This window comes from Lissotriton helveticus, chromosome 3_1 (genome assembly GCF_964261635.1).
Source record: "Lissotriton helveticus chromosome 3_1, aLisHel1.1, whole genome shotgun sequence".
NCBI classification, from domain to species: domain Eukaryota; kingdom Metazoa; phylum Chordata; class Amphibia; order Caudata; family Salamandridae; genus Lissotriton; species Lissotriton helveticus.
In genome coordinates, this window is record NC_136061.1 from 238,978,438 (window position 1) to 239,050,526 (window position 72,089).

At 45.0% G+C, this 72,089-nt stretch overlaps 1 protein-coding gene across 3 annotated transcripts; it reads right to left on the reverse strand.

The window, feature by feature from the left end:
* Positions 1-2,471: 2,471 nt before the first annotated feature.
* On the reverse strand, positions 2,472-55,323 carry LOC144822333 (galectin-9-like). Of its 3 annotated transcripts, XM_078679704.1 has the most exons (10): positions 54,863-54,993; positions 30,676-30,856; positions 30,239-30,327; positions 18,687-18,894; positions 14,798-14,917; positions 11,299-11,352; positions 9,303-9,344; positions 6,831-6,919; positions 5,835-5,991; positions 2,472-3,957 (listed from the first exon to the last, which is right to left on the reverse strand). In XM_078679704.1, the coding sequence occupies exons 2-10, from the start codon at positions 30,697-30,699 to the stop codon at positions 3,811-3,813; spliced, it is 930 nt and encodes a 309-aa protein (XP_078535830.1). In that variant the 5' UTR covers positions 30,700-30,856; positions 54,863-54,993; the 3' UTR covers positions 2,472-3,810. The 3 variants fall into 3 exon arrangements, with proteins under 3 accessions (XP_078535830.1, XP_078535829.1, XP_078535831.1); XM_078679703.1 differs by lacking the exon at positions 30,676-30,856 and having other exon boundaries at positions 54,863-55,323; XM_078679705.1 differs by lacking the exons at positions 9,303-9,344; positions 30,676-30,856 and having other exon boundaries at positions 54,863-55,005.
* Between the last annotated feature and the right edge of the window lie 16,766 nt (positions 55,324-72,089).

The window sequence follows — 72,089 nt, forward strand, 5'->3', positions numbered from 1 at the left end:
TAAACCTATCGTAAACAGCAGGTAGGAGCAAAGTTGATCTAAAAATGAGTAAATGTGTAAAGTTAAAGTCAGTTCTCATGAATGTTTCTGTCGTTCACAGGTCAACGTTCTATGTCATTTCTTTGTACACTGATGGATGAGCCATGCATGGCCAATTCTGCTCTGTAAAAGTGTCACATAATAACTGATCAGACCTTTAGCCAATCAAAACTGAGGTTGTTAGATTTTATCTTGATCCCAGATTTATGGCCATTGTTTCTACAGGAGTCTACCAAGGTCCTAATTGTATGTAAAAAAAAATATCCTGCTTGCATTTTCGATTCCAGTTATTATAAGGTCCTCTGGTTTCTGAGGTGTTATATTTGTTTTTTTCATATAAGACTCTGGAACACTTCTTTCTTGAATTTGACTTCAGAAGTCCTGATCTTGTTTTGTGCAACCTTGACCACTTACATTATCTATATCTGTAATTTGTGTTTAGTGCACCTGCAGCCTCAGGACTGCTCCAAAGCACTAGCTAGGGTTTGGTCCTGAGAATAGGGTTAACATAGGTACAACAGGTACTGAGAATGTATCAGTTAAAAATCGGTTAGTCTATAGAAAGTTTTCAAGATATTTGGCATACATTTTAGAGTCCACTTTGTGGTGGAGAATTCATGGGAAGAGACTACCACAAGTATAAGCCTGGCATGTGGCATGATCGCTTATTAAAACATGTCTAACATCAATGTGAAGCGATGACCTGTTCTGGGCCCAGCTGTAGCCTTTATTTAGGCCTACCTGCATCTCCACTGAGGCAGTGCATCTAGAATGCTACAACCCAGCATTTCACTGATACTTAGATCCCTTCTTTGGCTCCTACTGCCATGGATTGCTCATCTGAAGGCGCTATGCATTGTGCACCATACCAATTTTTAGTGTCATTCTCTTTACTCCCCATCTGCATCTTGATCTGTGAATTTATAAATAGATAGAGACATGAGCTCCAATGCTTTAATTTATGTGCTTCAGCAAAATAGGGTGCGGGCAATCTGAAGCCCATATTTAATTAAATAATCGAAGATCATTTTAGATTTTGAAAACAGCTCTTTCCATTTTAAAGCCATGCTGTAATTTACAATTGCTGCTTCCTATTGTTGGTTTCTGACAGACTTCCATGTCAAGATGCTACACTCTTAGCACTTATGCCCTCAATGTTCTAACATTTGAAAACTACCATCCCAATAGCAAACAGTTTGCCGGCCAGTTGCTTGCACAGGCAGGGGCCAGACCTGGGATGGAGGCGACCCCCTCTTTTACCTCTGTTTAAAGACTTCACAAACTATTAATTCACCCCTATTTCGTAGCGTCCTTACCCTTGTCGCGATCCACCTCTTCGAAGCTTTGATGGGGCCGAACTCCAAAACATTTTGCTCTAGAGGAAGAAGGGGGGGCGTTTTATCACAAAGTTTAAAGGCCACTGCCCTAGATAGTTCAAGATGCCCTGGGTGTCTGCACAGTTAGCAGGAAAAAAGTTATTCTGACCAATGGTTTGGACATCCATAAATGTCTGCCAGATGGTCCACCTGACAGGCAGATTTCTTCCTGGGAGAAGAACAATATTTATTTATCAGTCTGCACGTCATCAGTTACTTCCCGCACCAATCTGCCACTACTTGGCAGAAGGAGTTTTGCTATAGAAACATCCCACCACCCTCAATTCAGTGCTTTACCTCCAACAAAGGCTATTTCCTATTTAGAGGTATTGTTTACCATCAGTCAGACTGCATTTAGCCTCTCCCAAGATGCTTCTAGAGATTGCGATTATATGCAAAGCTGTGCAGACCACTGTGGGTCAGTGTCTCTCATCTCCTTGAAGACATCCAACCCCCTATGCTGGGATCTGCAGATCTCCAACCTCAGATCCATCTTGCTAGTGTGAGGGCACCACTGCACTGCACACAGACTCACCCTAAACGAGAGACAACCATGTGGACACAGTGCTCTCTTCAATCAATGCTACATTGTGTGAACGGTTGGGTGAGGGACCCCCACCTCACAGGGCCTGTATCGGAGTTTCCCAGTGAATGAGGTCAAGGAATCACTGGGGTATGGAGTGCTGACTCGGTATGGTACTTCCTCATAATACATGATGCAGTCACACAGTAAAGAACTATTATCTGGTCCTTTCCTGCATGGTTATCTCTGATTCCAGGAACGTTTCTGGTTCCACTTACCACCTTCTCAGAACAGGTGTTAAAGGGCTCCCGGGAGGGGGAGAGGGGCAAAGTGGGTTGCTGTGATGTCATGAGGGTGTCTGGCCAGGGAAGGCTAAGAGACTCGAGGGAAAGGAGCATTCCACTCTTCCTAAATATATCTTTTGAATTATAAACCCCATGTTAGAAGTTCACGTTTGAATTTAAAAAATGGATTAAAAAAAAATAAAAAATAAAACTTAAAAAAAATAAAATTAAGACAGCAGGGATCAGAAATCTTGAAAACTATACTTTATTTTTAACAGCCGGGGTTACAAAACATAAGCAACTTTGTGGTGTATAGATAACTTCAGTGTTCACTAAAAACCTCTTTTAAATATCTATCGAATCAGTTCACGTTGAAATGACATTTGTGCAGTAAGTATGAACCGAACAGTCTTAAAAACGAGGTGGTGTACAAAATGGAAAAAGAACAGTTTTTAAGTTTAAGTACCAATATAATTTTAACTTCAACAATAATAGAATACATGAAAAATAAACTGCACATAAGGTAGGGCATCAAAAATACAGAGCAAATCTTAGGGACGACAGTTCTGGAACATGCATTTGTGTGCAATTCTGGTCATGGAGTCACCGGGTTGTTGGGTGATGATTGCAGGTTTGCTTTGATTTATTATTCAGGCAATAGCTAGAGCCGACGTGACAAATGGTTCACAAAGCTAAAGTTATGCTGGATTTTCAGGATAACCACTGACTATGTAAATGATTTTCATGTATATTCAATGCGTCTTGTTTATGTCATGCAACCAGGGCCAGCTCTACAAGGCGGCACCAGATAACTCCAACAACCAGCAGCAAAAGTCTGCCATATATGATGCCCCATAGGAAGGCATCACCTGAGGCAGCGAGAATGTTTGTCCAAGCCCTGAATTGACCTAACACATATAAACCAAAAGGGTCAGTGTACATACATGGGGTGGCATGTTGGTAAGATTAATTGCACACATTTGTGACTGGGTGAAATGCAGGGAAAGGGTACATGGGGTGAAGGAGTTTAGTATCAAGGCCAGCTATAAAACATATTCATATATTGAATGCCACCGTATAGAAATACTCTAGATAGCACACAATGCCACAGGACCATATTAATGTCAGATGCACACTAAAAACATTCTGATACCTCAACATTTCTTCCTCTGTGCCTAGTCCCTCATAGTCACTAAGAAGTTCCAGGTTTGTGGATGAATTTAAAATAAATTTTCTATTTTCCTTTTCATTTTACCCAATTAGAATCAAAATCAGTTTAGTTCACGGAATGTTAAAAAAGAGAAAATTACAGAGATACACATCCACCCCCTTTTCTAAGCCACATAACTCACTCACACATCACTAATAATAAGGATTTAGAAACAGAGATCATTTGGAATGTTTTACAGACAACAGACCATGATTCAGTTATACCCAAAGTGTTTACATTTTAATATGTTGTTTCTTTATTAATTCAAGCATTCAAACTCCCAGTTCCGGTCCCCTTCAAATATTTATCAACCAATAACTAGCTGTCATGATTGCTGAACCCTTTCCTTATTAACCAGGTACAATAAAGGCACTTCCTTTATGCTTGCACGTATTGCAGTACAACATCGCCGTCCACCTCCAATTGGTCGATCTGCTGGAAATGGGGCACTCGGTGGTTGTAGTTGAAGAGGTGCTGGCCATTGACAGTCACTGAGAAGCAATGGTGTTCACATGAGATTACAATCTGCAACAGAAAGAAAGATCTATGAGGGTTTACTCATAATCAAGACCATTACTCCCTCCTGTTTTAGAATGCCCTAAAGGTAAGAAGAAGAAAGTTATTCAATTGTGACAGTGGAAAACAGACACTGGAGATGGCAGATGTGCACTGTGGCCTATTGGTCACCTTCATCATGTTAAGTCTTACAGACTCCACCTATGTTTGAACAAAAACAAAATTCCACGATATGCGATTTTTAGATGCAACCACTAGTGGTAGACTAATGTACAACAGTAAGTGTACAATAGGTGCAGGCTGCATAATGGAATAGCAGGCTCAATTCCTAGCTTATCTGCTATTAGAACTTTGGAATGTTGAGCTCTCCATTGAAGACAATGAAATGAGCAAGCAGCTTGGGCCTTTAACACTGGAGTGGGTCTTTAATCGCTGGTAGAGCCCGCTATTGCAAGCTCTAAAGCTATATTGTGTAAGTATTCCAACATTTATTTTAGGTATTCTGTATAGAATAAAAGGAAGAAATACATTAAATACAGTAGAAAGAAGTAGAATAAAGCAAACATGGAGCAAGAAAGAGAGCCACGAAGGACACACTAAGTAAAGATGGGAAAGAAGAAGATGTGTTAAGGGGAGAGTAATTAAAGTAAATACAGCGTTGAAAAAAAGTAAACAATGCAGAGCAGGAACAGAGGAGCACATCGAAGCAAAGATAGGCAGAGGGAAGTAGAGATTTAAGAATAGACTGCAAAAGGTGTAGGAAGAGCAAAGGAAAAGGATTTACATCAATGTATGCACTGCTGTGCTTTTAGTTGCCCATGCTACACTGCCGTAAGAAAGTTCTGCAATACTGTTTGATGGTATGCCGGCATGTTTGACCAAAATTCCGGGACTCTTGGGGATGGGGCTATTTTGTAGATTGTGAATATTGTCAAGTTGGTAATGTTTACTGGGCATACGCTACACTGCCCGCAGATAGTTTATTATGAAAATATAAATAAAGATATATAAAAAAGAAGACAAGATGGACATAGTTGAGAGAAAAGCACAGGGAAAGGATTGTGTATTTTAAGGGCTTCATCTTTGAGGTATCACAGAAAGAGGCAAATTAATTTCATTTACCCGGCGCTCACTTGTTCAATTCAGTGGCAAAACGATGCTAGAGGGAGACCCCTGCATAGTTCATGGAGGGGGGCCCCGTAAGGTCTGGACCCAGTCACGAGCTCTTAGGCCCGCTCGTGTAAAGTGCCGAGGGGGCCACTGAGCTCTGGACCCCCTGCACCTCAGGCTATTGGTACACCACTGGCTCAAGTGTTCAAAAATATGCCTTGTAGAAACTAAACTAGTATCGCCAAGCAATGTTTGCAGAGACCCTGCAAACAACAATGAATTGGTAATGATATTAGGTCTCAGTGGTGGGGCTCTTTAGCATTGTGCTCAAATGATTGACCACTCCAGACCCAGCATCAGTTTATCTCATCTCAGAACACACAACTATTTTACTTCCATCTATCTCCCTCAATCACATTACCTATGGTGGAATGGAAGCAAAGATCTGAAGACGGAAAAGTGATAGATGGAAGTAAGGGAGGACGTGTACAGGGGAAGAACCGATGTATAGCTGCTCAACAAAAACCATGAGGGCCTCAAAAGCCAAAGAAATGTGAATTGTATTAGGCTGCCATTAGGGCTAGTGGAGAGTGTGCTGGACAATCCTCTTAAAGCATAGCTACTAGATGGTGTGCTTGGATCCTCCTACCAACATCCTCTATTTTCTTGTCCGTCCACTTCCTCATTTAACCACATTAGTTGTGCTGATTGTTATTTAATACATGTATATTGCCCTGTGACCTTAAGATATTGTTATTCTCCCACATTTATCTCACCATAAAGCCCTGCCCTTTACAAAAGGGCATTGCTCCTCCACGCTCCTCTGATCCCCAGTTGTTGTTCAGGTAACTGTTTCGAACAATCGCGTTCTCATCAAAGCGCGGGTTCAGATGGAAGGCAATGCCGCCATGGAACTTCAGGTTGACAGTAAACCTTCAATACAATCAGACCATTGGTTAAGCATTGTTTTACGGTAGGGAGTGTTCTACTTTGCAGTGAACTAAGACGCTACAATGAGTCCCACTACCCCGGATGCCAAACTTCTCTCGTATCACAGGGCCTTGACTGCAGATAGTTGTGCATAATGAGCATAGTCTACTTGACTGTTCTTTTGAAAGCAAATGTTGCATAACCTTAAGGTGTAAAAACTTAATAAACATTAACCCCCATTAACATGAAATATAAATATTATTCATGCAGTAGAATACATTGCTTGCTTATATAAGAGAACCATTTATGAAATATTCATCTGGTATTGGAGTTGGGCTAACTCTAAAAAAGGAAAATTTCGTAAAAAGCAATTCAGAAAAGCAAAATAGGGAAATTCACTGGAAATATGTCACTCTAAATGCAGTTTTTTTATTAAGACTTTAGCACTACTACTACTACTACTACAAGAAATGCCAAATATGTAGACCATTGCCAACATGATATTGATAGACCGCAATACCAAAAATGCCCTTCTAGTAGCAGCAGCTCGACCTTAGCTCCCCCACCACTAATGCAATGCACTTGGCATCACACATTGACTCACATAAGACATCATTTATGACATCATCGCCGATTGGCTAGCACTGTTTAAAGTGAAGCATCCCAGTAAAGCACATTTACTTCGATATTTTGAAAATCCGTAAATCATATTTCACTGAAACAAAAAGTACATCATTGTTCACAGATATCCAAATAATTCTGGGGCATCTGAAATGTAACAACATGTGTCAAAGTGACAGTGTGCATAGTTTTCGGTGTAAGGATCCTCAGGGCTGGTTTACCTCTTAGCATGGTGCGGAATGGTCCCGGAAATTGTGATTACTTTAGAAGGGTAGCAACCCCCATTGAGGTGTGAGTGGTACGGCACGGGCTACAAAAAAAAGTGGGTAAAAATGAAACAAAGAGAAGACTGATATAATTCATGCAGATCCAGAAGAACTAATAGTTAAACCATGTGAGATGTTCATTTTGCTGGCAAGCAATCAAATATATATTAATCACAAAAATAAGAACAAATATAGCACATATTAATTAATTGTTCAATTTGATTTAATCCGGTTAATGTTATGGCTCTAAAGCTTAGCATGGCTGTCCTACTATTACTTGGTTAGCAACTTATATTATGTATTTTAATAGGAGTACGTCTGTACCAGAAACCTTGCTCCACAGGACAGTAGAAAATGAGTATTTGCCTACACGGTGATGCCTCGCAACCAAGCAATATTTTTTTCTGAAAGGCTATTTTCTGGGAAGGTTATTTTCCTGTTTTAGTAGCTAGAGCAGTGTGTGCACCACTGCATGCCAGTCATCCCTGCCCCTCAGTCTCCTGCAGTTTCCCACCTTTAACTAGTAGTTGTACGCAGAGCCTTGATACCCAAAGGCGAATCAGTGAATCTCTGATCTCATGAGTTGCAACAAATGATGTTATGCACTTGCATCGAGACCTTGAAATTTGGAATGAATGTTTGGAATGAATGATATGGAGTCTGATTCTTTTTAGGCCAAGCAATAATTGATATTGGAACTTCTGCAGTCTCATCATTATTTGTCAAACTCATGCTTTGGGTATTGAATTAGGTACTGTAACAATAACTAAACTTTCACTCTAGATGTACTTGCTCAGCAGGTCTCTTAATAGGAATAGTTAATCTTCTGAACAGCTTGAAGTCAAAGTTGATTATTTCAATTGCATTGTTAATACAGAATTGCAAAATGTAAGCTGCTGACATATATACACGACCGCTGCAGTTAATAAAGTGCGGAGGCAAACTGTTGAAAGGTTAAAGTTATTGTGCTTCACGTGTCATTGTTTTGTTGTCGAGTCTCCCTGTTAAGACTCTCTCATAATTTTTGTCAGTGTTTTAAATGGATACTTAACTATATAAACACAGGCAGAGCAGTTTTTGCAGTTAACAGTTGAAAAAGTGTTAATTGCATACAGACTACTTCAGGTGCTCCTTCCTTGACATCTTGCCTCCTTTCTAGAAGTTCTGTCTTCTAAATGACAGGAGACTGCTCTGTGGTACATTACTGATAGGTCTTAGGTGTGACAGTAAAGTGTCAAACAGACCTATTGCTAACCATATATAGCGAGTGGTCTTTGGGTCCATTGGCTCTGTTGGACCTGCCTCTTTCGGTCACTGGTTTGAGACTTTGTCAATCACAGGATTAGAGTGTTCATCTCTCATCTAATGCTGCTAGCTACTTGGGTGTACCCTTCCAACTCTACTCTAGTGCTTGCATTAAACCTCATGAGCAACTATTTTACAACAATAGCCCTCTCTGTCCCTGCCTGATGGCTCCCTCCCACCAGTGTGCTTGGCTCTAATGTGCTAGCAAAGCATGGGTTAGCACATTAAACCCAGGCATATTGGCATTTCCAATGCTCATTTCATTTTGTTTTCAAGTTCAAGTTAATCCCTGCACCCTGTGGTAGGCACGGGGTGCAGGGATCAACAGGGGGCACCATAGGTGCCCCCTTTGCCTCCAACCAGAGGTCATGCACGCAAGGGGACCCTCCTGGGGGCCCTTAAAGTCAAGTTCCGACAGCCTTTCTGTCTGAAAGGATGACACAGAAAGGCTACTGAAACCCAACATCATAATCTGATGGGCGGAAAGAGCCGCCCTTAGGATTACTGGCCGCATTCCAACAGCGGACGAGCTCTCCGAGCCTGCCGGAAGCCAGCGGTAATAACTGTCCAGATTCCTTTCTGGCCGCCTCCCTTGTAATGAGGCGGCTGGAAAGGAATCTGACCGGCATATTACGATGCATTCGGAAAGGCTCTGACCAACGGTCGGAGCCTTTTCCAACATCATCGTAAATGGCCCCCAAGGTGTTAAGTTTTTAGATCAAATGTTTCACTTGACTGTCGCTTGGATGTGGACAACTACTTTAAGGATGACCTTGTGTTTGGGAGCAGTTTTGTTACTAAGGACATAGCAAACCTGAAATCTCATAAAAATATATGGACCAGTGCAATTTGTATTTTTGCAATGGACCACTTCTGGTAACAATGAGGAGGTCACATTTTGACATTACGTTTTTGTCACATCTGTGTTTTTGGTTATTATATACAAACACCAAACACTGACAAGCTTCAAATAAGCTTGATGAAAATTAGAAAAATAATTATTGTCATGACTAGAATGGTAATGTGAAGTCTGATCTCTTCTCAAAAGATAGAAACAAAAACATGGTGGCTAGCCCACATGAAAAGAGGCAATGACCTTTCAAATTAATTAAAGGTTCTTACACATTGTTGGCAATGCGGTGGAAATTGCGGAGTTGGATATGGCTATAAGAGGTGAAAAATAAAAGAAACAAATGTTAGTTTTAATGTATGACAGAGTACTGCATCAAGGTTACTGTATGAAATCAACATACACTTTTCGAAATCAGAATGTTTTGGCTGGAATGCACTATGTTACAGCGACAATAAGCATTCACTTATATACTGGAAAAAATACACCAGAGCTATTTACAACTTGCTGACACTCCGTCTCCCACATGTAAGCAATCATTAGAGTGTGTGCAAATTTTTATACTTTGTTGTTCCACAAATATGCAAAGAACTTGATGAACTTTACAGCCAGGTTAGGCATGTGATGTAAATGTGAGAGCCTTTGTTTTAATGGTGGTACGAATAACTCATAATCAAAAGACTAAAGTGGATAACAGCCTAATGGGGATTCATAGAGAAAATGAATCCTGCACGATTCTACCGACAACCTCCCTGCTCTTACCAACTTTTCTATAAATGTTTTCTTCCACCAACCTTAACACATCTATGTATAACTATTGAGTCCCCCTTACGCCCCGCCCAGACCTTTTTTACTTTCCAAGCTTACTTACAAGCACAACATTCCTCCTAATCATATACCACATTTTTGTGATTAAAGTAGGATACTTTTAAATCTGGTTTGAAGATGCTTTGTAGCGTAAGGGCTACAAATTCATCTCAGCGCTGAACACTATTCCCACAAAAAGAAGACCATGCTTTAGCCATGATATTACCTAATGACTCTAAATTATTTGTATAGAATTTCTAACTGGTTTTCCTTTACAGAATGTAGAACAGAATAAAAAAAATAAAGTAAAAGAACAGAGATTTGTTAACTTTCTTTCGCCAGGAAGGCATCATGAGCCACATGTACGAAGCATTTCTGCGGTCGGAAACGGACGATCAGGCCTTTACCGACCACGAAAATGCTTTTACGTGGCTTTTCATAGCCTTATACATATGTGCCCCTTTCACGCAGAAAACTATGTGAAAGGGGTGGTCCATGGTATTGCTGGGGGCTTTAGCAGCAACATCCATGGCTTTTTGCCACTGCCCCAGATTTACAAGAAATTGTAAGTCTGAGGCAGCGCCAAAAACGTACGCCTGCCAATGAGAGGCGTAATGGAGGCACAGCGATGAGAAATATCTTTATTTCTCCTTGTTTTTTTTCCTCTTTCTATGTGTGCTTCATTCTGCAGCACACTTAGTGTGTGTTTTTGTGCACGAAAGTTTCCCTTCCTGCACAAAAATAATCATCCCGCAACACAGGCACCCTTGGACCATGGGGCAAAGTTGACTGCATTGGCGCACGGCAGCCCATTGTGCGTTGGCGCAGGAGAATAGATAAGGTGCATTCCTGCCCTTTTCTTTTGCCATAGGGCAGCGCAGCAGCAAGGCCTGCTGCGCTGCCCTACGGCAAAACCCATAAATGAGGCGCTGAAGATTTTGTGCTGCAGATCTATTAAGCAACAAACCACGCACCATTTACTTTTCTTAAACTCTGAGAGTGGGATACAATATAGTTGTGTGTCATTTCTCTCTTCACTATGATTGTATAAAAGGTTAAAATTATGAAATTATGGTACACATCTGCCTGGAATATCCAAATAACACTCTACGCTCAGCAATACACTTTGTGCATAAACTATTGGATGAATTTATCTCTGAGGGCAGTGTTAATGCACAAACTATATCTCTCAAGCTGACTTTGTAAACTTGTGCAAAAACACTACTAAACCCATACAACACAAAACGTAACCAAGTGCTAGTAATGAAACCTAAATAACATGCTAACTCAAAGAAAGCAGGTGAGGGTTGGTGATACTACTGCGCATATATTTCTCCAACATGGCAGCATTCTCTGAAAGCTGAAGTGTGCTCTATAAGGAAGGAATTTCGTGGAAGTATGTTTTTAGCATTTCAACATATCCTAGAATACTAAAAATATTAATTTAGAACTGTAACTTACATTGAACGATCCTCCCGGAGGGCACGTAGAAGGTGGGAAAGATGGAGGGAACCCCTGTGAGGGAAACAAAAAGGATTATCAGTTTACTATACTCCAAATCGTTGGTATTGGTGGTTTCTGAGGCTCTCCCAGATCTAGCTGGGTGATGAAGGGCCAGGTACTGCTTCCCAAAGCACTCATTGCATAGTCACCGAGACAAGGTTGTCTATACCTAAGCATAAAAAGCACATTTCATACCCATTGTGGAAGAGCGTTGAAAGGAAGATGTAAGACTAGATGCCCTCAAGCTGGAAATCTATGGACACAACTTACTGATGCGGAAGGACAGAAAGAATACCACAGGACTGTCCCTTCCATGTCTGTAGTGCAATTACTGCAGCAGCAGAGGACTACAGCCCAGTACACACAGGCCAGTGATAAAGGGGAGGTCCGCTTTGCAGTGACAGCCTCTCAGTAATAAGAAATCATTTTCTTTGCAACTGATCCTATTCACATGATCTTCAGCTTCCATCAGTGCTGGATTGCTTGGCTGGCTTGCAGAACCAGTTAAAACCGCCCCTTATACCCAACCCCAGGTGCTTAATTTGAGCCGGTGGTTGCCAGTGGTGCCCATCGGCACTTATTTTTTTTGACGCAACTTATTGTTGATACAAAGGGGACAGAATGAGGAAGAGATAGGTGGAACAATCATCACAAATGGGTTATGCGGTGACCTGCAAAAGTGAGATTAATATGCAGGGAGTGTCTAGTAGCTGATTAAAGAGGCATGAGGTGGATACAAGACTATGCAGCCTAGGTTTGTAGTTCGATACTATTTAATAGCAGAGGCCCTGGGCTTCTGAGCAGAGGTTTGGGCAACAACACTCATTATTTTACAAATTAAGCACTGACCAACGATGGAGAATGATTGATTTTTTAAAAAACTTTTTTTAATTGCTGTTTCAGTTTATCATACGAATGAAAACAACTTGTATCTGGGATTACCCGACGGCAAATGAAGGGACTACCAAAAACATATCTATCTATTTGGACAAAGTTTGATTAAATATCCTGCATCATAAGAGTCATGAGAGGTCTTGATTCTAATGAAGCACCGATTGTGTGTAGGGGGTTGCAGAGCGCAGTGATGGATCCGATGGACAACATCATGAGTGCTGTGGGGTTTCCGCTGAGCCGTGTGGAATCTGAGGGGGCAGATAGGGAGAAAGGTCGGCCAACATATGTCAGATGATACTTATGAGCAGCACTTATAAAAAGCGATGCCATTGAGTCATTGGCACACATTTCTATCCTACCGAATTTAAACATCTCAATTAAGTGCAGGACTGGATCCCAAACAGACCTCAGTTACTATGGGGAGAGTAATGTCCATGGGTTGGATGCATACCTTAGGATTTGTTATGTTTATGACAGGTCAGTCATTTCCCTACTTTCACATTGTCCAGATTGCCAGGTATCTCCACTTTTCCTCTATTCTAGGCCACTAGAAGCAATCTCAGCTATGGCATATTTCATGAAACTTCTTCTTATTCCTTCCTGGTGTCCCCTAACAGAGAAGGAGTGACAAGTCATCCCCCTCCTGCTAGCTGTTTGGACGGCCCTTGGCCGTGAGCATCTGCATGTAAGGCACAGCACTGTTATCTTCCTACCTGCTGGAGAGGTGTATAGGCTCAGTGACCCGATAAGGCTCCTGCAACAATTTCTGCTAATTTCCATTGATGGAGCGTTCTTATTGAAGAGCCCTCACCTTATTCTGTGATGTGAAACTAGTATAACTATCTCAATTCAAGGCTGGCCTCTGCCCCAAACATCAACAACCGTTCTAGCAATGTCCAGGGTGCCGGTTACCCTTTTGTGCAGCATTATTTTGGTATCATCAGACCAGCGTTAACTTTTACTATACCAGACACAATGGTCTGCCTTGCTGTATAGCAAGTTCAGCAAGATTTGCCAATACTTTATGACTGATAGAGGCGAGTGTTTTCACCGTGGTGGTCCATAGGCTGTATAGATCAATCTCTTATACATTACTCATGAGTTGAATTTTCTCACATGACGGGAGGGTTTAAAATGGGTCTCCTTTTAGTACCAGAGTAAGATTGTTTTACAAATTCTATAATAAACTAGTCAGATATTAGCTACAATGGCTTCAAAGAGGTTTTCGGTGCACACAATGTGTTGATGATTTTTTGCACATCATATTCAGCGTGCCATTCTAACAGTGAATAGAAACGGGTAGAGAATCCAATTAGATGCATACTTTTGGTTCAAGCAGGTTATATGATCCTAACTGTTTTAATCTACACACAAAATACAAACACATTTTGAAACCTTTATCGAAAGTGAACAGTATGCAGCCATTCAGAATACTGGACGTAACAACCCGTTGCCTGTATTCTAGGTTTAGGGCCCCAAAACATCAACTCTGCTTGGCCTTGCTATGGCTCCCATTTAGAGAGGACCTGGCCTTGCACTTTGGTATAGAGGTCACTTGTGCAGCAGAGCCAAGACTTACTTGCTTGTGGCTGGTCCCTGCCTGTAATGATACAGAAGAGCTAAAAGACGATGGAATGGTATGCGGCCCAGAGTAATTACCAGCAGCTGAAATTAATTCAAGCATTCCATCCATCATGTTTTGTGCTGTGTAGGGACATTTTATTTATCAAAGTCAGGATATGTTAGGGGAATACTAATAGCCTTATTTTTCAGATGAAAAATGAACTTACTCTGTAGGTTTTACAGACCTTATCTACAACTATACTAAATTAAATCACCCTGTATTTTTCTTCTACATGATGGAGCACTTGGGGTGCAGGCAGATCGACAATTCCTTAGTCACCTGCCAGTCCTAAGACAGAGAGAGGAGCCGGCTTTATGTGTGTGACGAATCAGCATCTGTCCATCTCGCTTGGATGACAAGGAAGGGGGCATATATTTTTTAAGGGGACGTGTGGAGTTTCTGCAAAAAACATGGCAGTCACTGCTCCAGCAAATAATGGAATTTTGCTCTGAAGAAATCTGCTCCTTGTCAAAAAGGTAAAGAGATGTAGGAAAATGTGCTACCTTGGTGTCTAAAGATCAGTGAGGCCTTCTAATATATGTTTTTGGGAGGTTGGAGATCAAGCAAGCAATTGTAATGCATGCTCTTAAACAGGAAATGATGTGTAAATGGCAATTATCTGCATCAGTGAACCTGGCAGGTAGAAGCTCAATGGTCAGATTCCCTCAATCAGGACAAACAGAAACGTTGAGGATGGACATGTGGAATCAAACCCTCAGAGCCTGGCTACCCCTCCAATCACTTATTGACTGTCTCTGGCTTTGACCCTCTACAGTGCTCAGTTGCCTTTAGGCTATATGTGCACTATATAAATACCACACACAAAACATCTATTAAAATATTTTAATGGAATGTCCTTCTACATCCAAAAGAACACAACTAGGTGAATAAGCTTCTCATGTAAAAGCATTAGAGTTAGCAACAATGTATTCCACTTACCCCAGGACCCTGAAAAGACACATTTTCCAATTCCACATGTCCAGTTATGTGCACGGCGTTAACTCTATGGAGCGGAATCCGGTGCTTGTACTCCACAAAATGTTTTCCGTTGACGGACACCTAGAAGACAAAAATACGTACGTCGTTACTGGGATGGAGAACTCCGGCACTATCCCTTGTGTGTGACAAAATCGAACAAACATGTCTGCAAAGAATAGGGGAAATATCAAATATTAATGTCTAGAAACAACATCCGAGGCAGAAATAACGGTGCAGGCATGTAAACGCAAGAGATCAGTGAAACTAGGGAAAGAGGGTAGAAGTAAAGTATAACCTCAGATTTTTTTTCCAGGAGGAACAGTAAATGAAAAGTCATTGAAATGCCATTGGGGACTAGAAAAAAAGAGAGTGTTGGAGAAATTTGTGAGTGGGCAGTGTATTTTAGGAGAGAGCAGAAGGAGGAACAAAGTTAGACATCTAGCATGACGCCTTCAGATCTCAGCAATTCATTATTCCCAGCCTTGTGCTAACCGTGGTCCAACACAAGTTTTCTCAATGGAAGCTCTCAACCCACTCGGTGCTGTGTACACCCCTCCTTAGTGTTGACTTTATTCTTAAACATCTGTATCAGGTAGAAGTAAAAAAGAGGAAAGAAAAAAGGCCAAGGTGGCAAAGTTTGGAAAAGTTATTAAACAACAAGGACACTACCTATTCACAGGCATCGACGGGAGGGTAAAACAGGTCCCTGCAGCCCCTCTGGTGCAGTTGTTCTCCAGTACTTCAGGGGCCCCAACCCTTCAAGGGACTCCATGTAGCACAAGGCCTATGAATATCAGTGAGATATGGGAGTCTTAGGGGTCCCGCATCACACTCAGAAGGGGCGTCCCATCATTTTCTGTTACGCCATTGGACAGCAATCCCTCTCCTTAAAATAATCAACGGCTCACTCTTTGGTAGCCTGCTTGAGCTCAAAGCATAAAAGCTGCAGGACATAGAATGAGGTGCAAGATACAGTACGAAGTAATTTATAACAATGAAAAATTGAATATAATGAAAAAAGAAACTCCAAAAATAATAGAAAATGTGCTTGGCACAGATAAAACAAGACTATCTCAAGACATTTTATCAATCAGTTGTAAAGAAAATGTATAGACAAGTGACAAATGAAAGCATTTAGATTAGGGCAGAAAATGGATATTCGGCAAAAATTGGGGCTATATAGATTAATCAATCTTCTGAATGTGTGCCTCATTTTGAACAGAGGACAACTAGAGGAAACAACCATAGGCACAAAAATATCAATATCAGTAGGAACAGTCTTCAGTGTCAACCCATCGAGCTCTTGGCCTCCTGTTGTCTTGGAGAGTGTTTACCAATGACTCTTGCTCACTCTTATCTAGGTAAATGGACAAGCATTCTCCAGTGCTGCTTCTCAGTTGAACTAGCTCAGCCAACCTGATCTGGAGAAAAGTTAGACTTTTTTCTGAAATCTACCAGCCACTACATGCCAAAATTTAGTCAATTCTCCAAAAGTATTTAGTTTGTGAGCCCGCAGAATGCCACACTTTTATACAAAATGAAGCTTTGGTATTGATGAAGATTAGAAGCCTTTAAGGGTACCTCTCTGACTCAGGTTAACTACCTTGAGATAGAGAGACAAAATTGATTTTTTTTAAAAGGACGGCGCCTGACACATACATGTTTTTCACTAACTCTTTCTTGGCACCAGTAGCTAGGAGTCCTTCTTGGCACCGGGAGTTAATCATTCCTCTCCAAAAAGAGAAGAAAATAATTCTTCATCCCTGAATAGAATACTGCTAGCCAATGTACATCGCGGGCTCGGGCACAGTGAGCACAAACAATTGTTGTGGTTGCTGACATCTGGATGAGGTTCCCTTTCAGCTGGCAGCTCATGAGACAAAGTCCCAGAGATCAGCCTACTTGTAGCAAACAGAATAGATTCTGCATTCCCATACAGCTCAGGTCCTCACTTTGTCTCTCCCTTCTGCATTTGCAGCAGATGTCAAGTACATATTTGTTGACTTTGTGGCAGCTACCTGGGCTCGTTTGAATGTGAATTAGAGTTTAAATGTATGCTTTGATTCCCAAAAAGCAATCTGGCTGCCAGCATTTCAATTTGTACTCAATACTCTGTTTTGTTGCTTACAGCACTACTGCTTTCTTGGTATTAATGGTTCAGCTGAGGGAGGTGCTAAGTATAATCAAATGTTACAGAGTGAAGGACTAGGATTTCAGTTCATTGTGGAAAAGTGGTCTATCCTCAAAAAATCTGATCCCCATGGATGGGCTATTCGAAAGGCGAATTGCCTGGTGGGAAAATGAAACTCTGTCCAAGCGGGGCAATGATAAGTGGATTCTCAAACAAGTTTGGCATTTGAAGATAAAATAAATGAGAAGGTTTGTTCAGAAAGAGTAGGTCAGAAAAGTAGGTTTGGCTAGCAGGGTAGATGGTCCAATGTGTGTGCAATGCACAACACTTTGAGCTTCACACGTCTGTTCGTGGAAAGCAACTTCTGTTGTGACCGGTGTGATGTGGGCCTATTAGGGGCTCCAGACAGTAGGTAGGTATGTTCTGTGAGTATACTGCACTCTTTCTGGGCAGCAAGTCAAGCAAACAAGCATTAATGGATTGTAACCACAAGTGCTGGTCTAAGGAAGGAAACAATTTTTTAAAAGATTTAAAGTGGTAATAAAGTTCCATTGTTTTCAACAACAGTGACCCGTATTGGAAAAAGTCAAATACCAGATGATCCTGCAAGTTCTACGCTGGTGCGACAAGAATACAAAGATCTGTGTTGGACGGTCCACATAAGGGGACTCAACCACCCATCTCCCCAGAGCAAGCAGACAGTTAGCTGAGGAAAGATCTGAGGTATTTAGATGTTGGCTGTATTGAGATTTCATTGTCCTTTGCATGGGTCATGAATGAGAAACGTTTGCACATGATCGTCTTTGGTGCGATTGTAATTAGTGAAATGGCCAACACATTAGGTTTTATCCGATCTAGTTGAAAAACAGCCCTGTAAAGCGTCAACAGTTCTATCCAAAAGTCTGATATGCTCATCTAAAACAGGGATCACTGGCAGGACTTGCTTGGTGCTTCTACCAGACTGAAATACTCTTTACAGGGGTCTACAAGGTTGCTGACTTTAAATAAGTAAATGACCTCCGACAGCCTTGTCTAAAAACATATACATACAGGGGAGGTTGGACATGGGTCTGTTGGTCCCAGAATCATGCTGGATAACTGAAGCCTTTGACAATCGCAACTTAACATTTTTAAATGTTATAGAAAAAAATCAGCTTTTCTCTTTAGTGACAGAAATTTAGAATATTCATTGAAAAAGCAGATGTTTTCGGCGCATGATCAAAAATATCTAAATCACACTGATTGCGTGTGTTGCCTAATTCTAAACGTATAAGGGATAACACATATGGCGCATTTCATGCACCAGGTAAGGGAGTTATGCATAATCCTACTCAGTTTATTCTTCTCTTTCCTAATTTCCTAATTAACATTTACTCCAAAGTGACATTAGATATAAACCTGCAGTCCTGCACCTGCACAGTTGAGGCACCCTTCACAAATCAAAAATCAGGGCTTATAGAGAGGAATCAGAGAGCAAGGCAGAAAAAGTGGACGTGGAGATGAGGAGGAAGAAATATGGGAATCGAAGGAAACAACATGGAGGAAGTGCAAGAGATAATCTCTTTCAATACTACGTTTTTTTTATTCTCTGGATTGAGGCGATTTTAAAACGAGTTTGTTCGTTGGATGAACAAAACAGTTGAATCGATGTGTACCATAAAAACACAGGTGACTTTGCTCCATGCCAGGCCTTGAACTGTAAAACATGACCAGACTTACCATATAACAGTGATGGTTCACAAGGATCCGGATTTCAAAACGGTGGCCCTTGTGAAACGGCATCTCATGCTTTCTCTCCTCTTTTCCCCATTGGTTCCTCTCCTTGGTGTTGCAAACAACGACACCACCTTCTGAAAAGCGCGGGTTGAAATGGAGTGCGATGTTCTCAGACGGCGCGCAATGATCACACTGCAAGTTCACAGAAAACCTATTGGGGACAACAAAGAGGACATATCCCTAGATTACACCCAGCTAGAAACAGCCATCACTGCCCTACATGACGCCCTGGTCGAGAGCAGACTTCCTTCACAGGGAGTCGATGTGCAACCTTTAGACCATATAAGGGCCCCTCAGGAAGAATAAAAACATGAATTAAGCCATTTATAACACACTTTCAGCAGGAAAAATGTGTGTGGTTAGATTGTAGTAACCTGGCTAATGGTGCTGGTTTGCGGGTTTTATGTTGGTTTGGAATAGTGGGTTTTAGTTGTTTTGGGAAGAGGTGTGCTCTTAGCTGCTGATGAGTTGTGGCCCATTTATTGGAAGCCTACTCAGTTTGCATATGTCTGCCCTGATATGCTTCTGGGTTAGGACATCTTTACAACACATCTAGTACAATAAGGGACCACTACATCACAAACACTACAATACATTTACCTCTACAACACAGTAAGTTCCAATAACGTAAGTTGCAATGCATTACATTTATGCAGCAATTAGGGATTTAATGGTGTGTGGGTGGGTGGTGGTTGCTGGTGTTTACAGGGTTTTTTGTAGGATTCATGAGTGGGTAGTGGTAATGGTTAGTAAGCGATGTATAGGGTTCATGGATGGGTAGTGGTAAGAGTAGTAAAGGTTTTTAGTATGCAGCGATGGGTAGTGGTAAGGGATAGTAAGTCATGTATAGGGTTTAGGGAGGGGTAGTAGTAATGGGTAGAGGGGCATTTAGGGTTTAGGGGTGGTTAAGGGGGATGGGTTAAACTACAATAAAAAAACTATTACTTCATTAATTCGCAGTGCTGAATTAATTTGCAGAATATTTAGCTTACCTAGACAAATACAAAAGTTACACACTGCATTTTATCTTTATTTCAGTGCTGGTAGAAAAAATGCTTTCACAATGATGGTACTGCTTGCAATTCCGGTATTAATACAAACATCTACCATGCAATCCATCTAAGTGTGGGACAAAAACACCGCAAACGAGAATGCATTACACTTAATTTTTTTCTTTACATAACGTCTTTTTAAAAGTGCTCTATAGTTACAATGTACTACAAAAAGAAAGGACATTTTAGAATAATTTTAATTTCTTTACAATGCACTTCCCATTTAAAAATTTGATTTATAATAATGCACATTGTTGCATAAAACATACTTTAAATATTTGGGCGGGTGCAGAAGGCAGATTATTGCATAGGGAAGCCCACCGGGGCATAAGCAAACTAGATAGAGCCAAAGCGTGGGAAGGACGAGTGAATGAGCTACTAGTTAGACGGCAGGATAGTGATAGTGGGGCGAGCACTCTGCAACCCGCGGCACCAGAACAAGGGAACGGATGAGTGGAACATTGAATAGGGCGCCGCCAAGCACACTGACACCTGCTGAATGGACCAATGATCCATGCGAACATACCATCACACACAGAATGTGACTGTCTATCACACGCAACTCAAGGGGGGGGAATGTTTTGTTTAATGGGACTGTTAATCTCAACAAGCCAGAGGATGATACCACTATTACAAATCGGTAACAATGCAAGAGGGGACATGGAGGATGAGCATTGAATGTGTGTAATGTATTTGTCTTTAAACACCAATAAAATCTGGTTAAAAAAACAAACTTTAAATATTTGCACAAAAACAAAACTCACACATTTCTAAAACAATTGCCAAACATATCAGCAGTGTCAGTTAAACAAGGAATAGTAAACGTACGATGCTCAAATGTTATAAATCATTCTTAAGAATATTAAAGTGAATTATTAAATCATGTAATATTAAAAATACATAACAAGCGACAACTGTAGTGTGGTTCTATACTGAAATCGTGGAGCTCATGTGACATTTATAAACCATTCGACCTTTGGCCTTGTGGTTTGCCAATGTTACCAAAACCCATTGCTTTCAATATAGGTCCGCATTACACAGTTATCCATTATGTATTCTATCTCTCTCTCCCTCTCTCTCTCTCTACATATATATATATATGCATATATAGATATATAGACATATATCTACCTATACATATACATATCTATATGTATTTATAAGTGCTTTTAAGTTTGATTTAAGACATAGTTGTGGTGTGCCTTGTGATAAATGTCAGTGAAGTGAATGTGAACACAGGGTAAGTGTATTTGTTCTAGTGGACGTGTTGTATGTGTATTGCGTGGTGCTGGACAGTTTGGTAGTGACATACAATCACTTCTGGTGGGTGTTGGCAGTGGGCTGTCCTTTGAGTGTCGAAGCCCCCTTTCCCCCGAATCCATTTGTGTGCTACATTGGACTCCGACTTGAACTTTGCTCTATTGAGAAGCAGTGATGGGCTTTAGGGTGGGCAGTCAGCAGCTGTTTATGTGTGAGTTTTATGGCGAATCGTTTCCACAGTGTGTTCTTTTCATATAAAAGGGATAATTTTGCGGGGTGTGCACAATGGACAGATAAAATACCTGCAGAAACCTGATCCAAACAAGGAAGGGGGAGTGTCAGGAAGCAGTGAAAAATGTTGGCTGCGTACTAAATGTGTTTACCACCTACTTTTATGCGTTTTACAGAAGACGGGTAGTTTCAACTAGTACCATCCAGTTGCTAGTTGTATTGAGTTTTCTGGTTTCATATAGGGCGAGTATAATGTAAATATAATCACAGAACTAAATGATGACTTTCCGATGAACCCACAGAATGACCTCAAAATGAACTTGCTGGCATCGTCTATTTCAAGCACTTCCTTGTTGTGCAGGGTGGCCTTTTCTGTGTGCATGACTTTCCTACAGGGTGGACTGTTCCAATGCAACATTGTAGGGAAAAGATTGTATCCGTTTCAAATAAAACCCACGCTATTAACTGCAGTGCACGGTCTCAAAGATTCTTCGCGCTGCTGTTGAGGCGCTACAAGGGAATGCAGACTTGTTTGTACTTCAGAGAGATGTGAAATCCATTGCTTGCTCCCAAAACCTAAACAAGCATTTGCAATGCAATAGGTATCGCATTTGCGAGAGTTTAAGCTATTGGCATTGTAAATGGCAATGCCTTTTATTTATCTGTTTTGCTAATTAACACATAAATGCAAGCATTTACAATGCAACGGTTTCGCCTTTGACAAAGTTAGAGCTATTGGCATTGTAAATGACAAATTGTTTATTTATGTGTTGGTTTTGAAAACAGATAAATAAATGGCATTGTCATTTACAATGTCAATAGCATGAATAACAAAATGTATTTCATTGTGAATAATTAGAATTGAAAACGTTTCAATTCTGAAAATATGTGACTGTGAATTAAACATTACTAAGGTTTATGGATGTGGTAGTGGCCTTCATGGTGTTGCAGACACCCCCGTTCTCCTCTTCACTTTCTTCTGCAGTCTCTCATTGCTAGACACCTCCACCCTTTCAAGCTTTGTTTCTGAAATCCCTTATTTGCATATATCTCACTTTCCCACACTTACCATTACCACATATGATTATTTCCTACATGGGTTATGCAAAGAGGTCAAGGATTGGATGGGCATGGAGTCTGCAGACCTCTATGGCCCACTGAGAGGCACTGTGAGAAACTCCCACTGCCCTCTGCTTCAACTTCAGAGCTCTGAGCTGTGCAGCATCATACACACCAAGCCACAACCCGAACTTAGACAACTAGTTCAATCAAGCATCATACAAGAACTGTACGCTGCATGATAAAACTGAGACACAGCAACTGGGAAAAAGCAAATACTCATTAGAATGAAGTAAACGCATGTAAAATGTGAACAGGGATTGTATCACTGATATGTAAAAGTTTTAGTGTTTTTACAATCATTATTGAGAAACCGATCAGCCTTTTGCCCGTCCTGTTTAAGGACATCAATACAGGATCCGCATCCAAATTGGTCTGAGATCAGGCAGGACCCGCCCACAATACACAGTTTTAATTTGGTCCGAAGACACTGCTATCAGGTGTAAATTCACAGTCCCCCTAACAAACCGCACAATTCTGCATATTTTGTGGCATTTTAAAACTTTGAGCAAGTCAAATAGGCAATTTTCTGTAAGAAGAGCAACAAATGAGACAAATTATAGGTGCAGGAAGCGGTGAGCTACTACATAAGGGAGAAATATCGAATGAAATGTTTGAGGGGGCTCAGGATCCCTCAGGACTAAAACCTTTAAACACAGAACTTAAACGAGCAGCAGAGGTGGGACAATAAACAATGCCAAGGACTGTCCCCACTCTTCCTCTCTCACAATGGGTGCCACGGCCCCTTTAACCGCATGCGCGCTAGCGGAATTCTGCTCGAGTGCTGAGATTTTTAAAAACGCATGTTTCATGACGAGCTGGGCTCGTCATGAGCGTAGCAGGAGGCTACCTCATGACGAGCCCAGCTCGTCATGAGCATCGAAGGGGTTAAGGCCCCACGGCCGTTGCTGGTCCCTCATACCCTGGACCCCGGAAGCGGTGGCCGTCTGCAGCTTGGGACAGTGTTGAGCGTGAGGGAGCACAGAGTGAGCTGCAACCCGTCGCCTGCTACCGAGGCAGCTGTTGCAATATTGGTAGATGCTCTGTAGGGCCCTCTCCGTTCTTTCTCACCACCTCCTCCCCGCCCCGGGCCCCCTCTGTTCTTCTGGCTGGTGGGATCATTGTGCGCATGTTCTATGCGGCGGCCATCTTAACGTCACGGGTGAGGTTCGTTGCTACTGAAGGGTGTTCTAAAACGTCGCTCTACAGAATGCCTGTTTCCGAGATGGCCACCTCAGTAGCTTAGGTCCGCCCATAAAGCGTTTTCAGAGGAAACACTGATGTAAGCAAAATACGGAAGTTCGACAGCGGAAAGCTGTTGCCATTTCTGAATCTATGCTTTTAAGTGGACTCCTGGTAAAAGCGGCAAAGAACGCTACATTTTACATTTTCTAAAAGCACTTGTGCATTGGATTGTGTGACGACGTAGGTACAGAAAGGAAATCATTAAAACATTTCGTTTTTCTAAATATTGCACACATTAACTTTTTCTCAAAAAGGATGGAGCGGTAAACATTTGAAAACAAGTCAGGTCCCGGGCCGGCAGCCAATCACAGCGCGGCCCGGGAAATGATGTCACGGGGGTGTCCCGGCCGGCAGCCAATGACAGCGCGGCCCAGGACAAAGGGGCGGGACTTTAAAAAAGCCAGAGAAACGCCCCCGAATCGCGTTTTCTCGAGAAAGCGTGATTGACAGCCTCTGTCTCCCAATGGCTAGCCTCCATTTATGGAGCTAGCCAATGGGAGACAGAGGCGGAACCAAAGTCCATATGTAGGATCATGAGGTTTCGCCGTGGGCGGAGCAACTGCTACGCAGTTGCAACGCCCAGGGCGAAACCTAAAAAAGCATTGTCATATACAATGCCAATAGCTCAAACTTGTAAATGCAAGACCTATTCAAAGAAGCGCCCGCCATTGTTCTGGGCTGCTTGGAAATCAAAAGCATGCATGTTGCACTAAATGTTGTAGGAAAGCATGTAGTGTCTGCAGTAGGAGAAACTCATTAAAGAAAATAGTGCTTCAAGACTAAACAATCTTAAGTTGGCCATAGCTATAAACAGGAGTGTTATTTTTCAGGTGGGTACGGAAGCAGTGTAGAGATGAAAGAATCTCATTAGAGGGAGTTATGATGAGACAGGGCTGAAGCACGCAAGAAGAAATACCCAAGTGTGCACAAGAGGTGATGCAAAGTAAGTAATTCAGAGGTGGGAGGTTGCAAGGCCAAGTAAGCAGGAGTTAAAATACTGAGGGGCATCAAGAGAGACAAAACAAGTACTCTGTTTACCTGAGAGGAAAGAGAAGCAGACTCCCTGGCCCTAAGGCCCATTCGTGTGTGGGCGGGCATATACAGGCTTGCTTTAGGAACACCCAGTGCACGCGTCAGTGTTAAATCGCAGAGGAATGGTCTGCCCCTCATGGAGGGTGGGAAACACTGAAGCATACTGGGACACCACTTTTCCATTTCTGGATTTTGCTTTTACATATCATCATTATCAGGTGTGTCGATTCAATGAACACAATTGAAGAGAACCAAGTCTACAACCCACAGATTCCACGGATATATTAAATCAAAACCAGGAACTAGAAAGTTGGGTCCCAGGGACATGGTGTCATCAGTTCACCCTACATGTGAGCGCATTCACCAGCTATTGGCTTGAGGGTTTCTTAAATGTGGGATACCAGGAGTTTCAGTTTTTTTACCGAGCCAAAAAAGACTTCAGTAAAATGTTTGTAGTGTGCGGTGGTAGCCAGCCAATCCAAACAATGTGCCTGTCTAAGCCAATACAACTCACAATTTAAATAAAAATTTGACACCATGAGGTAGTCTTTGAGAACTATTGTGACGACAGACACCACACAATTTAAAAACAACTCATAGCTGCCAAGCGAAGGCACCTAATCTGACTCCTTGCGGCAGTGATGCTGTTTTTAACCATCATAATGTATTCTGTGGCTTGTAGTACCACGTTTCACACCCGAAGAGCTAAATTAAAAAAGCTTACAATATGAAAAGTGTTGATAGATAAAAAGGCAGTAGTAGCCGAAAGCTTCACACGAAAAGTGCCACTTGACATCGATGCAACGTAGCAAATACAAGCAATAAATAAACATCAACTTTACAATAAATATGAGCTCATCCCTAAATGGATTGTGGATTTAAATCGATTTTCCAATATGCAGTGGCAAGTACCTGAAACCAATTCTCCCCGGTCTCAATTCACACCTCGAGTAATCGGAAAAGCACTCCCCGGTCTCAATTCACACCTCGAGCAATCGGAAAGGCAGCTTCAGATAAACGGCATTTGAACTGTACTTCTGTGTACCAGGGGCCACTCCCACAAAGGTCAAAAAAAGCTGGGTTCTAGTGCCGCGGCCATATGAAGTTCAGAATCGGAAATGATCTAGGCAATGAGATGTGCTCAGCACCTGTGCACGAGAGGGCGTCTTCTGCCTCACACGTGAACGGCCTGCCAGCTTTCCGCCAGTGCAAAAGGCTATTCCATGCCCTAAGACAAGAAAACGGGCCAAGTATGCGTTTGCTAGTTTAGCTAATTAAAACCAGGGAAAGTGAAAGAGCGCCATGCGCACGTTAAAGGCACGCCGTGAGCATGCACATCGGCGTGGCCTGTGGCTCGTGCCCAGTGGCGGCGCGTACAACTTGGTGAAGCAGGCGCGGCTGCAGTTCAGCAGGGGAGAGCGGTTGTCGCAGTCCAGGATGACCAGCGGCCCAGAGAAGTCACAGCACACACATCTCGGGCATCATTGTACCGGTAACAGCGCTGCAGGGCCGGTAGGAGACAAGCCATAGAGAAGGCGGAGGAAGGGAAAGCACGCCATGCTTGTTGCTGAGAAAGACGAGTACGCGTGTATTGGTGGGGCAGGGGTGTGTGTGGTTTTTTTGGGCGCATGTGTGTTTTGGCACAGTTACTGCATGCAGCTGGCTTGGTAGACTGAAGGGGGACAGGAGATGTGCACACCGCGTGGCTGAACACGCGCGTTCACATTTCCAGTCCGGCCTGCAGCCTGCGCGTGCCCATCTCCTGTCTACCTCGAGAGCCAAGCCAGCGTCAATAGGTCTCGCTGGCGACAGCGCTTTGCGCTGCATCGCCAGGTGCGAGACCTAAAAATCACAAGGTGTTGCTCATGTTTCTCTGTCCAGAGTGTCTAATCTACATTCTGAACAACAGAAGACACGTGTTGTAAACTTAGCTCCACCTGAAGTTCCTTATACTCCAAAATTGGATGTGCTTCGAAACACACCTAAAACTTATGTTAGAAGGTACATAAAATAACTTAATGCCAAGGTAGTGATAACATACAATATGTAAGTACAGTGGCAATGGAAGAATGTAGCTAATTAAACACAATAACCTAGTAATGATTATAATAAAAGATTACTTAGAAATCTTTCAGAGTTTAGGAAAATAGCTGTGGGCATGAATCACCAAACACCTTCTGCAGGTACCTGAAACTTAAGTAACTAAGTAAAATTACTCTAGTTTGGTGCCTATTCTGTTCTAAGTCAATTTGCGCCTTCCAAGTTTCAATATGTTCGACACAAATGCTGATTCAGAAATATTTCAATATCATCCACATAGAAGTGGAGGATGACAGCTTGGTGAATTCAATTCTATTAGTATACTCAACATAACACATTACATGTATGCATATAAAAGGTGATTTACTGTGTCAAATTGGAATAAAAAAATCAACAGCAGCAATGACAGACTACTGTTATCCTCTGGAAGATTGGGCGGAGATGGGCGCAGATACTTATGAGCCAATCAAAACAGTCCTGGACCAAAGCAAATTGCATTAACTTGATCTTGTAATTTGTAAGAACTTAAGGTAAAGCATCTAGATGTTATGATATCATCAGAAGGCCTCACATAATTCGCAACTAGAAGGCCACTTGATAATGTTTTTTAAAAGTTTTACATTAGGATCTGCATTGGTCCGCATATAAAAATGCATGTATGTCTTAGTGACTATCTGAAAAACAGGAAGCAGATGTTTTATTTATAAACAGTGTGAACAGTCTGCATAAAAACGCTTTGCTATAGTCAGTCATAGCCAACTTTTAGAGTGGAGTTTGGCATGTAGGGCACACATGTCGGATTCCTTAATCCCTAAGAAGTACATGTATGGTCAATATTCCTGGATTTGAGTTCAAACATGACCTACAGCAGCAGCCTGAGCTCAGCTTGGCTGATGTTCCAACATCGAGTTATGTCTGCAAGCCCCTGATGAACAATACTGACTATTCACAACTCCAGCTGTGTCACTCTAATGACAGCCTTAAGGATTCTATAGAACCATAGAAGGAGGTCTAAGGCCTGGGCGTAGTTTGCGGAGTTTTACTACGTGAAACTCCGCAAAGTTACAAAAAAACTCCGGAGTGCAGTTCAAACTGCAGTTTGTGCTGGTATTTCTGCCGCTCGCAGCAGCTCGCGCTTGCGATTGCGAGCGGGGGAAAAACTCTATTGCACATCGCGAAGCGGAGTTTTCTGCACTCCGCAAACTCCGCGGAGTGCAGAAAACTCTGCAAACTCCGCGGACGGAGAGAAGTTCGCCGCCCAGGCCTAGGTCTAATGTGAATATTAAAAATGGCATATAGAAGAAGCTGTGGTCACACCAAAAGGGCATGAGGCTGATTCTTAGCCACATGGTCCGAGATGTATCCATTGCCTCTGGCTATCTCTGAAAGACTACACACGTTGTAAGATAATGAGCCGAACATTCAGCTTGAATCAAATTGACATAGTACTGAATGTTTCCAGTAGGACAATGGAAAGGAACATCACAAGAGGTCTCAATCTGCGTTTTCTAGTGCATTATTACTCTGTGAACGGGAGTCATTTAAATATTATATTGTTTTTTTATGGGGGGTATTTGATTGTAGGGGGCTGGACAATTTTCGACATGTTCCTGCAGTTAGATGACCACGATTTCCAATATATTGGAAATAGGTGAAATATTTGCTATATAAGATAGTGTGCTTCAAGGAAGGTTGTGTCAAGGTCTGGCTTTTTAGGAGGAGGACAAGGGCAGTTTCGATGGACATTGGAGCAGAATCTTAGAAGTGACAGAGAAAGTCATCTGAGGGAATGACTTTAGTACAGGCACATAGTCAGCCGGTTAAGAGAGTCTGCAAAATGGATTCCATAGAGTTGGCTGTGACCTGTACTGGGTGTAAATGATTGGAATGGAAGTCTAGGTTGACTATTTTTTTCGGCTAACATTGCAAAATACCCCCTTAACCCATTATTTTGCAGTAATGTGTATCTAGAATACACAATACAGACATAACACGTCCACTTTCAGGACAAGTCCTGTACGTTACGTCCTATTTGGCATCTCTGAATGAGTGACCTCCATACTATGTTATCTGTGTCCAGAAGCATAACATAGGTCAATAGGCACTGAGTCACCGGGTAATATCGGTGATGCGGCCAACCAAAGTGAAATCCTAGAGACCGCTCAGTTTATACTACATAGCTGTTTGTGCCAGTCTAGTGTCCAATCCCAGGGGTCACATAATCACACAGGGATCCCTCTTGTATACATTTGTGTATTTTAAGGACTTCAGAGCCTTTCAGTTCCTAAAGTGTAGCTGTAGCTCTTCTGTCTGTCAATCACTCAGATATCACTATCACTAGCAGGCAGTAAAGTGATGCAACCTTGAGTTGCTATGGGTGATGTATTGCTTAAGGGACTAAGGTTCCTTGTAAAAGTTACAGTTTGACCAGGTGCAGTCAACAGAAAACTACAACGTCTTAGAGAGAGGAATTTGCCCTTTTGCAAGAATGTGCCAAGGTATTAAAGCCACAGTACACTGTTCCTCACACAGCCTGCCAGTGATTCCAAGCTTATGTTACAGTCTGTCCCTCCATCTTCCCCTGCCTGTGTGTCCGCATGCCACAAACTCTTCACGTACTATGTCCATGTGCCCCAAGTTTCTCATACAGTTTATGTGTCCAAAAGTCCTCAGACAGTCTGTAGTGTTTACCAAGCTATTCACACAGTCTGTGTATGCGCCTCAAACTCTTTACAGTCAGTGGTGTGCCCCAAACTCACAACCTAAGCTTATGACACGGGTTGTGTATCTCAAGTTCCTCATTCATTCTGTCATTTTGCCCCAAGTTTCTCACACAGTCTGTGGTGTTTCCCAAGATTATCACACCATTAGCTAGTTCAATTGCTTGCTAAAGTCTGGAGTTACAAACTATTAGCATCTTCATGACAAAGTGCTAAGTTCTCTTGGAGTGCAAAATTGCAAAGTGCCATTCCTTTCAGAAAGTAGTATGTGCTCTCTTGTATACTATTACATCTAAAGGAAATCCCTGCTCCCTTCCCTTAACCCCATGGCAAGTTCCAGGCCACCGTATTTTCCAGAAGTTTGTCTCTTGCTTTTACTGCTGTGCAGAAGGAAAGTGGTGGACCAGCCTCAGCTGAAGGCACTGGATTAACTATGTGATATTAGGTTCTCACCAACCGTGATGGGCAATATGATAGGAAGGAGGGCACGTGGGAGGTGGTCGAGACCTTAATGATAACCTAGTGGATCAAAAAGGCCTTTGACAGAGTCAGCCAAGTGTCAAGTCACTAGTTCTGGCCTCAATCTTATTGATATTTGAGAGGCACGGGTCTGCTGTGAGGTCAACCCTTTTCTTTTGCACATCTCGACTTCTGGTTTCACTGTATGTGACTGACACGCACTTCAGTGTATGGCTGGTTGCACACAATGAGTATATACTCTCATTCCATTTTTGCCACTGACAACCGCTCTTGCACTCTGCGTCAATTGCTTTCTATCACCATGTAGAATACTCACGTGTCACCATGATGACTGACAGTGCCACTGATCACCAACACGGTCCCATCGCTGAGGCTCCCAGAGATACCTTGGGTGAAGGGCACCGACTGCAAACCAAAGGAGAGACTTAATGAGTTAGCAAAAAAAAATCAGGCTATTCTGTTGAATTTTGTTCATTTTGTACCATGATACGCTACAGTACTCAATCATATGGTGTATCCTTCCATACTCCAAAACAAAAATCTAATGCTGTCCCGCGCCAGGTGTGAGTTCTCAATGTTGTTTTTCAATGTATACCTAAAAGACTTTGTGCCCAAAAATGCAAACAGAAGTCACCACTAGGGAGCTACTTACTCCTGAAATGGGACAGCCTGAGATCGCTGGAGTATGCCACTACTAGTACAATCATTTCAGCGATACCATCACAATTCAGTCCATAGTTACTCATAACTTACCATCGAGCAGTGACTGTTTCCCATGCTGGGGGCTCAGTAATGCTGTAACAAACTGCTCAGGCCCTGGGTTATCTGTAGTCAATAAGGATTCAGCGTTGACCAACAGCCCAGTTCTAGATGGTTGTGGTACCCTGATTTGTATATTCAGTGTAGTCCCCTTGGTGTCTTTTTTTGCTCTTTACTGTGAGAAAGGAAAGAGAAGAAATACTGTGGCTGCTACAGCAAATTAAAGGACCTAATATGTCCTACCTGACTCCCTTGAACCACCCTTCTGTCCCATAGTTTTATTGAGCCTAGATGGTGTGTTATATAAACCATACATACAAAGGTATTGTATTCTCTTCTCAGAAGCTCACGCCTGGCACTATTATACCCTTAGAGCCCGACATAGAGGGCTCTACCGGCCATTAAAGGCCCGCTCAGTGCTAAAGCCCCGAGCCGAAGGTGAGGCCTTTAAGAAGGGAGCAGGCCTTTAAGGGCCGGTAGAGCCCGCTAATGAGGGCTCTAAGGCTATTAGAACATTCCGCCCCTCTGTTCTGTGAACAAAGGCCTCAATAGCTTGAGGAGATTGAAATCCCCTTGGGCTCCATGAGGCCTTTGTTCACAGAAACTGCTGCGAACAAAGATTTGAATGTTGATGCTCTGGGCTTCTCCCAGCCATTAGAAGCCTGGAGCGCTCCATTGTCATCAATTGAGTGCTCAACATTCCAATGTTCTAATACATGTCGGCACGATGAATACTAACGCTGCATAGCCTGGAATCTCCCTCATACCTCTGTAATCTTTCCACTAGGCCCTCCCTGCCCCTTTATACCACTCTGCCAGGTTTCTGCTTTCTTCCTTTATAACAGTTTCTCTGTTGTTCTCTTCCTTTTTCCATCTTTCTCTTCCTCCTTCTTTCCCCTTTGTGTATTTTTCCCTCTTTTGTGCTTGGTACATGTCAGAAGAGGAAAAATAAGTGTCGGTCCAAATAAATTATGCTGGTGGTCTCCACCGGCAACCACCGGCTCAAATTGATCACTGAATCTAAGATTTGAGCTAAATGTAAGGCAATGCACAACTTTATTTATTTCTTCCCAAATTTCTGGGGTCACTGATGTTCCTACATCCTGCAACCACTGTCCACAAAGCTTGGCATAATCTAGGATCTTGAATACCATCAATCTTAGATATTGATACACCCATCTGCTGGGTGACTGGAGAAATACAGCATCAAGCAAGCTGGTGATAACCTACGGCTGACAATAAAAATAACTCAATCTGCTCATATTTAAAAACCTCTCCCTCCTCTTGAATCTAAGTATTCCCTGCATTTCTTGAAATGTAAGGAATGCCTTAAGCCTTTTTAATAATAGGATCTATTTCCAGAATGTCCTTCTTATCCCAAGGATTTTAGGATCTAGTTAACTCTGTTGCGAGGAAGGGGGTGAATACAGCCCCTTGCAAGAACTCAGGCGAACCCTCACTGGGATATCCCTGTCACTGGGCTCCTATTGTTTGAAACTGGTCTTTTTACAATGTTTTGGACTGTTGAATTACGTCCATACCCCCAGGTGATATGCTCCTAACACATTTGATTGAGAAGAATACTCATAAAATATTTCTCTTTCACATTTAAGAATACCAATTTTCGTATGTTTTGTAAAATCAATGCAGGCTAAAAAAGATAACTCAAAGTAGGGTACAGCCTTCCCTCAAACGCTTAGGGTGGCATTAACCTCTGTTCTAACCACTCTGTGGAATTTCGTTACCAACATGAATTAAGTTATTGTTTTATTTAAATAAAATAAAAAAAAACACTTTTCTGGTTAATATGGAAGATATTGAACTAGAGAAGCATGGCAAAACCAAAGGTGTTAGCCATCCTGCAAAGCATCCATGGGTTAAGCTGCATCATAATTCTGATAGAGCAAGCTTCGCATCGCGACTTGCTCGAGTCATGAACCTCGCCCGTGTGTAATCAATTTATAAAATTTGTACGTCTTACTAATCTTTTATTTTATATTCGAACGAAGTAGAGGAAGCTTGCGTATGTGTATTTCTAATACAACTAATCCGTGTTCTAAAACATGGCCGCCGCTTGGAAAATTGCTTCTGCGCATGCGTCAGTCACACTCACGTGACCTGACGTAGTTATAAGTTTGGTGGGAAAGGGTGCGCATGCGTAATACACAGCTCTCGTGAATAACATGGTGATGCTTTTGTAAATGTGTATATGTTGCTAACATTTAAACTGCATAGTATATTTTTATAATGATAAGTTTAAAGTACACAACCCATGATGTGTTTTTCATACCGTCACTTCTATGTTTTAATTTGTTTTCGCTTACTTATCATGTATCCTCGACTCGGAGGGGTGCTGGGCTGGGGAGTCCATCTTGGAGGGTATTTCTGCGCAGAATCACTAGAGGCTGCCACGGCATTGAACTCAGGCCAAAGAAGGTTGATGCCAGAGCCACCCTGGGAAAGGGCACCTTCACCTAGCAGAAGCATCATGATTATGTTCTATTGTATCGAAATGTATTCTTTTTCATTGCATTCTGTGCGACTTTCTCATGGGAACCCCAATCTCGCTAGGCGGTACCCAGAGATGCAAAGTAGGCCTCCAAATAGTCTGTCCTGATTGGTGTGTTACCCAAACCCTACCTTAGGACCAATCCAAATTGAGGGATTCTGACACTTTGCAACATTGGGGGGTGGTACACCGTCCCAAAACAGTATATCTACCCTGGGTTCACCTAGGGAAATGGTCCGACTTGTCTGGTTTAGCTGACCTGTCACTGTCCCAACGCACTCAGTAGGTGACTTGATACAGAGGAGCTGCGGAGCTCTCTGTCCGAAATTTGACCATAGACTCTGAAGGTTTTACTGAACCTTAAGTGCTGGCGAAGCACTTTGCTGGGGAATTCGCTGACCCAATCGGGGTCCTGATCGATAGCTGCAGAGAGGGTGGAGCGCAGGCGTTGCTTCCGAACTGCGGGTGCTGGTCGTAGCCTGGTGGTCCTGTCCTGATTTCTAATCTGAGGGTTTCCTGTCCTGTCCTGGGTGTCCATTCTGCACCTGCTGTCCATTTGAGGGGTATCCTTCCTTGAGGGGTTTCCTGTCCTTAACTGACCCGTGGCCAGGGTTTGGTTTTTCACACCAGTCTAGGTAAATATTGCTCTGAATCTCCTGAAACTGCACCTTTCTATTTTTCTGTCTTTGCTTCAATAAAGACATACCTTTGCACGTGAAATATTTTTCCATGCTTTCTCCCGCAACCATTGAATCATAAAGTCATTTGCATTTGTTTCGTAACGTGTTCCTATGTTACCCTACCTGTTAGAAATTATATTTTGCATTGCAGTTTGTCATTTCCTGATATGGTCTAGAACCTCCTTACTTAAACTGTCTAAAGAACTTTTGCCTTAAAGCATAGCGTGTCTCTCTACATAGACTCTCCTATAGTTATATAAATGTCCCGAACTCCTGTCTCATTTTTGAGATAATTCTAGAATACTAGTCCTGATCCTTCATTTTGAAGGTGTCCTGGTTCCATTAGTTTATAAATGGTTGCACTGACTTATTTGCTATTCAGCTATGTACTTTCTGTTATTCTGATTATCGATTGCTTAATTACTGTGAATTTGATGATTTCTGAATTTTACTAAATTAGATAAAGACTTTAAAACTTCCAGTTGTCCGTGGTCATTTTACAAAGTATTGAATGATATTTGTTGGGTTTGTATTTTGCTGCCTTTCCTTTTACAGCTAGCTCCCTGATCCATTGTGGTCATTGGTACCCGCATCGGTGGATGGTAAGTCGGGTACTCTGAGGAATAACGAAAGGAACTCACAAATATCTGATAGCAGAACGTGAGGTCATCCGATCAATGTATATGGTGATTTGAAATATATGGGCCCGAAGCCGGAAGTGGCGAAATTATTGGTCGGGTGACCCGCGCGCTCTATCAGTATTTTCTGGTAGCAGAGTTATGGTTAGGGAATAGTTAAAGGTTAGGTAGGACTAGTTAAGCTAAGTCAAGTCGGTAGCTGCTAGTATATTGATGCTGCTACAAGAGCGGCCGTTTTGAGGAATTGATCACTCTCTTGAAATGTGTTGCTTTTAAATTTATGAATTGGTTGAAAATTGTTATTCTTGTTCTTATATTGTTATATATATTAATCCATGCGTATGTAAAACGTTTTGTTAAATGTTGTCGGAAATCCCCGGGGAATTGAAAAGCGAGTGGTGAACAGAATCCATTTGCTTGAGGTCGCAGGCTCAAGGAAAGTTAGGTGCAGGTTAGGTAGAACCGGAAGCACTAACTAGGGCTTTTTCTGAATACATGTGTGAATAAATGTTAGTAACGAGGTTCACTGGCAAAATTCCCATAGTGGCGTAACCTAATAAGGGTCACATCGGAAGAGTAGCAGGTTCATCGGAGCTTGGGTGAAAGCAAAGGGGTCCGCTGGGAAACCTTAGACTCGGATATATCCCGGAATGAGTGGATGGGTCTAGGGAAGTAACAGGTTCACTGATGCTAGAGTGAAGGGTAGGCGGAAGAGATCTACCCGTAGTGTGTGAAAAGTAAATGGAAGTAGTTTACTTGCAGTAAAACAACTCTTTCCTGTCTAGACACTTGAGCACTGTGGCGAATGTGTATTCGTCGTAAAATAACCAAGTACTAAGCACTTTAGAAAGAAAGAAAGTTTCCGTTACCTTGTGAAGGGAGGGAGTCAGTCGTGAAGCGTCTCTGACGTCACTCCGTGCCGCGCTGGGATTGGTAGAAACAGCGGGCGGGTAGCGGGGCTGGAATTGTGAAGGAGGGGTGAGCGCCGAAGCGTGAGAACTGTCTCGCGAAAAGGCCGCGCACCCATTGGCCGAAAATATTTGAACTCGTGCACCCCATTGGTCGCACGGAATTGCAAGACGCATTCTGGTTGGAGGTAATTTTGTAAACAAAGTTAAGCGTAGGAATCGTATGTGGCACTCGTATACTCCAGAGACTAGACCCGATCCAAGAAACCTAGGGTTTGAAAGGGATCAGTGGAAGGCTAATAGATACGACATTATGTACGGAAGTAAGCGAAAATTGTCCCTTGTAAATAAGGTAAAGAATTACTTCAAAAAGGACAAACCGATCAAAACTAGAGAGGGCATTGTTATTCCACCACCAAATACTCCTGCCTCTTTCATGATGTTCGACAGAGGGTACAATACATGTGTATGGTTAGAAAATTGGGCGAAATACACACAAGATGACGGAATAATGGCCTTTCCGTTAGAAGGTACCTTTAATGGTAGGATCCTATTCAATTTAAGAACCCGAATGAATGAATTACATCCCAGACCGAGACTAACGCAGTATGAGGCATTAGAGGAATGGGAGATCGAGGCTTTCCAAAGAGAGAAGCCCCGGATGGACAAAGGGCTGACAAAGTATTACCCAAAACTGAAACAAGAATCCCGAGACAAAAAGATGAAACAATGGAGACAGAGCATGATTGTTGAGGGACTGTTTCCCATGATGCCAGCAGAAGATCCTCCTGGGGGGGGGGAAAGGACAGAGAAATCCAAACACTGGGGGCCCCTAGGAGAATCAGATGACGAATTGTTAGATGACATATGCATGAGAAGTCCGCCTCCTTATAATGAAGGACACCGACCTGCGAGTGCAGGAGGTATTCCCCGGAGACCTCTACAAAGGGAAGAGGTCAGGTCCGCAAGTGTAGGAGGGGATTATCTAATTCCTCCTTATACTGAGAATCTAGGACCCGTAGAAACCAGAAGTATTTACCCCAGGAGACCTGTAGGTGGGGAAATGGGATATGCACGGGAAGGAGATTTTTGCCCTCGTCCCCCCTACGGAGGTGAGATGAGGTCCTTAGGTTCAGGAATGCCGTTATTACAGCCCCGGGATGAGGAAGATCCGAGAATCCTAGGCACAGGAAGTTTGTTTCAGAAACCTAATTATGGTGGAGGGCCGAGTGAGACACATCCCACTGCCCCGAGTTATGCTCCCATTCTAACCCCGCAGGTGTTACATGACAAATCTTTGGACAGGTTATTAGAAGAGAAAGAGCGAGAAGCGCTAGGAAATCAGAGAGCTGAAATAATACGGAAAATGTCACAACTAAATGCAAGTCCTGAAGCCTTGACAATCCCAGTAACTATCGGACCAGTGGTTCCGTTGTACGGGGACCGTCAAGGGAGTCCGAAACCTCCAGTAATTACTCCTGTCATTGCACCGACCAGACCAGAACCCTTAATCATAGATGACCAGACAAGTGAGTGTGAGTCGGAGGTCTCGCTGCTAGATCTGCCCGTTAGAAATACAGGAAAAAAGATACAGAAAAGACATAATCCTTTTAACGCGAGGGAAATTCAGATGGAATCGACCTCAGGTACGAAGAGTGTCACATTGGTGACTCCTGAAGAAATCGAAAGATGGAGTCAAGAATTTGAAAAACAAGCGTCCCCAACGAAACCTTTAGATCTCTACAAGCTGAGAATAGAAATAGAGGAATTGATGGCAGGAAACGTAGGATTAGACAGATTAAATACCTACTCCGAAGACGAAATGCTGTTTATCTGCAAAAGTCTCACCCGAAATACCCGAGTACTTCATGAAAAACTGACCGACACTGCTGCTAGCATGGGAATAGATATTTCAAGATCGAAACCGCTGCAAAAACCATATAGGGCAGATTTTTCAGACAAGGATTTGGAAAACTTGAATGTTTCAGGGAAGAAAGCACAGGTCAAGGAACTATTGACCGTATTGCAAAAATGGGGAGATGTGGAAAGGTGGAAAGCCCGATGGGTCAAGAAAAAGGATGAGGCCAGGTCTAGGCAGGCAACTCCCGAATTCGCTCTAAGAGAAGCTGACAAGCCAGAACAGTTATGCCCTATGCGCGAAGTACCAGGTGGAAAGTATGTGCACGTTCCATGGTCCAGACAGGATATTGTGTCCTTTACTAACGATTTCCCGAAATTGCGCGAAAAGCCAGTCGACTGGTACAGGCAGGTGGAAAGGTTCGTAAAGGTGCAAAAATGCCTGTGGAAGGACCTGGATGGGTTCTTCGACATAGTGGTCCCTGTAGATCTATGGACCGAGTGTAAAATAGCCATAGCTTGGCCTAGTGAGGAATACCCAAGAGATGACAAAACAGGGGAACCATTGAAGGAAGTGATGAGAAAATATGAACAAGTAATTCAGCATCTGAAACTAAAAGTGCCAGCAAAGGAAACTGATTGGACCAAGATAGATAGAACCACGCAGGAAAGAGACGAGACAGTGCACTCCTTTTATGAAAGGCTGTTGCAGGTGTTCAAAACGTACAGTGGTATAGATAACATCGAGGTGAAGGATATGACACATTTTATTTACAGGTTTGTAAATGGTTTAAGACCCGAAATTTGTCAGTGGATAAAAGATAACAAAATCTGTTGGCATACTAAAAAGATGGATGAGGTCCTACGGTACGCAAAGTACTGTGAGGACGAGATGGCAGAAAAGAAAAAGGCTCTCAAGGAGAAGGTTATGTGGGCTCAAGTGAAGCTCGCAGAACAGCAGGAAAAACAATTGAATAAAATGGCCAAAACTACTCAGAATCCAAGTCCTGGGGGTGGGGGTGGAGGAAAGCCCCGGCCCAAAATGAGCAGGGAGGAGGCTAAGAAGAAATTTCCCTGCCACCAGTGCGGAGAAATTGGACACTGGCGAGACGAGTGTCCCTATTTGCAGGATGATAACTCCCAAACACCTGATTTAACTCCACAGACGCAGAATGAAAGACCAAGAAAGACCCAACAACAGGTAAAAACGATTCAGTTGCCCCGAGCACCAAAGCAAGTATTTAAGGGAAAATCCACGCAGGGTGATGACGTAGAAGTCTGGGGGAGCAATGAGAACAAATGCAGCAACTTCGCAGTATTTACTAAATGATACCTTCCTTTGTGATGACCAGTACTGACGGGGCCTGAGAGGGGAGGACGAGGAGTGCGTACTTGGCGCCTCCTTGCCGGTAGACCAGTCAGGGCCATACATTGAAGGAAAGGTTGACGGAAATGATGTCACTTTTCTGTTGGACACTGGCGCTACCCGTTCTACTGTGAGAACAGTGGACGTTCCAAACCTACCCCTCTCGGGAGAAGCAATCCAAGTAGTGGGGGTATCTAATCAACTGATTAGTACTCCTGTTACCGAGCCCATGGAGATCTCAATTGGAAATTTTAAAGAAATGCATAGATTTGTCGTTTGTGACACCAGTCCAGTGAACTTACTGGGACGTGATTTGCTGTGCAAAATGAACTGTACCATCTTTTGCACACCAAAGGGTGTTGAAATTCAGACCCCAGATGAAGATGGCATTTATAAATTAATGTTAATAAGACCTGACTCAGAAATTAAACGAATGACTATGCAGGATTTGCCCAAAGAACTCCAAGAAACAGTGAAGCCAGAGGTATGGGACTTTACCGGGAAAGATGTAGGATTAATGAAAAACGTAGACCCCATACAGATAGCAATAAAGGACAATGCAGTATACCCTAATACTAAACCCTACAGAATGAATGCAGAAGTGAGAGCAGGTGTTGCCCTGGAAATACAGAATTACTAGAAGGAAACATCATACAGGAAGTAATGAGTAGCCCATGCAACTCACCGATTATGGGCATCAAAAAGCCTAGTGGCAAGTATAGAGTAGTTCAGGACCTAAGAAAGGTAAACAAAATAGTGGTTCCTTGTTGTCCTATTGTGCCGAACCCAGCAGTGATTCTGTATCAGATTCCCTGGGATGCTGAGTGGTTCACTGTGATAGACCTATGTCATGCATTCTTTTCCATTCCCTTGCATCCAGACAGCAAATTTCTTTTCTCATTTGCTTTCAACAGTCACGTGTATGTCTGGAACAGGGTCCCCCAGGGGTACACAGAGAGCCCCTCTATCTTTAATCAGATCTTGAAAAAATGTTTGGAAACTTTGGTCTTACCTGGAAATTCTGTCCTGGTGCAATACATTGACGACCTCTTGGTGGCGTCCAAAAGTCATAAAGATTGTGTGCTTGACACCATTGCCCTACTGAATCACCTGAGTGAGAAGGGACATAAAGTGGCCCCTGAAAAATTACAGTTCTGTGCAAAATCAGTGAAATATATGGGGCACCAGATAGAGAAAGGCATCAGGAAAGTAACGTCAGAAAGAGTCAGAATAATTCAAAAGATGCAGTTACCCCGTACTCAGAAAGAAATCAGAATGTTCCTTGGGGTGATAGGATACTGCAGGCAATGGATTGTGGGATTTGCAGTCCTAGCTAGGCCTTTGATAAAAATGACCAAGAGAGGAACACCGGATATCGTAGAATGGGATGATGAAAGCTTAACAGCCTTCACAAAATTGCGAGATTGTCTGTGTACAGCCCCTGCGTTGGGAATGCCAGACTATTCCAAGGAATTTGCCCTGTTCTGTGACACTCGCGATAATTGCACGTTGTCAGTCCTAACACAAGAGCATGGCACAACCAGAAGGCCAGTGGCATATTTCTCTGCCACCCTGGATCCAGTGGCTGCTGGATTACCAGGATGTCTGAAAGCAGTAGCTGCTACTTGCACAAGTTTAGAGCAGAGTGAATCCATTGTCATGGGACATCCTGTAACTGTGTATGTTCCACATGGAGTGGTAATTTTGCTAACAAGAACGAAAACTCAGTATCTCACCCCTAGTCGGCTGACTAAATACGAGAGGATTCTCGTGGGTGCTGCAAATATAACGATTGTCCGGTGCAACATTCTGAATCCCGCCACTCTGCTTCCCAACTCAATGGATATGGAAGATGGGGAGGAAGATGAGCATAACTGCATTGATTTAACTGAATTTTGCACAAAGCCACGCCCAGACATTAAGGAAACACCTTTGCCTAAACATGACATGGAATTGTTTGTGGATGGTTCATGCCTAAGACATGAACAAGGAGGCCTGAGTGCTGCCTATGCGGTAGTCTCTTTAACCAAACTTGTAGAAGCAGGTTATTTATTTGAAGTAAAGTCTGCACAAGTAGCCGAATTGATCGCTATGATAAAAGCTTGCAAATTGGGGAAAAACGTACGCCTAACAGTGTATACTGACAGTCAGTACTGTTTTGGAGTTGTGCATGACTTTGGCCAACTATGGCTACAGAGGGAGTTCCTGACTTCATCAGGTACCCCTATTCGAAATGGAAAAGTTGTTCAAGACCTTTTAGAGGCAATCCAATTACCTAAAGAATTGGCAGTGGTCAAGTGTGTTGCTCATAAGAAGGAATTTGACCCTGTATCATTGGGAAATGATTTCGCTGATCGAGTGGCACAATTATGCGCCAGGGATCGATTGATCATAAATCCAAAACGGGGGGGGGCCCGGAAACAGCTGCCAACTTCGAGTGTTTGAAGAAGTGCCAACATGGGATGAAGTGAGAGAATGGCAGCAGGCGGCACCCTGGCAAGAGAGAGAGAAGTGGAAGGAAGAAGGGTGTAGACCAAGACGTGAGGATGGTGTCATCTTGGGCCCAAATGGTATGCCTGTGTTACCCAGACACTTGCTTGGCACAATGGCTAGACTGATACATGAGGGATCACACATTGGTAGGGACGCCATGATTCTGGTATTCCAACAGACTTGGTACAGCAAAAAGTTCAGGAAAGTAGCAGAGTCCCTCTGCCAGAGGTGCCTGTCATGTCAACAGATGAATCCAGGCAAGAGAACAATGGTGGAACTAGGGAAAATTGGGAGGTCAGGGGGTCCCTTTGTGAGAATACAGGTTGATTTCATCACCATGCCACGTTGTGAGGGGAAGCGTTATGTCCTTGTCATTGTCTGCCTATTTTCAAAGTGGGTGGAAGCTTACCCTACTCCCCAAAGTGACGCACTGACAGTAGCAAAGTGTTTACTAAAAGAACTGATACCTAGATTCGGGGTTCCAGTCGCTATTGAATCAGATAGAGGCCGACATTTTCAGAATGATGTGATCGACCAACTCTGTAAGGCATTTGGGATCTCGCAAAAACTCCACTGTGCATATCATCCAGAGGCTTCTGGAGTGGTGGAACAAATAAACGGGACTATCAAAACAAGACTAGCGAAATTGTGTGATGCATCTGGCATGACCTGGGTAAAGGCCCTGCCTCTGGTTCTGATGGGACTCCGAAGTATTCCAGACCGGAAGACAGGCCTGAGCCCACATGAAATCCTGATGGGAAGAGTGATGAGACAAGCGTGGGTACCAGGAAGCAAACTGTTGAGTATTACTGATGATTTGGTGCTTGAATACTGCAAGAGATTAGGTGACCAAGTACGTTATATCTCTCGCCAGATCGGAGAAGACGCCGTCGCCAATCCAACGACTCCTCTCCACAAACTGGTTCCAGGGGACTGGGTCAAAATAAAGAAGCATACTCGGTCGAGCTGCCTGGAACCAAGGTGGGGACAGAAGCGCCAAGTAATCCTGGTAACGACCACAGCAGTGAAGTGTGCAGGTGTTCCCCATTGGATCCACGCCAGCCACACCCAGAAGGTACTACCCGACAAAGAGCCTGGAGAAGAAGGCCATCCAGCAGAGGGGCCTGCAGAAGCCAGACCAGAAGTAACTGACGACGTACAGCCCAGTACCAGTCAAGCTGAGGGGTCCGCAGACGTTGGTCCAGGGGTAGCTGATGACGAGCTACCAAGAGTCAAACCTGCTGAGGGGTTCCAAGAAGTTGGTCCAGAAGTAGCTGATGACGAGCTGCCAAGCATATGGCCAGATGAGTGGATACCCTTGATTGACCTCACAGAAGACCCAATCAGAACAAGAGAGCGAATTTGGGAAGGTAGAGAGTGGAATAGAGAGGAAAAGCAAGGCACAGGCGAAGAACCTCAGACTATTGAGATTCACATCAAACCTGAGGAAGGAGAAGGTCAGACAGGGACTGAGCAAGTAATTGATACACCTCCACTGACTCCTGATGTCGAAAAGGAACAGACTAGACATAGTGTAATAGTTCGAGCAGAAGAAAATCAAGGGATCGAAGTGCATGAACAGGATCAGACAGGGTTAGAAGAACGTGTTCAGGAAACAGAAACAGAGACATTTGAAAAGCAAAAGCAAAACTCTCCTGAACAAAGCCAGTTTAGTACCCAGGCAGAAGAAATAGATACGAGCCCTGGAACTAGTCAGATAGGAAGGGAAGTAAAGGAAGCAGAATTGCCACCAGAAAATTAAAATAAAAGGGCAATAAAAGAAAACGAAGTCCCAGTGCCAACTAAAAGACTTAAGAAAAGAAAGCACATTGAGCCTGGATTCATAAAGAAATTGAGACTGAGGATAAAAACGGTAGAAGAAAAACGTGCAGAAGAAAGGAGAAGTTCTCGCATAGCAGAACAACCAGAAGACACTTCCAAAAGAAGGAGCGATCGAATAAAAAGACAAAACAAAAAGTACAAGTCTCCTGAATGGACGCTCGTTTTGGAAGAATTTGAAGATCTTGATATAACTGACGAAAGCGACGGAGAACCAGTCGCCGAGTACTCTGCCGAAGAAGAAGACGAGCCACCGTGAATTTGCACAAAGTAAACTACTCGTGCAAAGACACAAAGAGGGGTCGAGAAACTTCTTCTGAGCCAAAATGTCTGATTCAAACGTGAATGGTAGACCTAGTCGCAGTTGTTGCAAAACATGCTGCAAGGTATGTGTATGTAGTATAATTATAGTGATATTAGTTTGGATAGGACTAACAGTTTTCATTCCTTTTGCGGTGAGCAAAAATACTAATGTTGACCCTACTGAGATTGTAAATACTGATATTGAAGAACTGACAACACAGAGTGTAGCAAGACATGAGAGAGCACTCAAACAAACAAAACGAGACTTAGAAGCATCAGATGAGGGAGGACTACATTATCATGAAGTTAAGAATAAGACACATTTAAATGTTTTCGCAAACTTGTTAATACACTATGTAGAGACTATGGAAATTGAAGATTGCTATGTCTGCATGAAGCTACCTACCTCTGTGGCTGAAGGCGTGACATACCATCACTTGCCCCTGACATACGGAATATCCTGTAGCATTTTAGCAAGCTTATTTTACAAAAGAGGACCGTTACAGTACTATTACTCTAACAATGACGTGATCTTTTCTGAACTTCCTATACGTGGGAACCTGAATCCTGTACATACCAGAAGTGACGTTACTCGCTATATGGGCGAATACTTTCTGACTATAGGCAATATAGACATAGGTGACGCACACAGAGATAACTTGACCTGTTCTTTGCGTGAGCAGGAAAAGATGTTCCTGAACATGGCAGAGAAGAGGAGAATAAAAATAAAAAGAAAGGCAGATGACGAAAAACAGAAAACGCCAAAATGGGCTGAGAACATGGAAGGCACCTCAAATGGCGGGGCGGGACCTGCTCTGTTGCTGGATTTTGAAAGGAAAGGAAAGCTATGTCTTCACCGCGAGAAGACTAGCTATTTTAATAACATTTTCATTGGTTCCAGTGAATGTGAACATAATTACAAGGTAATTGGAGTATGGGGTTTCAAAAATGGGTCAGAGCCTGTGTTTCCTGGAATTTATTATATATCCCTTTAAGTGCTGCCGTCGGCCAACGGTCGTCACGGGCACTACCTCCCCAGTGCTGCGTGCGACCGTTGGACGTCCAAATCAGCACTGGATAATGGACAGCGCAGCACTGGGGAGGTATATTTACAAGCTCCTAAGGTGATATGTGGAGACAAGGCTTATTTCAAATTGCCGGATCACTGGTATGGAAGCTGCTATTTTGGCATTGTCTTCCCGAAAATATACCATGTGAATAAAGTTGCTGGAAGCAGTGAAAATACTAATGGCTTAGTGCGTAGTAAAAGAGAAAGCGTAGGTGAAATAATGGGTAGTATTTTCAGTGCACTGATACCTGGAGTGGGAGTGGTTCTGAACACTCACAGAATTTGCAAATTATCCACAATAGTGGATGTGTTGTTTACTGACACAGCTCATGGATTTCTGCTGGTCAATACCGAAATGGTTGCGATCAGATCAATGGTTTTGCAGAACAGACTTGCTCTTGACACCTTATTAGCAAAAGAGGGCGGAGTCTGCCGGATGTTGAAGGCGCAACATTGTTGCACTTATATTCCGGACAAAAGTGTGCAGCTCAAAAGATACGTGAAAAACATTACTAATTTGGAAAAGGAACTCAAACCACTCGAGGTTGACAGTGCCTGGAAGAGACTGGTAGATGGTCTCTCAAATGTAGGTCATTGGTTTGCTAGCTTAGGTAAAAGCTTATTGTTTAAGGTACTGATGCCAATTGGAATTATAGGTCTTATCCTATTTTTCATATTTGTCTGTTGCAAATGCCGTAAGCACACCAGAAAGCATCAAGTGAATGCCAGAGGAGTGAAACGAAGTGTGGATGAAGTTGAATTAGAAGAAATGAATAATCAGATATACAAAAAGGTGAAAAATTCTCACCCTACCCAAAATGAGAAAGAGAAGCTGAATCGCTTGCTGGAAGAGATAGAGATGTATAAAGTGTGAAGAAGTTGGCATCTGGTTCCATTATTTTTGTGATGATAGTAAATATCATCAAAGAGGGGATTGATAGAGCAAGCTTCGCATCGCGACTTGCTCGAGTCATGAACCTCGCCCGTGTGTAATCAATTTATAAAATTTGTACGTCTTACTAATCTTTTATTTTATATTCGAACGAAGTAGAGGAAGCTTGCGTATGTGTATTTCTAATACAACTAATCCGTGTTCTAAAACATGGCCGCCGCTTGGAAAATTGCTTCTGCGCATGCGTCAGTCACACTCACGTGACCTGACGTAGTTATAAGTTTGGTGGGAAAGGGTGCGCATGCGTAATACACAGCTCTCGTGAATAACGTGGTGATGCTTTTGTGAATGTGTATATGTTGCTAACATTTAAACTGCATAGTATATTTTTATAATGATAAGTTTAAAGTACACAACCCATGATGTGTTTTTCATACCGTCACTTCTATGTTTTAATTTGTTTTCGCTTACTTTTCATGTATCCTCGACTCGGAGGGGTGCTGGGCTGGGGAGTCCATCTTGGAGGGTATTTCTGCGCAGAATCACTGGAGGCTGCCACGGCATTGAACTCAGGCCAAAGAAGGTTGATGCCAGAGCCACCCTGGGAAAGGGCACCTTCACCCAGCAGAAGCATCATGATTATGTTCTATTGTATCGAAATGTATTCTTTTTCATTGTATTCTGTGCGACTTTCTCATGGGAACCCCAATCTCGCTAGGCGGTACCCAGAGATGCAAAGTAGGCCTCCAAATAGTCTGTCCTGATTGGTGTGTTACCCAAACCCTACCTTAGGACCAATCCAAATTGAGGGATTCTGACACTTTGCAACATTGGGGGGTGGTACACCGTCCCAAAACAGTATATCTACCCTGGGTTCACCTAGGGAAATGGTCCGACTTGTCTGGTTTAGCTGACCTGTCACTGACCCAACGCACTCAATAGGTGACTTGATACAGAGGAGCTGCGGAGCTCTCTGTCCGAAATTTGACCATAGACTCTGAAGGTTTTACTGAACCTTAAGTGCTGGCGAAGCACTTTGCTGGGGAATTCGCTGACCCAATCGGGGTCCTGATCGATAGCTGCAGAGAGGGTGGAGCGCAGGCGTTGCTTCCGAACTGCGGGTGCTGGTCGTAGCCTGGTGGTCCTGTCCTGATTTCTAATCTGAGGGTTTCCTGTCCTGTCCTGGGTGTCCATTCTGCACCTGCTGTCCATTTGAGGGGTATCCTTCCTTGAGGGGTTTCCTGTCCTTAACTGACCCGTGGCCAGGGTTTGGTTTTTCACACCAGTCTAGGTAAATATTGCTCTGAATCTCCTGAAACTGCACCTTTCTATTTTTCTGTCTTTGCTTCAATAAAGACATACCTTTGCACGTGAAATATTTTTCCATGCTTTCTCCCGCAACCATTGAATCATAAAGTCATTTGCATTTGTTTCGTAACGTGTTCCTATGTTACCCTACCTGTTAGAAATTATATTTTGCATTGCAGTTTGTCATTTCCTGATATGGTCTAGAACCTCCTTACTTAAACTGTCTAAAGAACTTTTGCCTTAAAGCATAGCTTGTCTCTCTACATAGACTCTCCTATAGTTATATAAATGTCCCGAACTCCTGTCTCATTTTTGAGATAATTCTAGAATACTAGTCCTGATCCTTCATTTTGAAGGTGTCCTGGTTCCATTAGTTTATAAATGGTTGCACTGACTTATTTGCTATTCAGCTATGTACTTTCTGTTATTCTGATTATCGATTGCTTAATTACTGTGAATTTGATGATTTCTGAATTTTACTAAATTAGATAAAGACTTTAAAACTTCCAGTTGTCCGTGGTCATTTTACAAAGTATTGAATGATATTTGTTGGGTTTGTATTTTGCTGCCTTTCCTTTTACAGCTAGCTCCCTGATCCATTGTGGTCATAGGTACCCGCATCGGTGGATGGTAAGTCGGGTACTCTGAGGAATAACGAAAGGAACTCACAAATATCTGATAGCAGAACGTGAGGTCATCCGATCAATGTATATGGTGATTTGAAATATATGGGCCCGAAGCCGGAAGTGGGGAAATTATTGGTCGGGTGACCCGCGCGCTCTATCAATTCCATATTCCACTATACTAACTCCTACTAATCCTTTAAGGGTTCCAGAGTAGTGTGCTACTCGCCAATAAAGCGTTTCAACACTCTATCAGGGTTACAAGTGCTAAATAAATGCAAACCTTTTTTCCCTTTTCTACCCCTCCCCAACACTTCTCAATTCAAATAACTGACTAACATATCCACCACTGAAATTAATGTCATGTTTTCACCATACTAATTCAACACTAATCCTTCTGGGTCCCGGAGTAGCGTGCTACTTGACGAAAAAAGTGCTTTGACGCCTCGTCAGGGGTAGTAACCGCTATACAAAAGCAATTATAATACAATACAATATATATATATTTTTTTTTATATAGCGCGAACTAGAACCGAACCGAATCAGTTATCAGAGCGCTTTACATAGCACCAGTTACGTTACATGAGGACACACTTTCATTTTTTTTTTTTATTAGGCACGGGGAGATTAAGTGATTTGCCCAGAATCACAGGGGTTTTTTGGCGTCGTTACCGAGACTCGAATCAAGTCCCCCAGGTCCGAGGTCGAGCGCCTTAGCCGTTAGGCCAACCCCTCTGAAAGTGTGTGCACCACGCATGCGCACACCTACAAACTTTCGCATCTGTTTTTTTCTTTCTTTTTAGTTAACGATCATCGAAGCTGGAAGTGATATAATTAATAGTGTTGCATAACGTCTAGATCGGAGCAACGTGTCGTTTTAGCTTTAATCTTAAGTATCACATGGATTTAAACATCACCACCGACTGGCATTGCTCTTCTATTCTTACTTTATTATAGTTTTATTAATTCTGTCCTCGAATTTTTTGAAAATTCAGGTCTAACTTCAAATGTTTTAGCTATGCTTTCAGATTCATGATCCAAATGTGAGGCAACGTCGTCCGCATATAATAACATTTTGATCACTGACATTATCTTTGTATTGGCTATCATAATCTCCGCACTGCTAATAACACGAGACAGTGGTTAAAAAAAAAACATCGACGGGAAAAAGGGCACCCCTGTCGAGTTCTCCTACTAATATTTACGGTGCCTTCAGATGCTTCCTACAGAACTAATTCTGCGTCACCTTTTGATTTAGGGGTCTTGAACCTTCTATGAAACGGGATAGAAACTTGAGGCGTCCAGTGAGTACAGTGTTCATAAGAGTCAAAGGCTGACGTTTCACGCGTCCACAAACGCCTGTGTGTTCCCATCGGTATCCCTCGACGCTGAGAGAGTCGGGAACCCCGGAAAACTGTAAGGACGGGCCCACTTCTTCTGCAGTGAGAATTAAAGAGACCCGAAGGTACTGGCGGGATTTATGTGAGCACCAGTAACGTTACACAGGACACATTCATTGTTGGTGGGCATGGGGAATGCAAGTGATTCGCCCAAAATCACAGGATGCTGAGCCGACGCCGAGGATGGAACCTGAATCCACAGCTCCAAAGTCGGCAGCTCTGGCCGTTAGGCCACATCCTCTCGACAATAGAAGAGAACATACAACCGGGTGCTTTTTACAGCATATGGTTTCACAATTTGCAGGGCAAGAGGAGCTATACTAGCTGGGCCTGGTAAACCTTTAATACCGTCAATCTTTCGTTCAACAATGACACAACTATCGGTTTAACTGTATATAGAATGGAGGCGGATTACCCATCATCCTTCTGATGTCGGTAAGACCAGTGCCGCATCGAGTTGGCACAACTGACTGCCTTCCTCTCGGCTGTCCTTAAGTTAAACTAAAACTGAACTTTACAGCGATGTGCAATAAAACATACAGGTTGCAAAAGCCTTCGCCATGGTAACGGATTGTTCCACCCCCAGGGGACGTCAATGGACTTCCAGCAGAGACCCAGGATCTCAAAATCCGAAGAGTTTGTTCTACTTCCTCCTGACCTGTTTCAGTCGCAATAAAGACCCGTCTCACAGAGCCTGCCTTGTTTTAAACCGTTTGTTTAAAGCTTTCGAAGTAGCACAGCCCTCTCTGTGGCCGGCAGTGGTACAGTCTGAATTAATAGGGGAAAACATTGTTTGGTACATAATAGAAAGGCATTTTATTCACAAAGTCAAACTGAAAGTGGAAAATGACTCCCTTTCAACCCACATATTTCTCACTGAGTCCCTAATGTTGGGGCTGGATTTGGGCCTGTTTTCCTGCGGTACCCTCAGCAGCACTTTGGTCAATGAAAAATTGCCACTTACTTAATATATTCCAGTATTGGAATAAGAATGGTAAATAAGCCTCCATTGTCATTTTAGAGAAAGTTGCACTTTTCCCAAATATTCCAGGACTCAGAAATATTAAGACTAAATTATCCAGCAGGGTTGACTAAATTATGTGACCAGAAAACGCAAATTATGCAGCGTAATGCGGCACATGTATTAACAGTATTATCGCATTATTATTGTAATGCCCAGCACAAGTCAGCATTCTAGTGCTGAGCCTGTAACTAGACTGAACACCCACCCACCACTGATGTCACAGGTCATGTGACACAGTACCAATAAAAGAGGCCGAGCGCACGTGCTCTGGGCCAGTTGCACCGAGCAAGCAGTGTGTCCTGCGTCCCAGTCATTTTCCAGCATGAGGGCCTTAGGCCCGACCCTACAATGGCGACGAGGGCGGAGCTGTGCCCAGCGTGCCACAGCTCTAAACATCATCGAGGAAAAGGGGGAGAGAATGCTGCTCGCCTGAGAGCACCCCCTGCGAAGAAACGGGCCGGCCGCCGAGAGACCCGTGGGGCGTGTGTCGAGCCCCGGGCCTAGAGAAGAAGGAGGAGGTGACCGGGAGCTCACCCCGCACCTCTCCAGCCTGCCGTGGTCCGCCCTGCCGTGGCGGAGCCCCGAAAAGACAAGCGGAGCCATCGCGGTGCCCACCCGCGGAAGAACAGTCCCGTCGGCCGAAGGTGAGCCCAGACTGTTTCAGCACCAAAAGCGGAGCCCACCCGCGATGTTCATAACCGCCTCCTAGCGCCGCCCAGTACTACACAAAGCGGAGCTCACCCGCTAAAAACACTAACCATGCCCTAAAAGTGCGAGCGGCACTGGCTACTGGCCCCCGCAATCAAGACAAGGCTCGCGGAGCCAACCGCTGCCTGCCTGCAGCGTCCCCCGTCCCTGCCGCGCAGCGTGAGTGAAGTGCGGCAGCGGGGAGAATAGACTTCAAAGGCAAATGAGCCCGCAGCATGAGGAAAGCTGCCGGGCCCTGAATAAATGAAGCGGAGCCCACCCGCAAGTGTTCAGACCCCAAGCGCTGGACACGCTGCATTGCCGGAGGACGTAGGGGTAAAAAGGGAGCCGAGCGAGCGCCCACCCCGCCTCAGAGGAATTGTTAACTGCACCCTTCGCAGCGCAGGTAATGCAAGACCTGCTGTGAAGGGCAGAAATACTCCAGCAGCACCGACCCCCCCTCCCCGCCGCGCAGCGAGAGGAAAGTGAGGCTGCGGCGGTGGGGTGCGCAGAAACGGCACTTCGACTACGGGGGGGGGAACAAAGCAGACACCCCCAACGTCTGCCTGTGCCTCAACACAGCGAGGGCAGCAGAGCCAGCCCTCCTCCGCCCCGCGTAGCATGAGAAATGAGAAGCTGCTGCGGGCGGAGGGCTCGAGGAGAACAACAAAAAGGGAAGACCACAGCACAACTAGCGCTGCCCCAGATAAATCAGAGCTGCACCAGCCGTCATAAGTGAATAAAGACCCCTCCACTTGCCTGATCAGCTCGTGTACCGTGGCCTGAGTGTGTTTGCCTGGTGCTCCAGAACCTGCTCCTCTCCACCCAGCCACGACCAGCGAGACACGCGTCAGGTGGAAAGCTGCCTGATCTGCACTGCCATCTAGTGGCCTATTAGGAACACTGCAGTGAAGGGGATCGAACAGCTCATAGATAAGCCTGCAGCAAGGCGAGTGATCACTGCAGCTTTGCCCTAGCAGCCCCTAAGGGTACCACAGAACAGCAGACTCCCAGCAGGGGACAACAGGCTGCAAGCGCTCAAAGAGCAGCAAGGAACAAAGGTCAGCACAGCAGGTGCACACACAGCAGCACAAGACTGGCACAGCAACACCAGGCAGCTGCGCAAGACTGGCGCACAGACACCACACAGAGAGAAATGCCACGACACCGACAAGGGAGAGCGCCAGGAGCGCAAGGACTATACACAGGTACCCGGACTAGCACAGCACTGCGATGTGCAGAAAGGCGCAAGGAGTGAAGGAACTCCACACAGCCTGAGAAGGAAAACGCGACAGCGCGGGAGTGCACCACAGCGGAAAGAACACCTCAGGAACAGGAGTGCAGCAACTCCACGCAGGACATTCCAAAGGATCGCAGACAACAGCGCAAAGAAGAAGCACGACCAGAAGAAGATCCATGGAGCGGTGACGCAACCCTCCAGAAGCAAACACTCAAGAAGCATCAACACAACGCCAGAAAAGAAGACAGTGATGCCTGGTGGCCACAGGCCATCGCTGCAGCAGAATGGCGAAAGTAGGAGCACCCCCACACGAACCAACAACGGTTCTGGAACCCAGCACCAGGACGTGCGAAAGCGCATGACGCAAATGCGCAGCAGTGCGGACAGCACTAGCCCAAAGCAGCAAGTCACAAGAGAAGACATGAAGAGCGCACCCAGATGCGCACCAAACCAACTCAACTGCGATGAACAGGAAATGGTTGCGCAGACAACCCGCAGCATTGAAGATACATCACAGAAGCAACCTGCCCACTCAGCTTGGTCACAAAGCACGAAGTCGACCAGCCAGATGGTCGCAACAAGAAGCCTACCTGCCGGACCTCGGCGGAAGGGACCAGCACGAGGTCCAAGAAGCTCAGCACCACAAATCCTACCTGCCAGACCTCGGCAGAAGGGACCAGCACGAGGTCCAAGAAGCTCAGCACCACAAATCCTACCTGCCAGACCTCGGCAGAAGGGACCAGCACGACGTCCAAGAAGCTCAGCACCACAAATCCTACCTGCCAGACCTCGGCAGAAGGGACCAGCACGACGTCCAAGAAGCTCAGCACCACAAATCCTACCTGCCAGACCTCGGCAGAAGGGACCAGCACGACGTTCAAGAAGTTCAGACAATGCACGGTCCGACGACCTAGACCCACGAACTTCAACCACACAAATTAACGAAAGCAACAGGAAGAAGATGTGAAGGTCGCGACGCTAACCCTGGGAAGCGAGTAATGAGAAGATAGTGTCCTAGGACTAGGACAAGACCAGGAAGACACGTGCAGAGTGCGCGCGCTGCATGGGGAAGCCTGGCCAGAGAAGATGAAGAAAAGGGGAACAGGGTACGTTGCGAAAAGAGGAGAAGAGAAGAAGAAAGATCGGAGCGGCACACTGCCACCGAAGAAAGGAAGGAAAGAGAAGTCAGAGTGACACCCAGTCACTGCAAGGAGAATGAAGAAAGAACAGAGTGGCCACTGCCACTAAGAAGAAAAGAAGGAAGACGCAATCAGAGTGGCACGACTGTCAAGCTAAGAAGAATGAAGAAAGAACAGAGTGGCCACCGCCACTAAGAAAAGAAGAAAGGTGACAGGCACTGGAACACCGGAGTGCAATGGAGAACAAGCCTGGTAAGAGCACCGGCAGAGCAGACCAAAGACAACCACCTACGAGTCATCCATCCACATGGCGAACGCAGAAGGGAGCAAGATAGACTGTTGAAGACATCTACCTCTGGGGTTGGCGGAAGATCGAATGGCGAGAGTGCTCACACATCCAGCTGATGAACTGACCACTCCACACCGACCCGTGGCAACCCAAGAAGAGGCCTCAAGGAACTCTGGTGGCAGCAAGTCCCAAACGGGAGACAGATCTACAGAGGCACGTCTGCAGGACTCAAGAGGATGAAAGCCTCGAGAGCAATGAAGAGAGTCGACAACTCAACCTTCAGGTGGAACTAGGACACGACGGTGAGGTTCGTGGAGCGCCCTGCTCACGGCCCGAAGGCTATGGTAGAGCAACGCGACCAAAAACACCAGTCCAGTGGGAACCTGGCAAAGAGGTCCTCCCGGACATCTTGTGGCAGAAGAAAACCGGCGAGAGGGGCATCCTAGTGAGAGGGATGTTCGCACCTACTCTTTTCACCTGCCAAGAAACACACTGAAGCCTGCCTGGAAACAACACGCAACCAGCTTGGAGAAAAGAAGCCGGAAGACAAACAACAACCACGTCATCCATCTCTCTTGAACCATTCGTCACCAAGAGAGCAAAGCAAAAGGCAGGGCTGAGAACAGCCGACAGAGAAAGAATGAACCCGCCGAACAACTAAGAACCGTGCCACCAAGAACTGCTAATTCAAAACGCAAGAACTATACTGCCTGCGGCTTGCAAGCAGCCAAAGAGACTCTTTTTGAAAGCACAAGTCCAATGTTATTTTCTGTGTTTTCTTTCCCCCACAGGTGTTTGGACTTTTCATGTTTGGTTTAGTTTTTAACCAATTTGGGGAGGGATGTAATGCCCAGCACAAGTCAGCATTCTAGTGCTGAGCCTGTAACTACACTGAACACCCACCCACCACTGATGTCACAGGTCATGTGACACAGTACCAATAAAAGAGGCCGAGCGCACGTGCTCTGGGCCAGTTGCACCGAGCAAGCAGTGTGTCCTGCGTCCCAGTCATTTTCCAGCATGAGGGCCTTAGGCCCGACCCTACAATTATGTCTTTACGTATATTAACACTATCTGGGCAAAGGTTCCAGCTCATTAGGAAAAAGTCTAACAGTGAAATACAGCAACAGGCATTTGAAAGGTGACCAGTAGACTTTTCCATAGGAACTTACACTGCACCGCAACACATAACCGCCTTTTTTGTACTTTTAAGTGGTCCGATTATGCAGCAGATGGATTATGCGTCAAATGCGGCATATCCATAAATATGCGGAAAACGCAGTAGCCATAGAATCGTATAACCCCATCAGTCCTGCCTGTGACTCAATGGGGAGAGGATCTGGTCTAAAGGCTCGGGTGGTCAACCTCTGGGGACCCGGTTTCTAGTCTCGGTAATAACGCTCAACATCATGTGATTCTGGGCAAATCACCTAATCTCCACATGCCTTACAAAATGAATTTGTCCTTGTGTACCGCACCTGGTGCTCATGTAAAGCGCTCTGATACATTCGGGTCAAGCTAAATAAAACTCCCAAAATAAAAAAAAATCCCACAATTACAAGACGTTTGAATGACGGGACTTTCCTTTTGCAAATAATTGGTCCAGGTGTGAAAACGCAATTAACTTCAAACGCTTTCCGCTTCCTCGCCCCCTCCCCTACTCCCCCGCACTTCAGCACTTAGAGACAACTTTATAATAATAAACCGCACTGCATGAATATTAAACATAACTGTGCAAGCCCTAGAATGCAGTGATGAGGTAAATTAAGGCCTGGCGACTGGAACTCGTGTCCTCGAGACACGGGCTGTCAGGTAAATTTAAGAAAGAAGGAATAGTGCATCATTTTTCAATTCTCACAGCTCCCATTTCCAGATGATGGGACCTCCCGAGGGACCCGGAAGTCGCCTGGCACTCACCGGTCTGTAGAACTGGTTGTGGGGATGGCCGACCTGCATCTTGGCTTCCTGGATGCTCCGTGGGTGCTGAGGATGTGGTGCCCGGCGCCGCGCCGCTTCCCTTTTGTACACAGCGCTGTCACTTCTGCTATTTTCTGCTCCTCCCTTTTCTGCTCCACCTCTAAGGAGAGTCCAAGAGTGAAGAGGTGAAAGGGAAGAGCGGGCAAGGCCTGGCAGGAGAGGCTGATCTCACCCCGTGCTAAAACAGCACCACGAGGGTGGAGGCGGGGCTCGCGTTCACAGGTCACTGCGGGGGCTCTCAGCTTTGGGTCACGACACCAAATGACAGCAAGGTCACGAGCACATGTTGTCACACACAATTACCGGAAAGTTCGCAAGACCGAGACAGGAAACTGGTTTTGATTACAAAACAGCCCACTTTATGCATCTCATGTTCACCATTTAAACCTGCAACGTAGTCTGTCTGGCTAATGCGCCTGCTGCCTTGCTATGCGCTTATGCTGAAGGTCACATGATCCAATCTCGATTTGAGGACTCCACATTTCATCACTCCGAGGGCAATCGAGTACCAAGTCTTTTGCGCAATAGTTCTACCTCAGGGAGCTTTGCACATCTATAAACATTTTAATAGTGTACCGACAGTACAAACGATTATACTTTGCAATTGGAAGTCTGTACAATTAATAAACAGGAAATCCTCCTCAGTGACACTTGCATGGCATTTTTCTTAGCCCTGTTTCTTCAGCTTGGGGATATGTTTTCGATTAAAGGAGGATCAAAAGGTGGGTTTGAGCATTTTTTATTTGAAAAAAGTGTTATATAGCGCTGACTAGACCCAGAGGTATCAGAGCGCTTTACATGGGATGTACAAATGCTTCAAAATATAGTTATACAGTTACAACAGTTTCAGGTACGTAGTTACTGGGATACATGAGTTACAAGGGCATGGCTCAGGTATGGGGAAGAAAAAGCAGGCAGGGAGAGAGAGAGAAGCAATAGAAGAGGAAGATAAAGAGTGAGGGAGGAAAGAGGTGAGGGGGAGAAGGGAACACAACAGGGCAATGAGAAAAGAAACAGTATCTGACGATCAGATGGGTAGGTGAGGGCAAGGGGGGAACCAGAGCCAAACTCCTCAATAGCTGCGTGGGGCAACTCCATCGGTCATCGGCCTAAGGTTGTTCGGTCGCCGAAGTACATCAGAGGGTTAAAGTATCAGCCTAGGGGAGATCATCAAAAGGTTTCAAAGAGAGTGCCTTTAACGGTGTACGGTGCTGAGTTCCCAACGATAATGGGAACATTCCCGAACCTCTGCTATGTGTGGAACCCTTAACACTGTGGACTCTCTCAGAGGGGTATCTCCTACGCCGACGACACCCAGCTAATCCTTTCCCTCACCAAAGACCCCAACACCGCCAAAACCAATCTTCACGAAGGTATGAAAGAAGTAGCCGAATGGATGAAACAGAGCCGCCTAAAACTCAACTCAGACAAAACGGAGGTGCTCATCCTAGGATCCTCCCCCTCAGCTTGGGACGACTCTTGGTGGCCTTCCGCTTTGGGATCAGCACCCACACCCACAGACCATGCACGTAACCTTGGCTTCATTCTAGACTCCTCTCTCTCAATGTCCAGACAAGTCAACGCCGTATCGTCCTCTTGCTTCAACGTCCTTCGCATTCTCAAAAAGATCTTCCGCTGGATCCCCCTCGAGACAAGAAAGACGGTCACCCATGCACTGGTCACGAGTCGACTAGACTATGGCAACACACTTTACGCCGGAATTACAACAAAATTGCAGAAAAAGCTCCAGCGTATCCAAAACGCGTCAGCGAGACTCATATTAGACATCCCGCGCCAAGAGCACATCACCGGACACCTAAAAAACCTCCGCTGGCTTCCCGTCAACAAGAGAATCACTTTCCGCCTTCTTACCCACGCACACAAGGCCCTTTATAATCAGGGACCCGAATGCCTCAACACCCGACTGTCCTTCTACATTCCCACCCGCCAACTAAGATCATCCAATCAAGCCCTCGCCGCAGTCCCGCGCATCCGTAAAACCACCATGGGTGGCAGATCATTCTCCTTCCTGGCTGCCAAGACCTGGAACTCACTCCCCACCCACCTTCGCCTTACTCAGAACCACATTTCCTTCAGGAAAGAACTGAAAACCTGGCTATTCGACAAATAGTGAACCCCTCCCTCTAGCGCCTTGAGACCCTCTGGGTGAGTAGTGCGCTATATAAATGCCCGAACTTGAACTTGAACTTATCTGAGACTCCAGGGCATAAATGCTGGATCCCTCCCCAAAAAGGGGAGAAGGAGTGCTTTGGCAAGGGGCACATTAAAGGAGGCCATTTAAGGCCCTTTTCCGCTATGTGTGAATCCCTTAACACAGTGGACTCTCTCAGTGGGGAATCTGAGACTCCAGGGCAAAAATGCTGGATCCCTCCTCAAAAAGGGTATAGGGAGTGCATTGGCAAGGGGCATAACCAAGGAGGCCATTGGGAGACAGTTGAGTGGTAGGGGAGGACCTATACAGCAGAATGGGGGAAAAGAGAGTAGGTACGCTGGTACAGACGCCTATTGCCGTAGAGCAACTATCATTGGAGGTAGTAGGAAAAAGCCAAGAAAATAATGTGAGTAGTCGGCAAAGAGAACATAGCTAATCAAAATCAGTTACCCAAATGGTCAAAAAAGGGAGGGCTAGCAGTAAAAAGTGAGTTAAAGCGTAAAGAGAGCGTAGGCAGAATATGGAGGTCGCAGGAACATTGGGAACAAATGATTGCGGAGGAAAAGGGAAGAAGTGGCCCGGGAGGAGAGTTCAGCCACCATTTTAAGGTCAGGCCGGTACTGGTAGTATCACATTTCAAGGTCAGGCCGGTAAAGGGACGGTCACCGGGGTGCTGGAACAATACAGAGTTACTACATTACATCAGATTCAAAAACAAAGACAAGGCAAAACTAAACAGAGAATCAGTCCTCCGGGGCATAGAGGGAAATGGACGAGGCTGAAGCATGAGGGGTAAAGAGAGAAGGGGGAAGGATAAGTAATGGGGGAAAGGGGAGCAGATCAGGACAGAAACGTGACCGGCAGAGGATCAATAGTCATCGTATCCCAAGAAATAGGTGAGAGGGATGAAAGAGAGGGGTGTAGGAAGTTGGGACCATTGGTCTCAACAAACAGTAAACTGAGACAGTAGAAGGGGAGAGGGGAGTAGAAGACCTTGGGGGTAAAAGGAAAGGGTCAATGCGTTGTGGTGGCGCAGTACAATGGAGGAGACAGCGTTCGAGGTCACCCAGATGGGATCCGGAGGAAAGGAGGAACGGAAAAAGGATGCCAAAATGGCGGGTCCAGGTCCTGGGCACTGAAAAAAAAAAAGTATACCAAAATGGTGGGGTGCATAGAAACATCCCAAGTCCTAAGACCAGAATAGTTGGATCCGCTCGAGGTGCAGGTAGGGGGAAGCAGCCAGGGTGTCAAGGGGGAGGCGGGCTAGAGATCATGGAAACAAAAGGAAAGGCAAGCCACGATCATAGGTGCAGGGCCAAGGGATTAGCAGTGACGCCGATTGGTTCTCTTCCTCGATTAGGGGAACTCAGTCAGACCAGGGTCCGAGGTCGCAATGTGAAGGCCAAAAACCCTGGATCGGTTGTAGTGTGGAGCAGATCATTGGTTTGGAAGTAAGGTAGCAAAAAAGCTGATAGGTAGTTAGAGCCGGCGGTCGAGCTTCGGGCCAGAAAGCATGGCAGCAAAGCAAGGCTGCGAAATGGCTTTGCAATACTAAATGCTGCTGCAGTTCAAATTCCAACCGATGCCACTATGTTGGTTCCAGGGGAAGGCTCTGGCTGAGCGACAAGGGCATCCAGACTCGCGCCGCGAGGTGAGACCGTGCCGGGCAGCTGATCTCCAGACCGGAAAGGCCGTGTTATGGTGTCGTGACTCAGAGTGGTACCGTCAATAAAACTGCAACCGACCTTGCAATGGTGGTTCCTGGGGCAGGCTCGGCCGGGTCAATCCGAGCCGGCAATCACTTCCGGGCAGCCGAGTTCCGGTCCAGACCAAAGAGCAGTGAGCAGGTTGCCCAACGGTGCCTGAGACCGGACGGTGAATCGCAGCCACTCCGCAGGAGAGAGGGGGGCAGAGCAAAGCTCCGGAGACTCGAGGAGAGTCATAGATCAGGTGCTGGTTGCTGGGCTCCGTCCAGGTCCTCGGGACAAGGGACGATAGCAGCAGGGGACTCGTTGCTACAACTCGCCACTGGGCTCTAAAGGCAGGCAGCCCCTGAGCTCCTCAGGTCAGCAGGCGAGTTCCTGAGTAAATCTTTCTTTATTATTGTATTAGTTGATGATTTCATTGGTCGAGAGTGAACTCGGGTTGCCACTCGCTGAATAAAGCAGACTGTTTAACAGGAATTCTAAAACTCTTCCGGAAGGTAAGGTATGAGGTGGCTGGTGAAGTGCTGAGGGAAAGCTGTTCCAGATGACTGGCTCTTTTTAGGTCTCGCCTAGAGCGATGCTCGTAAGCGCTTCTCTAGGAGAGGGCTCTTGGAATCACTTCATACTTCCAAGAGCCTTCTCCGTGTGGGTGTGCCTCCTCCCCGACAAACCATTGGCCTTTGCATGTGGCTATTAATAATTGAAAGCACGCAAATGGACAAAGACGGGTGCTTGACCCGCCTCTCTTCAAAACTTGTACTCCCATGGCCTAGGGGTCTCGGGAGCATGCAGGATGCCATCTGTTCTTTTGAAGCTGTTTGGATGAGAGGCAACATACGTATAAAAAGTCACATATACATATTCAGTCAGATGACCTTAGTCTTGTGCCGTTATTGGTCTTTTATTTCCAAATGTTATTGGTATGCAAAGGAATGAGACCAGCCAACGCGCTTCGCCCTTGAACATGGCCTTCTTCAGGGCTGTAATGGCATACAATATGAACATACTTTAGTATTTTAGAAAAAAGACCATATAGAGATGTTGCACATAAAACAGCAGTTATATTAAAACAAGGGGCTCCATTGGCACATTAATGACAACAGAAGAAGAAAAAGGTTTTTTTCAGAAATGCTAGCGCATAAAGATCTAGAGTGCTCAAGTAGTGAAAAGAAAAGAACAAAACCTCCCCAAAGGAAAGAAGGGGTGCGTGAACAACTGTAAGAACCATTTAAAGTCTCACAGTGAAGCACGTTGGTGAGATGGTGATCTAACAGCCGATCAGGAGCATGAATGTGATCAAAAAATACCATAGAACTATGAGAAAAAATGCAATTTAAAAAAAAATATAGCGAGTGCTCACAGCATACACAGACTCAGTGAGTCACACATGACTACCTTAAAAGGTAAACAAAAAAGTGCTCATGAAATCCAAGAAGGACAATGACACAGAAGTGTCCGCTGGGTCGGCACCAAAGCCCATGCCACGTGCAAGCTACCTAGGCATTAGAGGTGGTTGGCTTACCAAAGTACTGATGGTAAAGATAGTTAACGTATCGTAGGTGTCCAGAACGCAAATTCAGCCGGTTCTGAAAGAATATATTTATTGTAGAGTATAAAAACCAAGCGGAATAACAGTCAGGAGCTAGGTTCAAAACTTCTGCACATAGAGACATACCTGATCAAAGTGTGAGACACTCTTGTGGTGGAGAATAAGTCTTGAAGAAAGCAAGAGGACCTATGAAAAAACAGGGGGCTCGTCAGTGATTTAAAGATGTAACATGATAGAATTAAGCAGTATGCAGTTTCACAGTCAGGTGTGCCCTAAAAACCAGGATCTCACCTCATGTGACATGAAAAATATTAGTATCAAGAGTCCACCAGACCAGTTGGGAATAGGTCTGAATGAAACAACTATATTTATAAAACATTGTTAAGGTGGGCAACTGGCGTGATGAAAAGCCAGTATGGTAGTTTGAGGTTCTGTGATTTTGCGTGCTTTTTAAGTGCACGACTTTCTTTTCTAAACATGGGTTTTTGCCATGCGTCGTGACTGCCATCTGGTGTTGCCTTTTACATAGGCCTCAGAAGTTAGTCTGCGAGCAAAGCAGTCTGACCTTTTGTGGGTCATGTGTACATTAACTAAGGTTTCCTTTGTGCGCTGGAGTTAATTTCAGAAGCTGGCCTTTCACCTGGAATTGACCCTGCCAAGCCAATTTCCCTGCAAGATCGTTATCCACTTTCCCAATCACCATTCAAGACATTTGTTAACTTTTACGTTTTTTTACGTTTCTGTTATCTTGCATATTATCTGAAACTACTTTTCTTTACTGTTTCTTCATTTCATGGGTTACGCTTTCAATTAAGGGTTGGTTCGGGCCTTCCAGATTATTATTTAGATATGCCTAAATATTTAACTTGTGGGTTGGGACACTGTAAAATGAGCTTTACTATATGATGCTGTGTGATGTCATGTATTTTCTATTGGTTGAATTTTGGTGCAGGGGCGTGCATTTTAAATGTACCTTTTTGTGTATAAATAGGGATGTCTCGCCTTAGTAAAATTGAGCAGTTTCTTGAGTTGTACACCGTGTTGTGTTACTGGGATTTCTGCTACTAGCTGCAGCTAATAAATTTGATCTCTGACGCCACCTAGAAGTATTCCGTGTCTCTGTATACCAAGGCAAGGGAACCCAGAGGACTTTGGGCGTGTCCCTGGCGCCGTTGGGTACTTGAAATCAGGCAATAGGTCTCCAGGGATGGAAGGGAACATGGCGGCGGCAGGTTAACGCCCGTCGCGGAGCTCCGTAGCTCCGTGGTACTGCAGGAAACAACAGCGAAAGCAGGACGCAGATTTCTCCTCCCAGCGCGGTGAGAAATTAGGTTTTATATTTTTCTCCCCCTGTGGGCTTTCTCCGACCCGTATTCCGGTTGTGTCGTTACAGTAGGAGATTCCTCTGTAGCGCTCGGAGAGCGCTAGGACCCCGAGGACGCATGGTGTGTGGAGGCGTGGGAAGAGCCGAGCCTAGCTGCAGTCGATCCTCCCCTGCCCCAGCGTCAAGTGCAGATTCAGAGGGATCGGCGTTTTCTGTTAGCAAGCGGCGGGTGAGGTTGTGGTCTCGTGCACAAGCTGCACTCTTCTCCATCCAATTTCGCGGACCTGTCTACCGGCTCCAGGTTGAAATATCCGAGCAGACTGTAAGTGGAATAAACAACCCAAATACGGGTAAGGTGGCTTTCAAAGGGGAGGGCTGTATGGATGTGCAACTGGTGTCGTCTGTGAAGTCAGCCCAGCCTTTATCAAACACAAAGAGTGGGAGACCATTATCCAAAGCGGGGGAAGTAGAGCCTGGTTCTAAGGGGGCCCCCAATCTATCAGCTGAGGGTTTAAGTGAGACCTTGGGCAAACAATCGGTTTTTAATCGAAACAGATATCAACTTAGGTCCAAGCAAGACCTGAAGTTAAAGTGGGTTTTAAACTCTGCTGACGGCTTGGAGAGAGGTGGTCCAGCTCCTGTAACACCCATTAAAAGGAAGAGACAGTTAGGAGTAAAGAAATCCGGGGGTTTAAAGGTGACTGGTCAGTCTCAAAGAAACGCCCCATCGCTTGAGGCTTACTTTAAAATCATGGAGCGAATGGCGGATTCTAAGGAAAAGGAGAGTGAGGGTACACTGTCTCAGTGTCAGTCTCAATCCCAGCCCCTGCCTCAGTCCCAGCCTCAGCCTGAATCTGAACCTGAGTCAGCAGTAATAAGGTTGGAAAATCGGTACACACCTCTCGAAAATGTACAAGAGGAAGTGGAACTAGAGACTGTAGTAACAACTGGTAATGCGGGCTCTCCAGTGCCTGTAGTAAATTCCACACAGGGCCTCCCGGCGACTTCCCAATCATCCTCGCAACCAACCGGGCTGTCTAGCCTCTCATCACCCTCATTTACACAGGCTTCAGACTCCATGGCCCCCCAACTACACGAGGGTTCAATAACGACTCAGTCTGAGGGAGAATTGATCGGCTCCCTATTCAAATCTCTCAGGGAGGACCTCTTGAGGAAATTTGAGGTCTCAGAAAGCAATCAGAGGAGCCTCCATGAAAGATTCGATCACCTTGAGGCAAAATTAGAGGACATTTCTGTACGAACAAATGTGTTAGAATCTAAGGTCTCTCTACTATCCGACTCCACGCTGGGCAACGCTAAAGATATAAGCTCCTTAAAGGTACAAAATCGATCATTAATGATGGATATAGAGAAACTGGAAATGTACACACGCAGAAATAACCTCCGAATTTTGAAAATCCTTGAAGGAGAGGAAGTTGAGGACATCAAGGGCTTTGTGTGCAGACTCTTACGAGAAGGAGTCTTGAAAGATCGGCCAGACATAGATTTGGAATCAGAGATCCAGAGAGTGCACAGAGACCGCTTCAGGTTACATCCTGACCGGAAGGCCCCAAGGAAAATATTGGTTAACTTTCAAACTTACAGTATTAAAGAATTGATCTTAAATAGGTGCCTTTCCAGATCTTCCTTACATCATCGAGCCAATCCATACTTAATTCGTTCAGATATTGGAGGTCGTACCGCCCAGAGACAGTGGGAATTAGGCTCCAGGATGCCAGAACTTAGGTAGGAGGTAGATGATCTCTTATTAAAAATGAGAAAATAGCCTGGCATAAGGTATTAATTAGTTGATTGCGGAGCAGTTATAGCAGTGAACTAAATTGAGAAGCTGTGGTCAGTCATTAATAAAGTCAATATGTATAAGAAATCAGTTAATACAGAGTACCAAATAAGTAGATGGTAGATATGTTAAGGGGAGGGGAACAAAAATAAATAAATAAATAAATAAATAAAAAATAAGGGGCTTATTTATCAGTGTTTGTTCTAATATAAATCTAAAGTAAAGATTCTCCTCCTTCAAGTAGGCAAATTTTGTAAAAAAATAAAAATAAAACGTGGTTTCGGGAGTTTAAATTTAAAAAAAAAAAAAAAAATAGTTCTACTCACACGATAATCCTGCACCAGCTTTTTGTTAGTCTGCAGTACCGCAGGAGTTGGGGGTTCCCCATAGGCGAGACCAGCGCCTATTTCAATGGGGGGGGGGTTCCCTGTGGGAGGGTTAGGGATGGGTTTAGGGGGGAGGGGTAAAAATAAAAAGTCCTCATATAATGTAAAAACCAGCATGTCAGTCAGCACTTTGGAAGGTGGGAATGTCACTTGTTTGTATAGACCATCATGGCTGCTAGTAGGATGAGTAGTAAAAAAATCCTCTCCTGGATCCTCAATGGAGTTGGGAGTGTGAAAAAACAAGCAAGGGTGTGTGAATGTCTAAAAAATTCAGAGGCCTCAGTCTGTTTACTACAGGAAACACATTTAGAGGCAAAGCTGTGTAAACAAGTTTTTAGTAAGCTAGGTTGGGTTGAAGAGGTACTCTGTTCAGGGCAAACGGGGGTAACAAGAGGGGTAGCCATAATTATAAGAGCCAATAAGGGTATAAAAGTACAGAAATGGGACACGGACCAGTCAGGAAGATGGTTAGTGGCGGCTCTGTTAATAGATAATGCCCCGTATACCTGTGCGGTGTATTATGGCCCTAACGAGGATAATTCCAACTTCCTTCTGAAGCTGGAGGGAAGTCTATTACAATATTTTTATTTATTTTTATTTTATTTCCTTATATAGCGCCTGAATAAACCCCGAAGGGGTATCTCCGCGCTTTGCCTGAGGAAGTGTTAAAATCTAGATTGCGACGTAAACATTATCGGCGCCATCTTGTCCCTTTTAGGCTCATATGTGCGCGTAAGTAGCAGCCATTTTGAATGCCATGGCCTCTCTGCCCACTGCCGATAGCCAGCGCGTCTCTCTCTCTCTCCCTCTCTGACCCCGCAAGCATCCCCCGCGTGCTGACAGCCCACGTTCTTACATGCTTGGGCCATAAACCACCCCTTCAGCGCGGCCCTGCCTCGGAGCCACATCCCGTACCCGGCTAACAACTCCCTCCGTCCCTTTGATGATCACACATCCTTTGATGAACCCCCTTCCTCTGTGCCCGATTGTCCGGCCCGATCCCAGGCCATCACCTAGCCCTGCGGATACAGTTTATTGCCCCTTACAGTAGGAAGCTGTCCCTCTTCAAAGAATCTATGACTGATCAAAGCCCCCACCCCATGAGATCCGATCAGCCGCACACATTCCGGGAACCGGCGGGATATCCAGCTGCGCGATAGTCATCACCTACTGAGATCGGGGTGGGGACTTTTACTGTGAATATGTGTGGGAACGGGTTTGAAGCGGAGATTCCGAGGATGTCTTTCCGTACATCAAAGTATTGACAAGAATGTGTTTCATGTAATAAAGCAATAAACCTGTGTATAAGAGGCCAGGCCTCAAGGATGCGTTTAGAGCACCTCGAGAAGATACCCTGTTGTCTGATTTGACGTGTTCTGCTCCGTCGGAATAAACTCCTGTTTCCTGCCTTCCTGTCTCCAGCGCCTGCCTCTTTATTTGGTAACCGTGAGTTGGGTGAGAGGCGGCTAACGCCGGGCAAACCTTGAAAAGGGGTAATCGACCTGATCTGCCTGACCCTTTTTTCTACAATTGGCGTCCCAAACGTGGGGCCCATCAGCGACACGTGGATCCAGTGGGAGAGGTCCCGACGACGGTGTGAACGACTGCAACGATCGGGAAGAGCTCCTGCCCGATAGACCCTCGTCTGGCAGCCGATCATCCGAACTTCACCGGTTCTGTGCAGACCTCTCTCGAGTGATATACGGTCCTGACTGGGAACCATCAGGAGTGCCACAGCAATTAAGGAGAATAGAGGATGATCGGGCGCTGGAAGCGGAAGACGAGAAACCGTCCATGCGGTCCGGGTAAGGTCGTGTAACACGACTAATTGCGAATTGATTGTTTGATTGTTTGAAAATACTAGTATTACTCATTTGATTGTTTCTGAGAGATTCTCTATTTGCAAACAAGCACAGAGTCGCCATACTCTGTTTAGTCTTTGCAGATAGTGAAGGGTAGGTAACGCAGGCTTTTGCCCCCGTTGTAATCCGTCGTGCCTATTTTTATCCCTCATTTGATTGATTGTTTGTCCGAACATTGATCGTTCGGAATTGGTTCTCTTTAGGTTATTCTCTATTTACAAATAAGCACAGAGTCGCAATACTCTGTTTAGTCCTTGTGAATAGTGAAGGATAGGTAGTGCAGACTTTTGTCCTCTTTGTAACCCGTCATGCCTATTTTTGCCCCGTTTGTTGGTAGTTGGTTCAGCCCGGACCGCTTATTAGAGGTGAACCATCCGGCTCCACTGGAAGGCACCCCTAATAAGGACATGTTTACTAAATATGGACTAGTCGCCGTGGCTTACAGTAAGCTGTGGCATAAATACACGAGAAAGGATCGGGAAAGTCAGTGGCCACTGATAGGATCCTTTGATAACGACAAAATAAACGCGCTGGAAACAGCCCTTTATAACAATAAGACAACACCCACTATGCTCGATAGCTTCGGCATGTGGCGCAAAGAAACAGAACAGCGGAAGAAGAGAAATGAGGTCAGGTTAGAAAAGGAATTACGCAAAGCAGCTCACCTGGCCGCTAACAAATTAAAGGAAGAAATAAAAGAAAGAGAGGAAACCAAGCTGAAACAAGATTCCGAATCATCGGGCCAGTGTCCCGTCAGGACACCCTCTACACTTTACCCCGAGCTACCTTCGAAACAGCGAACGAACGATGATTTACTATTAGGTCCCCCGATCATCTACATGCCCCCTCCATACGCCCCTTCCCAACCCTTAGCGCAGCACCCGCAACCCCCACCGACAGAAGAGAGTAGTGCCGGAGCCTCGGTCCTCATGGCCTCTGCGCCGACTGAACCCCTCGTACCCAGCGTAGCACGAGCAGCGACTTCAGATGATCCCGAAGCTGGGAGGAAAGACCCTGCTAGATCGAATAGATTAAGTAAGGATGAACGAGCTGGGATCAATAAGATTGTGAAGACACTGGTGGTGCGAAAGGAAAGTGAGGATTATATAACGGATATGTACAATACATATGCCAATAGCCACAGACGACACTTTGTCGTACGCCTTTGTTACCATACCCTTAATGCCTATGAAGACCGATACCAAGGAAAAGGCCCTGAAAACCTAACGACTCTGTATAGGAAAGTTGATGTCGGAGATGGGGACGAGTGTGATGTGACAAACCTCTTCACGCGTACGCTTGAAGTTTTCCGCCACCTCACGGAACAGAAACCAGAAACTAACACCACGACTCCTGCAGCAACTGAAGCCGGAGTAGAAAAAATTGACACGATGATGCCCATAAAGGAGGCCACTCCCTATTGGGTTCCCCCACAAGGACAGGGAACACACGATGATATTAACCACCAAGATGCGAGAGGGAGGGTAGTTTACAACTGGGTTTACCAACCATGGGATCGGCAAGACATCCTGACTTTCCGAAAGTCCTTGCCTGATCTGCGAAAGAACCCCTCAGCCTTCTATACAGAATTAGACACCGCTTTGGGTTCAACGATTATGACCCTAGTGGATATCGATTTGTTTTTCGGGCTATGTCTGCCAGCTGATGTGTGGAAGCAAATCCGGAAAGTCGACCACCTTGAGCTGTTTGGACATACCTGGATACAACTCGGTAATGTTGACAAACAACGGGAACCGGGACAGAAACCTTTGAAGGCCATTCTAGACCTACCAGATAAGATTGTGCAGAAATGAAAAACCCTAGTTCCAGAAAGAAAGGTGGACTGGTCGATAGTAACGGCCTGTCGCCAGAAACCCCAGGAAGACGTATCAGAATACTTCTCCCGGTTTGAAACGGTGTTCTCCGATTACAGCGGCCAGGACATGACCACTGCGACCGGACATCACTTGTTTGTCCAGAACTATGTGAAAGGCCTGACACCAGAAGTTTTGCAGAAACTGCAGACTAGCGAGAGTAGTTGGGCGGCCTCCAAGCCCGCAGCTATCCTTCAGATGGCTCAATACTATGAGCGACAAAAGAACGAGAACAATCAAGCGACTGAGAAGAAGAAAAAGGACTTGAAAGAGAGGGTGATGATTGCTCAGTTGCAAGGGGTGACTATAGGAAGGGAACAGTATAGAGGAAACTACCAGTCGAATGCTCCTAGAAATCCACCCCCTAGAGACCGCACACCCGCACCTGGCGCTGCACGAACAGACCTTGATGAGGACCAGTGTGCGTTTTGCAAAAGATTTGGCAACTGGAAGTCTCAATGTCCAGCTCTGCAAGAAGCACTCAGAAATAAAGACACGAGAGACGTAGCGGGCGGGCCGAGAAATAGAGGACAGGGACGAGGGCACACAAACGACACCAACAATGACAGACCTGGCAGACCGAACACGTTTGACCGTCCCCGACAGAATCAGTGCCAACAGTCTGACTGCGACAATGCCCACGACTTTGCATAGGACTGCCAAGGGCAAGGAAGGGATCCAGTCGAGCTCTATGTTGACCAGCAAGGCCCTTATGTCACCGCTAAGGTCCTAGGTACGAAGTCTCCATTTCTGGTAGATACTGGTGCAACACGTAGTACGTTGTCTAAACGATTGATTCCCAGGGCACCCTTGTCTGGCTCACATGTGACATCAATAGGTTTTGATGGAACGCCCTCCACTAATCCCTTGTCCACACCGATCTCTTTTAACTTGGACAATAACACCACTGACACGACGTTTTTGCTCTCCTCCAACACCCCCGACGCCATTATGGGACTTGACTTATTGAAACATTTTCGAGCTACTATTAGGTGTTCACAAGACGAGTTCGAGTCATTCTGTACGACAACCCAACACTGCTCAGATCTTGTCGCACACAACGCATGTTTTCCATCACTGACGCTGACTTGTCCTTACTCGACACCCTACCTCTGTACCTATGGGCAAAGACTGACTCGGACGTAGGACGCATGATGATAGACCCTGTACACATAACTGTTCGACAGGACGCAGTACTCCCCAAACTCCCACAGTATCGGATATCGCCCAAAGGCGAGAAGGCATTGGTAAAAATCATCCAGTCCCTGGTAGATGCAGGAGTGGTAGAAGAAGTAGTTAGTAATGTTTGCAACAGCCCTATCCTACCCATTGTGAAGAAGCAGGGTGAGGGAGATGAAAAAGCATACCGCTTCATCATCGACCTACGAGAAGTCAACAAAGTGGTTGTACCCCAGTACCCTGTAGTCTCAGACATCACCACCATTCTGACCCTGATTCCTTCCACTGCCACCACCTTCACGGTAATCGATCTCAAGAACACATTCTTCTCCATCCCCATTCACTCAGACAGCCGCTACCTTTTCGGCTTCACTTTAAAATCCCGCTCATATAGATTTTGCAGAGCACCCCAGGGCTACACTGAAAGTCCAAGCATCTACAGCTAGGCCCTCAAGAGACAGCTGGATGCAGTCCAATTGCCGGATGGAGTGGTGTTGATACAATACGTCGATGATATCCTTTTGGCGGCCAACACCACTCCACTTGCAGTCACAGCCACCATCCAACTCCTGCACTTCCTCGCGGAAAATGGCCACAAGGTCTCCAAGAAGAAGTTGCAATTCTGCCAACCTCAAGTCACTTACCTAGGCAACCTCTTGTCCAAAGACGGGAGAAAGCTCACACCCGATCGAATACAGGCTATTCTAGAGACCCCTATCCCTAAAACCCCGAAGCAAGTCCGCTCTTTGGTAGGCCTCACCTCCTTCTGCCGACAATGGTTGCCAAATTTCAGCCTCATTGTGAAACCACTACTTTCCTTACTGGCTAAAGATGTCCCCTTCCCGCTCCCTTGGACCCCTGAATGTCAATCCTCCTTCAAGGAACTACGAGACGCCCTTTGTTCAGCACCTGTCCTAGGAACCCCTGATTATACAAAGCCCTTCTCTCTCTACACTCACGAAAGGGAGGGATGCGCTTTGTCTGTCCTGACTCAGACCATTGGCCCCAAACAACGACCATGTGCCTATTTCTCTGCCACTCTTGACCCTGTAGCAAGAGCTTTGCCTGCCTGCCTGCCTTCGAGCAGTAGCCGCTGCTGCTGTCTCTATCCGACAAAGTGAGGGAATCGTACTCTCGAATTCCCTCACGGTACTAGTGCCTCATGCTGTTGACACCCTCCTAAACCAGACCAAGACACAACACCTGACCAGCGCACGACTGACTGGGTACGAACTGACACTGCTCGCACCTCACATCACGTTGAAACGATGCACCACACTGAACCCAGCCACCTTGCTGCCTCTGCCTGAAAATGATCCCGATGTGCCCCCAATACATGACTGTGTGACCCTCACGGACGAACAGACTAGGAGTAGAGTTGACCTCCGAGACACTGCCTTCCCAAACCCTGACGGAGAGCTATGGGTAGACGGCTCTTGCGTTAAACTCCCCGACGGCACCACCTCAGCTGCCTATGCAGTTACCACAGCCCGAACTGTAGTTGAAACCGCCCGCATCACGCAACGATCCGCACAGGCGGCAGAACTGATTGCCCTCACACGAGCATGTATCCTAGCAAAGGGGACGACAGCAAACATTTACACGGACAGCCAGTATGCCTTCGGGGTGGTTCATCATTTTGGGCTCTTATGGAAGGAGAGGGGATTTCTGACATCTCATGGCACACCCATCCTGCACGGAGATCTAGTCTCCGCTCTGACTGAAGCGGTTCTCCTCCCCAAACGACTTGCCGTAATCAAATGCCAAGCACACAAAAAGGTGACAGACATCATTGGACAGGGAAATGCACTGGCCGACATCACTGCCCGAACCACAGCTGAGAACAGGACGACGACTCGCATGTACGTGACTAGGTCACAAGCAGAAAAATGGACGGACGCTAGGGAAACTATTAGGGACATCCAAATGGCCAGCTCACCACAAGAATTGACTGAATGGGCACGGGTGGGATTAAAGGACGATGAAGGCTGCTGGCGGACAAAAGACACGAACAAATGGTTGCTACCCAACTCGTACCTGATCCCCATACTGACGATGGCCCATTCCCCTGCACACATAGGATCTGCCCCTATGACCGAACTTGTCTCCCGAGTTTGGCATAACAATAGAATTGCAGACTCAGCCAAACGATTAGTCCAGCAATGTCTAGTCTGCCTGCAACACAGCCCTGGGAAAGGAACTGTCGTACTCCGGGGAGGGTTTGGGGTCCCCAACCATCCATTTGAAGTCCTACAGATGGACTATATCCAGTTAGAGAGATGTCAAGGACTGAAGTATGTACTTGTTGTTGTATGCGCTTTTAGCAAATGGGTGGAAGCCTACCCGACGCGTGACAACACTGCCATTGCCACTGCAAAAGTACTACTGAAAGAGTTCTTCCCTCGCTACGGCCTTTGCCGTATTTTATGGAGTGACAATGGCCCCCATTTTGTAGCCGAGGTTATCCAGCTCATCCTGAAAGGACTGGGGGTACGACAGAAATTCCACGCAGTTTTCCACCCCCAATCTGCTGGACTGGTCGAGCGGCACAATGCCACATTGAAACTAAAACTGGCGAAAATAGTGGCTACCACAGGACTAAAATGGCCAGACGCTCTTCCCCTAGCATTGCTGTCAATGCGTTCCACCCCCACCAAACACCACTTGACCCCTTACGAGGTCGTTTTCGGCCGGCCCATGAGTATCTGGTCCGCACCCAAACCGACATCTATTCATGACGTCCCGGACGTCCTAATGTCTGACTATCTGTATAACCTAACTAAAACACTGTCTGTTATTCATCATCAGGTGCTGCAGGCCATCCCCGATGCTTCCAGGGGCCCCGGACATACCATCCAGCCTGGAGATTTCGTCCTGATTCGGAACTTCCAGCGGGAGAAGAGTCTGGAACCCCACTGGACGGGCCCCTGGCAAGTCTTGATCACCACCCGAACAGCTCTTCGAGTGGAGGGGAAGCGAAATTGGCTGCATGCACATCACTGCAAGAAAATCTCTCCGACCCTGACATCGACCGAAGACGTGACCACCCAAGAAGAGCTCCTGCACAAAGACCGACCGACCGGGCGGGCGCAGCGGGCGCGCCGGCGGCGTGCCAAAGGCGCGCCAAAGGCAAGCCCGTCTGCGCCCGTCCGCGCCGGGACCGGGCCGAAGGCCACGACCCCTGGCCCAAATCATGAAGACTCCATTATGGTTTACCCAAAGGACGCCCTCCTTAATCTAAGAACTCCGAGGAATCTTGCCTGTACCATATTCGATTTCTGTCAATTGCATGAAATCGAACAATGTTGTCCGC

Excerpts from the sequence above, each read along its gene's own strand:
- LOC144822333 (XM_078679703.1), bottom strand. The coding sequence starts at position 54,901 with ATGCAGGTCGGCCATCCCCACAACCAGTTCTACAGACCG. Across the intron at positions 14,918-18,686 it reads TGAACCATCACTGTTATATG|GTGTCCGTCAACGGAAAACA; the intron begins GTAAGTCTGGTC and ends TTTGTCTTCTAG. Across the intron at positions 9,345-11,298 it reads CTCCGGGAGGATCGTTCAAT|CCATATCCAACTCCGCAATT; the intron begins GTAAGTTACAGT and ends CACCTCTTATAG.